Genomic DNA, 71,589 nt, shown 5'->3' on the forward strand with positions numbered 1-71,589 from the left:
AGAGTGAGTAGGTCGGTGCTGGGCTCATGGGTTGTGGTTGGGGTACGGGGACCAGGGGGTCCCGCAGGAACCGGTGATGGAGGGGGCATGCTGTGGCTGGCGGCTGTGAGTTTTGGATGCTCAGCTGGTTTTCGTGGGTGTTTGCGTGACTTCGCGCTGGCCTGCAGGGCACACGCAAACGTCGTTCACCTCGGTCTTTAACGCAGCCTGTATCTAACCCAGCCTCGTGCCTCTATTTACCGGATCGGGAGCGCTTGCTTGAGCAAAGGCTAAAGGACTGGAGAAAAAGGACAGAAAACTCTCCAGCCCCGGCAGCGCTGCCCTGAAACCACGCAGCACTGCAACTGGACCCAAACCCCCTTGCATGCAGTGCAATGCATTTATCTCCTATTCAATACACCTGGCTATTCCAATACATTCACCTATTTCAGTACATTTGCCTATTTCAATACATTTGCCTATTTCAATGCATTTTCCTACTTCAATGCATTCTCCTATTCAATGCATTCTCCTACTCAATGCATTCTCCAATTTCAACGCATTCTCCTATTTCAACGCATTCTCCTATTTCAATGCATTCCTTCTCCAGCCCGGTACCTGTGCTTTTCTCCACCTCCAGGTATTCAGAGAGGCTTCCCCTCAAGACCCTGCTGCCCCGTGCATCCCCGACCAGACGCAGGAGCCAGCCACCATCCTGCCTTTCCTTCTATTTGTCCCTGCATGGGGACCGCCCGCCCGCAGCCTCTCCCCGCATCTGCTTGCGTTGCAACCGCCCGTCCCGGCGGCTGGTGTTTAATCTTTCGGAGGATGACTCATGGGGAAATGCCAGCCTCATCCGTCAAGAATTTTAAACAGAGGCTTTTTAAAAAAGGAATTGAAGAAAGCCACCATCTGTCTAGGGGGAAACGAGCTGTTTTCTTCTTTTTCTGCCGGAGAAGGGACAGAGGGAGGGAGGCAAAGCCGTGCCAGGTGCTGGGTCTTACCCACCAAATGTGCTTCACCAAGTTTTGCCACTCCAGCTCTGGCTCACTGCGTGCTGATGGCACAGGTTGTCATGACAATATCCCTTTAATAAAAAAAAATCAGGGAGAACATAATGGGGATTAAACTGCCATGAGTCCATAGAAGCGAGCCAAGACGTGCCATGGGACTCGCTGGCACCCATGCGCAGGTTTCTCTTGCCATAGCCCTCCATCACGAGGACGGCGTTTGGGGTTTTCGGGGGGGGGGGGGGTGTGTCTCTCCCCTCCATCCCAGGGCCTGGATGTATCCGTGCCGGTGGAGACCTGCTTGCCGCTGGGTTAGGGTGAGGGTTGGATTTGCTGTCCCTTTTGCAGGAGGAAGGGTGAAGCCACGCGCCCCTGTTGCTCAGCTTTTAGGACTAAAGCCAGGCGTTGCTTTTCCTTTTTGCTCCTACAGCAGAAAGGTAAAACGGAAAGAGTTGCTGGAAAATTGCAAACGATTAATTGGGGAAATGCCATTGCACAGAATCAGCTTTTATCTTATTGCTTGAAATTAGGGACTGAGGAAAAGGGCCGTCTCAGCAGCTCCTAAAACCAGATGATGGAGAGCAGGGGAACTGGGTCTGATGTAGCTCAGCGCTCACTCAAACCATCCCACATCTGAAAACATCGCACGGTGCCGGCTCTCCTCCCACCCCTGCTAGAAGGGACCTGCCCAACCTGCCGTGCATTTATTTGCCTCACAGGCATGGCTGACTTGAATCCAATGGTACAAAGCCACGGGGAAAACACCCAGGGTTGTAAATAAGTAATAAATAGAAAAGAAATCATAAGGACCTCTGCAAAATGCTTGGGGGAAAAAAAAATCCTTCCTTCGCCCAGTGCTGCTGGGGTGCCGGCAGCACGGATCCGGCCCTGGGGCTGCAATAAGGAGCTTGAGAAAGGCACAGGCCACTTCTAGGAGAGACGGTGAGAGGGAATGAACTCCCTTTGCAAGGGCTGTTTAAATTCCCAACACACGTGCTGGATGGCTGAAAGGCTGAAATTATTCCAAGGGCTCCCTCATGCCTTATATACATACGGTGCTGGCATCGGTGATGCTTTCAAGTTAAGACACAGCCAGAGAGTTCTCAGGAATGGCAAATATTATCATCTGCTTTTCATCAGGGTGGCCATTTCAGAAAGCCGTGCTCCCTTCTCACCCCAAGCCCCCGGCACCCCCAGCACAACCCAGCACAGGACCCCGCATCGCTCGGCTGGATGGATCGCACCGGCTTCGGTCAAAGATGCAACTGAAAAAGCTGTTTTCCAACAAATGGCATCAAAATCCGTTCAGGATGTGAGTGTCTCGTTTTAGGGTATGCCCATTCCTTTCTATTAGTCTGGCTGGTGAAAATAGCTGTCGGAGCACTTCTTGGAAGCTTTTAACAAAAGCCCTTTGGCTCTTTGGGAGGCAGCTCCCATGGGCGTGCTATCAAAGATAGTTGGGTTTTTTCCATCTGCAAAGTTAAAATTAAGAAAATCTAAAAAATTAGAGGAGAAGCCACGCTGGTGATGGGCAGCTCAGGCCAGCCAGACCCGCTGTTTGCCCCCTGGGATGAGGGAGCTTTTTGGGAGCATCTCAGCAAAGCTCAGGAAGGTCGTTCCAGACGATGCCCAACTCAGGGACAGCCGTGGCCGGTGTGGCCATTGCATCCACGGTGCAGGGCTGGCACGGGAGGCACGGCAGATGCAGCAAGCGCTCCTGCTTTCTGTACGCAAGGGACTGATTTTGGGGACGCATCGCTTTCTGCTGGGTGCACACGTATGGATCCGGCCCCGCTCCCTGAGCCCTTCATCCATGAACGTGCCGTAGGCGGCCAAAACCCCGCAGCAGTCACACCAACTGCCTTCAGTGCATTCATCATGGCTACATGCAAACCAGGAATTCTTTATAGTAATTATTTAATCTTTCAAATAAGAAAATTGGAAAAAAAAAATGGTAATCTGTCATCAGATGCTTCGTGGAGGGGAAGACGAGGCCACATTTGTTAAGCGATGCAGTAATTAACCCCAGCTTCAGTGAGAAGGGATGTGCTGGCGTGCTCTGGGCAAAACGCTCTGGGGAAAACGATTTGGAAGAGACCGTTAAGGAGATGTCTCTGGGTGGGTGGGAGGAAGCGGGTCTCCTGGGCAGGGGCAAAATTTGGGGGGAAAAAACCACCCTTGGCAAGCAGAAAAGGCAGAGGTGATGGAGGTGCGGGAAGGGCCATGGCCCCTGCTTGACTTTCCACTTCTGTCCCGTACGGGAGGTGCCTGGTGGGGAGCAGAAGACCTGTCCCTGGGTGCAGCCGCCCTTTGGCAGCATTTCTCCGATTTGAGCTGCTAGTGTGAATTCAGAGCTCATAGGAAAAAGGACTAGGAAAAAAAATCCTGAGTTCGGTTTGTAAGGTTTATCTTTTGCAGGGCTTCACTTCTTCTTTTCTTTTCTTCTTTTTTTCTCTTTTTTTCTCCCCAGAATAACAGGAATTTTTGCGGCCTAATTCCTTCCAGAAACTTGTGGCCCGAGTCACCGTCAGCTTCTGCCTTTGCCCTGCACTAATTCGGCCGGTGGCTCCGGGACCGCTCTCCACTTCAGCCTTTTGGAGCAAAATAAAATGGAGAGGATGCTTAAAACCATAAAAAGCTTCCCAAGCATCACGCAGCGATTCCCACCTGTGCCAGAGCAGCAAGGGATGGCCTTTTATCTCACCGCTTCCGAAATTTTTGGAGAATTCCCTTACTCCCTGCCTTTGAAAGTCTGTGTTCAAGTGCTCGCCGGAGCTGCTGTGGGCCTGTTAGGGTAATCAGGAGATGGACGGGCACTCCTCTGCGCTCCCGGGTGGTCCGCCTGGAAACTCCCCAGCACTCCATGGCTTTCCCATCCCACTAACTGGAAAAAAATCAAGTAGCTCTGGAGAATCGTCCCGGCATTTTGACAGAGCTGAGTTATACCCCAGTTAAGCCTTCGTGGCCTTCGCTGTACTGTACGGCCTTCTTGCTGGGAGACTTCATCAGCGAAATAAGTCGTTAAAACGGGACTTCCTCGGATTTATGCTCTGCTCCTTTTGTGGCACACCGGAGTACGGGGGATGCTTTTCCCTTGTGCTCGTCTGATGGGTTTCCCCGCTCTGCTGCGGGGAGAGGGAGCAGGATAGACCCCGCTCCATGCACCAATGAACCCACATTACAACAGATAAAACCAGAGTTATGATTAAAAGTGGGTATACGCTGCAAAGCGTATAATGCTCCAAAATACTAATGAACCCGGCAAATTTATTCTGAGATTTTTCTCTTCCATTTCTGCCATTAAATATACTTAGAAAAAAAAGTGACTTTTAATATCCCCGAGTGCTGGAAACGTGAACATCTTGAAAATGCCTTGAATAGACTGGAAATGATCCAGCCACGGAGCACAAAATCTCACGCTCAAACCTACAGCAAGGGTTTCAAAAAGTGACGGCTCAGAGCTGTAGTCATGGTGAACGGTTTGATAAACCAAAATATATTGGGGGGAGAAAAAAAAAAAAATATGGGAAAAGGGGATTAAGGGCAGCCTCGATGGGAATAGTGGGAGGCTGCCGTGGAAATCTGGCGGTGGCACAGGGGTGGGGACAAGTCATTGGCACAGAGGAGGATTGAAATAACGCACGTGAGCGACCTGAGTAGCAGAAATAGGATAAAATTAATGGTGTAGGAATGAGCTATGTGTGGGGATGGGTAACAGAGATCCGTGATGACACACGTTGTATCCCTGGGAGGCAGCGGGGCGGGCAAGGGAGAGGGCAGCTGCGGGGTGCAGCGGACACGCTGCCTGAAATAAGCCAGATATTTCCATAGCAAAGTGGACCGGACTCGGTCAAGAGGAGGAAAAAATACTCAGAGTTTGCCACTGTGTGAAAACTGTGAATTGGGACCTGGAGGGATTTTGAGGGTGGAACAGAAAAAGGTCTCCCAAGGGCGCTGGCTGAGCATCATCCTCAGGCTGGCACGGAGAAGATGCCCGTCGGCTCCTCCAGGAGCCCCTGCCTGAAAGGAAAAAATTTGGCACCGCAGGGAGTCGCTGGTATTTTCCCGAATATGCCATATGCAGAGAAATGGAAAAGGGGAGGGATAATGACCTTTAACACTAAGATTACAAAAAAAAAAAAAAAAAAAAGAAAAAGAAACCAACCCAAACCATTACCATGATCATTGTAGCATGAAACACAAAACCTTCCTCTCGGAGCCACACAAAGCCGTGTGGAGCACACCAGAGTAATTAATAAAATGAAAGCCCCGTTTCTTGCAGATGGAGATGTGGGGAATAAAGGAGCTACACTGCGCTGAGCTGTCATGCATCGCATGCTACATCTGTTATGGAAATCAGTGGTAGTGGGGCCTTTTGTTCGGGCTAAAGCCCTCCCAACAGGGATTTGGCTGAAGTAGATTTTCTTGTTATTAAACATGATTTCTAGCTAGTTGAGAGCAGATGCTCCTGCAGCATTTGGAACTAATAACCAACCTTCAAGTGTGCAGCATCCCTGAAAAGTCTGGGATGGCCTGCAAGAGCGATTCCAGCTCGGAGCTAATGCGCTGCCCTGGGTCCCTGCTTTGCACATGAATGCTGCTGACACCAGATGAGCCTTCTGGCCCCCCCCCGCTGCCAGCGTCCCCACCGCCCCCTCCCCGCCTTTTCATCGCCGGGGCTGCCACGGAGCGGAGCGAGATGCACGCACACACGTACATACGCATCCACACACGCATCTCAGTCCCTTCCCGCATCCCCCCCAGCCGCACAAAGCCCTCCTCGGTTTGGAAAGGCACCAAACCCCATGCGTTACCCCCCCCCGAAGCATCCCCTAATCTTAACGAAATCTCTCTGACGTCCCCCTTCCAATGCACGTTTGCTCAAGCCTCCCTGGCCGTGCCCCGTGTCCAGCGGGAAAGGACCAGAGCGGCCCAGTATGGGGCCACCTGCGCTGGCCAGAGCTATTGCAATTACTGGTGGGAGAGCAGAAGGAAGGGACGAAGGCAACAAAAAGCCGCCGGCGCATCCTTCGAGCAGCGCACCGTCGGCACAGCACCTCGGTGCGGTGTTTCGGGATGGTGTTGCCTTTGTCGGCACCGGAGGAAAAAGGGTCCTGGGGAAATGGGATGTGCAACGGCTCAGCAGTTTGTTGTGTGAATGCAGAGAGAAGGATGCAGGTCAGCTGCATTGCCCCAACTTTAGTTGTAGAAGCGCGTCGCCGTGTATTTGCACTCCCAAGCTTATCGGGGGTGGTTAACACTACAGAAGGGGTAGCAGAGAACGGACATTTCGGAAGGAGAAGGGTTTCTCATAGCTGAGATATCCCATACAAAGCTGCCCATCCATCTCGTCGGCTGCCCCTGCTCGGAAGTACCCGCAGCTCCCTGCCGTGAATCACGGCAAATAAGCAGGATGAAGAGCAGCAAAACACCTCCAAAGCAGACAAACACCAATAAAAACATGATGCTGTGCCGGCAAGGAGCAAGCAAGATCGCAGTGCTGCCCTGCAAAGGTCAGTGCTGCGCATCGCCAGCGTCACGGATGCTCTGCTTCCATCCAGCATTAGTCACGGGAGCTGGCAGCACCGAAGGGAAGGTATTTCCCTAAACGCTAGACATGCTATAGAATAAATGACTCACTGTCTGGTTTAAGGAAAGTCTTGAATCTAATTTGCAGTTATTACAGTCAGGATAAGGTTAATGGCTCTGCTCTGAGTAACTTGAAAAGTAGCAGAGCAACCTACAACTGAAAAGTCCTTCCCTCACTTTGGGAGGTCCATTTGGGGGGGGGCAGAAAATGCCCTGGAGCCCCGTAAATTGCTTTTGTTCTTCTCTGCCCGCGTTGGAAAGGTTGTGGAGCTCGGCGCAGTCGGCACATTCCCAAGGAGGGGAACACGTTCCCACCGCTCCGGATCAGGCCGTGGAGGTGCAGGGTGGTCCCTGCCCCTGCAGCCAGGGCGGTCGCAGGAAAAAGGCTGAGGTTCAGCGTGCAGCTCCTTTGCTGTTACATCCCCAGATACATTTATCCCAGCAACCTCCTTTTCCCTTGCCCGGTCCCTCCATGGCCACCGCCAGCTTGTCCTCAGCACTCAGGTCACTGGTTAAACTGGTCTTTACCCACCGTAACTCCTCAGGCAGCAGCCAAAGGTGCTCCAGGGCATTATTACAGCCAATGCTCACCGCTTATTTTACGTGGTGACAACCACCATGTAGAGCACTTGGTGCTGGCGGGCGATTCAGCATCCTCTGCCCTGTTACATCCCAGGGCATCACCAAAACCACCGATGCCATTTGCTGGCCTGGCTGACCTGGACTCCAGCCATGGGACGACACTTCAGAGCCACCCGCAGTGTTTATTTATTCTTCTCCTCCTTCAAATCGGGTGCTTGCTTACATCAAGGCTCCTCGAGCTGGGGATGAAGCGTTTCTTTAGGTTTTTCCCCCCAAAAAGCCAGGTGACCCTGGCAGGGGCCATGGCACAGCCCAAACACAGCCCCACCAGCCAGAGCCTTTCCCCTTCCTCTGCTGCTCATGGGTTACCAGGGACCGTAACTTGACTCTCCACATGTATTTATTTAACGATATTAATTAATAGGAGGATTATTTCATTGCATATGCACTGAAAAAACACTTTATTTCATAAGCGCACAACACAGGCACACTGTAGTGGGTTATTGATACCTCCCCACTCCAATATTTTACATTCTCCTGCTAAAGTGAGTAAATCAGCTACTTTCATCCCAAAGAGGCAGCTGGGGTGGGCTGGAGGCCGAACACCGGTCCCCTGGGGAGGGGGCCATTCCCACCCACTGCCAGGGGCTGCTGGAATCGGGACCCCAGGAACGTGGTTTAACCAGGCGATGCCTCCGCTTGCTGGGCGAGGACCCGCAGGATTCCCAGGGCACGGTCAGCGCCGGCTTTGGGGGGCCCTTGCTCAGCCCCCCCTTGGTCAGCACGGGTGGCCGTGGCAGAGCAGGGACATCCCCGCGCCGCGCAAGGCAGATCTATCCCCTTTCACAGCCTTTCTGCAGCTTATATATAAGCAACCTCCTACCGACTTCAACAGCAAATTGCAAGAGAAGAAGATTTATCAGCTTTAGGAGGACTTTGCACAATTTGTGCCACGGTGTATGTGTAACGGCAAAGAGCTGGAGTTGCCAGGATTAGTGCTTCGGCAAAGCACGTGAATCAGTGGGCTAAAAAACCGTTTCCCCATTTGACAGCTGTAGGAAAGCTTCCTTTTTCACAGATCCTTTTTAAAATTGGACAAGGTCTTTTTTATTTTCCTCCGGCTGCTTCTCATCCCTAATCCTCCAAACTAATTTAGGGAGGATAAAAAAGGAGACACTTGGCAGAACATCCCTCATCGATAGCGAACAACTTCTACCACTGCAGGGCTCTTGTGCTGGGAGCCTGGTCCCCAGCATCCCCACACCGGGGCTCAGCACAGTCCAAGGACATTTCAGATGCTTAAGGGCCTCCTGGGAAGCTGAAGGAGCTGAACGGGCTGCAGGAAAATAGAACGGTTGCTTCTGTTTGGGCACATAAACCGGCAACGGCCGCTGCTGCAGCCCTGGGGACGGCAGCTCTGCTGCAACTCGGTGGCTTTTGCAGAAAGGCTGGCAGTCAGAAGAGGTCTGAATGAGATGGACAGTCCCTGGGAAAAAAGGTTAATAAATCTCCCGTTACATGGAAGGAGTTCGGTAGGAAGAAGCCCAATGATCTGAGAATTACTAATGACTTGCTTTTCAGCAAATAATCCCTCCCTTAGGAGAGCCAGCGCTGCTACACGAGGATCAGGCAACAAAACGCCACACTGACATCATCGAACCGTTCGTTAGCCAAGCTCTCCCCATTTCTCTCTGCAGATCAGCTACGAGAACCGGTCCAGGAGACAAGAACGAGCTCAGCCTCTTCCCCAGGCTCTCCTCCCTGCCTGCAAACAGCCCCAGAGGCAGGCAGGTCCAGTGCCACCAGACCGACCCGTCCACCAAAGACCCAGCACCACCGAGCCCCGTGCCCGCAAACCGACATAGCTGTGCCTGCTGGAGCTTTAAGCAGCTACCAAGGTAGGTGGAAATACCCATAAATATCCACCAAATAGCTTAACTCGGGCATTTTAAAAGTTTTAGGGAGGAGCGTGGGGTGGGTTTGCTTTTGTCACCCAACTTCTCCCCTCCGTGCCGCCATCCTGCTGGCCCACCGCCCCCTCGCTCGGAAGGACGAGACGCGCCGAGGACGCGCTCGTTGCAAACGGTTTGCAGAACGAGGAGGTGCCGAATCGCACACACTCAGCGCGGTGAGGGTTTGCCATCCCACCGAGGTTCAGTGCCAGGTCTATTTCTGTTTGGAAACACCGCTCTCCTGGGGATCCCCCTGGGATTTTCTGCAAGGGATGAGTTTTAGTAAACCACCGCAGTTACAGTAAGCGATTATTGCACAACTGGGTTGTGCAAAAGAACAACAACAAAAAAAAAAAAATTGCAAAAGTTACGTACTTTTTGGAAGCGGAGCGAGTCATGGCGATCTGCCAAATTTGTTTTCCAGGGATCAAATGGTGCTGAAGGGAAACATCTGACCAAGACACAGCCCACAACTGAAAATACTTCCGATTCACCCCTTGCTCACTTCAGCAAGCAACTGGAGAGCTGACGGGGGTGATCATCTTACCAACACCAAAATCAAACTGTGCTTCTGCAGCTGCGGATGTCACCTCAGCCCAGGCTCTAGTTTTAGAAGAGCAAACCTCTGGTCCTTCCTCTTGCTCAGAGGTTTCAACCACCATTGGCCAAAGCTAGCAAGAAATGTTTCACGTGAGCAACAAAATTGGCAATTCTGGTCTGAAGGAAACAGTAAAACTAGCAACAGTAAAAGAAAAAGAAACACTGGCAAGGTTAGTGGCTTTTGACAGACCTACCAACTTTCTTTTTTGAATTTAAAAGAAAAACAGATAAATCAAGACACCTCCATCTTCCATCCACTTAGAGCAAAATGAAGGAGGACTGAGCTGGTGGCATTAAAGGAGGGTAGCGAACAACTAGTGATCAATGTTGTTTAATTGAAAATGGATCATTATCTCCTTTCTGTAGGCATCTAAGGATGGCTTAAGAGTACCTTTAACAGTACCTTCCTAATCCACACCGTTTGAATTGTGACCACACCACACTCAGGTATAACACAGGAGCAACATGAAACCAAGCCTGTGCACATTAAACGGGTCAAAAATTCATTACAACCTTTGATGGATCTCAAAAGTAAAACTGGAGTCACCAGGAAGGCACGTTTCTAGTGAGGCTTCAAAGAGGTTATTTCTTTGTCCTAACCTACTCCACAATCTTACTAAGACCCAGAAAACAGCAGATTAGAGGTTTGAAAAGAAATAGCAGGACCTACAAAACCCAGGAGAAGGTTTGTAGATCATGCAGAACGTGCATGGCCATATTGCTCTACCAAATGCAAGCAAAAACCAGCTGTGCCGTAGCCAGATGCCAAGAGGACCACGGAGCACTTGGTGTGGGCAACTGGCAACATGGGGCCAGAAGGGTTATGGCGAAGCTTAGGACGAACACGACAGCACTACTAGTAGAAAGGCTGTGTGGCCCAACGGCTCCTCCGGCATTTGTAGTTCCGATAAAGATGCCAAAAACCTAAAAGAGTGCTGAAAGGAACCACACAGTTGGTTAAACGTGAATTCGGAAATACCCTTTATAGCGAGAGATTCAAAGTCATTGAAGGAGTCAATCAGTTTGGTTCTTGGTGACTTAATTCTATGCTAGTGACCTACAAGGTGGACTTAAATTCAGTGATCAAGAGCACATCAATCTGACACACACGTTAACTAGATGGAAAGACCAAAGGCTGAAACAAGATGAGTTCAGACTACAAAGACAAGGCAGCTTTTTAGGCATAAGGATAATTAACCCCTGGCCAAAGAGACCCCGCCACAGCAGCCCCACCAGAGGAGTTTCTACACCCCAGCTGCACCCCCAGCTCCAAGAGGAGCTGCCGCAGGGCTGGAATTTCAAGGATTGTGGGGGGACAGGGGTTCCCAAGAACTCAGGAGCTGCTGCAGCAGGGAATGACACCCCAGACCCAGCCCAGCACCCTCCCACCAACATGCGCTGCCTTCTCACACAACGAGGCATTCGCTCACATAATTACGGCATCCGCAAACGCAGGGAACTAAACCTCGTTTGTCACCAGAAATAGAAAAGGATGATGTATTATACGTGAAACCTTTTAAAAAGCAGCATTCAACTCTTTAGAGGCAAAGCAAACCAAACTTCACTTGTTTGCTTGCTCCGGTCTCCTCTGCCTCTGTCGTTTTTGGGAAACACAAGTCAGGTTAAGTAACCCATACTACATACTTAAATATAATGCCAAAGAACCCAAAAGGCTGTTGGCAAGGGTAAGACTGATTTCTATTCAAATCATGTCCCAATTCCCAGCTATGCCTGGCCTGTAGCTCAGTACAATCACGTCCAAAACACACCAGTATTAATGAACTAACACACAAAGGCCGTTTCCACTACAAGTCAATTACTTTTTTTTTAATTCAAAGAAAAAAAATGGTATTTTAATAAATACTGCAGAAACATTAACCAAACATACAAAGTGACTTCAACAATTAAAAAAAAGTAATGAATGTCCTGCTTTATAACAGTTATAACTTATTTTTTCCACAATATTTAAATACAGAAAGCACTTACCAGCTATTTTGTAATACTGCCCTAAGCGCACTGTTGCATCAGTCAAAAGCTTATTATGGTGGTAAAAATGTCTTTTTGTGGGAAATGATCGGAATGGGTGTGGGGTTTTTTTTCTTAGCAGATGAGACAAAGTGCTGGGAACACAGAACTGAGTTTTAATTATGGTAACCCTTTACCTTGGCACAAGTTAACGTGAACGCAGCTTTAACACTTCAAAAATGAAGCATTACCCTTGGGAACTGAACGCTTGTCCTCAACAAGCGATAGCCGCACTGGTTAGAGCTTACAGCATCCTTCTTTTGAGAGAAGCTATGAAGTTACATCAGTCAGTAAGCAGTTGCAAACAATTTTAAAGGCCGATTTATTTAATGTAACAATAGTATTCAGTAAGCAAAAAGGAATTTGACTTAATTGGTTCACCGATGTTTCGTGATTGTTGTCTGGATACGTATATATTAATCTTAAAGACTAAAGGCAATATCCAGTTTCCACTGGGGACCCCTTAAGGCGTCGCAGTTCTTCAGACCCCATTTCCTCACCACGAGCAAACACAGTCTGCAGCGAGAGACGGCTGCCCCAAAAGAAGAGCATCGCAAAAGATAACCTGGCTCTGCTGGCTCATTTGCAGATTCTTGGGTTTTTTGCAAAGATAATTGCAGTGAACCACATCACAGAATAGCACTTCTCTGTAGCTTTTACAGAGGGCTAGATCCTGGGATCCACCCAGCTCTCCCAACTCCTAGCAGAAGCAGAGGAGTCTTGGGGCTTCCCCAGATGGGCAGTAAGGCTTAACGAATTATCATGGTTGTAAAACTAAGGATCATTTGTCATCATAGCTCTTAGCACCTTTCACTTGAACCTACAGCAACATACCCATACAGTACACCAGAACTGGAGATAATTTTCACTCTAAATTACAATCACGAAGAGGAATGGGAAGTCAGAGTCCTGCAGTGGGCAGGTAGTTTGCCCCCACACCCCAATTTGATCCGTTTAATTTCCACAGTGCGGGGGCACCTATAATACTCGGAAATCTCAAACGGTTGCCTTCATTACCAACGTGCTCAAACGTAGATTGCGCTGCTGTCTCGGGAAGGCAAAACTCCAGACTTCTCACATACAGTGTTTTCCTCTAGGTGATGCACAGGCCTCAGTATACTCCCCATTTTAACGATGAGCTACTAAAAAAAATTAGATCATATCCTTTGGAAAACCAACTATAAGGTCACAGGGATAGTTCCTTAATGAGGAGGGCATATTAATAATGTCTTCTTTAAAAAAAACATTAAAGTATTATTTTAATGAAATCAAAGTGGTAGCATCCAGGAGTAGAGCGTTAATAAAAGAAACAAGCACTGTCAATGACATCTCTCTTCTTTGCAGTGTTATTTTCCCATTCACCCTCTCTTTTTTCAGCACATTCAAACATTTTCCCTTTTTTTTTTTTTTTTGGCATTTTCTTCAATGTATCATTTCCCGATGCCACCTCGTTTAGAGCCATTTCTTCTCACTGCTCAGTTCCTAAGTACAGTCTCACAAAACAGGTGAAGTTTCCATTAAAGCACTGGCATAAGCTCTCATTAAATACCATGTGGCTGCGTACTTCATTGAGCCTCCACCCCTCCCGGACGCTCTCTTCCTCCTTCTCCAGGAAATCAAGGTCCTTCACATCACCGTGCAACTCTTTGCTTTGTCCTTTCGCAAGTCCGTCGCCACTGTGGAAAGTTCTGGCCTGCCAGGCATGTGTGAAATTCGCTTTGTTGCCCTCTGCGATTTGTTTCGTTTAACATTTTTATTTGTTTTATTCACACACGCCAAAGTGGCAACATGAAAAATGTCTCTGACACTGTTTTCTGACTGTAAGGCTGAGCATTCAATATACGTAGCTGCTCCAATCTGTTTGGCCATATTTGCACCCTAAGGGAAAAAAGAACATGCAATCAATACCAAGTTTCTGCAGAGCGCCAAAGCAAACCATACAATTACTTTTCAGCACTGTTTTCCATACACAATGTTTTGTGAAAACCAAAGCTACAGCCCCAGCACTACAGCCAGCAGCTAATTTTGCAAAATAAACAGAGCTTTGGTTCCAAGACGCATTAAACAAGTATCCAAACATTATCTCCTATGCCGATAAATACAAATTGGAAGAGAGAAGATAAGCTCAGTGACCTGCAAACAACTGCAGAAAGCCAAAAGAGTATTAGTAGGACCTCTTCAGCAATTTCACCCTTACACCTCAACTTGCATCCGTGAATCACATGCTCACTGGGAAAGGTCTGGACCTGGCAGCTTCCAGATTTAAGCCTGCTATCTCCAAAGAGAAAACATGTTCTGACTGCCTTAAGGGCTAGCCAGCGTGCCCCTGACCTGGAGCGCAGCCCGTGTTACATCTCCACGAAGGGGGCAAAGTTCATAGGGAAGTGTGCTGGGGGTTTCTGGGTCGAGGACAGTTATATTAACTTGTAGCTAGGGAACAGGCAAAAAAAAAAAAAAGGGGGGGGGGGGGAAGGACATTAGTGGTTATACAAGCCCTTCTATTTTAATTTTAAGTGTGTTAGAAGTCAAAGCAGGGATTTGTTCCAGCAGCACAAGGAAAACAACACTCAACTCCAGCAGATGACAATATCCCAGTATCCTGTTGTGGATTTTGCTACTGGAAGACAATACAGCATTGTGTGAAAAAATGGAGTCGTTTCAATGGAATTTTACTTCTGAGGGATGAATCTTTTTAGAAGGTTACGAAATCCAACCACATCCTTGGTGTGCCACTCCTCACATATTCATGGGCCTGAGATACAGGCACAAGTCAGTCCAACCCCTCCTCTTTGCTCTTGTGCCAGGCTGATGGCACTAATCTATTTGGACCCACATCTTCAGTATGCACTATTTACACTGCAGTGATGCAGCCATCTTATCAATTGTAGGTGGGAGTGGCTGATAAAGGAGTATTAGTCTGCAAGACAAGCCCTCCCCACAGTTAAACATCTCAACTCCTACTACCCAAGCCTAGCCTATATCTTCAAGCCTCAGAAATGTTTGCTCAGGTGTAGCTGACTGGAAACTGGCTAGCATACTGGAGGCAGGGTGTCACCATCAACCGGCTTTATCCTCCCCGTGCTTCCTTATGAAGTTAAGAGGAATGGGGAAAACCCCACTAAGCTCTTTGATCCCATGTTGACTTAGCAAGGCAAGGGAATTTAAAAACAAGCTGTGTATCTCAACCCCAGAGGACCCTTCCCTAGAACTAGCACAGGAGAGCAGTGGGTTGCTTCATGCCACCAGGGATTTGGCAACCACAAGAGATACAACTATCACTCAGTCTAAGGTTTTGCTTACATAGAGTACAGATGAAATTATGGGAGTTTGCTGAAGCATGGGCTTCCCTGTAACACAAAATTTTCCCTTTGGCTGCCAAGTAATAGCTTCTGGCTTAGCCCTTTGTCTTCAGCTGACTCTTGTTCCTAAGGGGTACCAGCTAAGCTGTGACACCAGAAGAGATGTGAATCTTCAACTCCAGGGGAGAAATCCACCTCTCAGTAGATTTTTTTTTGATGGCTATCTATGGAAAGGGGTAAGACTTGGTGATTTTACTGAAGTACTGTAAAAATGTAATATGTGAACTTGTATATGTAGTAAGTGGCAGACAGTATTTCCTTTTAAATTTAATATTCAAAGAAAAATAGCATGGCAGATTAGAGCTCCAAGGCTGAACATGAATATATACATGCAACAGTGGTAGTTTGTAACCAAGATGACGTCTTCTGCAACAAGCAGGATTTAAGGACACTTCTGAATTTACACTAAGGTAAAAAACTGGCATTTAGTTTCATATAAAATTGTCTGAGATGGAGGGATGTTTACCAAGTGAAGTGTAGAAAAATGCCACAACCAGCATAAGCCATCACAGTACAACACCCCAAGTTATATTTTAAGCAAGACACTCAGTTAATGGCATCTTTGCATTTTTCAATTTAAACATGCTGTAGGAGGCTGCATTATTAGTAACTGCATATTAGGAGGTGTTGGTTGTTGAGGTTGTGGATAAAACATCAAAAACTGTTTGATAGCATAGGATATATACACTAGCTAAAGTTACTTTTGGAGGTAGAATTCTCACTCTTACACCCTGTAGGGTGTATCTCAAACCACCACCAAGATTCAGCAGCAATGCATGATACACATGTGTGAGCAGTAAGGGGAAGTTTACCTAGAGCCCAGTTTTCCTCTGTTCTCTACCTCCTGCTCTCCCATGGCCTGATTCCCTTCCCTTTCACCTCGGTTCCTCTATGCCCTGATGCCTGGCTCCAAACTTACTTCCCCAGCAGCAGAGAACTGCTGCAAAGAATTAAGATGCTTTCCAGATTTGCTGCCACCTTCAGAGGGAGCTACAAGGTGTTTTCACAGAAGATCTTTTCAGGAAATAGGATTTTTAAGGAGTCAGACTGTATGCAATGCTTGTCATGATGCTAAAGTCCAATGAATGACATTCAAACCTTAAGTTTAAACAAAAAATTTTACCAATTTTTCAGTAAATAAACAGGACATGTCACATCTTAGTTACTGTTTTGGCCTCTGTAGGCCCAGAAAAGCAGTAAGTTTATTTTCAATTCACTTAAAAGGCTCTGTGCAATCAACAAGGCTACAATCTTATGATGCTTAAAGCATGCATTGTGGGGCTGCATGATTTTCTGCTGCATCCAGTCTGTGGGTAGGCTTTGCCTTTACTCATAATAGTTTTCAAATTCACCTCCAGCAACTATTAGAGTATATGCATCTGACTTCTAGGATGCACTCGTGTCAACAGGGGGAGAAGTTGTTCATAAAGACGGCTACAGTGATAGAAAAGAGTCTTATCTTCCACTCCTCAGTACGACAAAGGACGTGGCACATACCTGATCGTAGGACACGGGTGTCTGCCTGTGATTGGAAAGTTCCACTAGTGTGCTTACATCCGTGCGCAGATCCGACTTGCAACCAACCAGAAGCATTTTGGTGTTTGGACAGAACTCCTGGATTTCACCTTTCCACTGTAAAATTTTAGGTTGTTATTATACTCGAGTAGTTGAATGTTTAAATCCAAAGAAGTAATAGATACAAGATGAAGTTTAGTAAGTCATGACATTTCATGCGGAAATACTCTTACATAATAGTTTTATCTACCTCCAAGCTAATTTCTAAAGGCATTAGTTCCAGCAGAATCTAGTCAAGGATGAAATCTTACGATCTCATACACTCATTAATTCCACCGGCTTACTAATCAAGAGGGAATGAATTGAGATTGTTTATCTACATGAGCAAAGGTGGGCAGACCTGTCGCTCCTCACAAGCGGTGAACACCCAGCCATAGCCATTTGCAGACAGGAGCCAATGAAACCTGGTGTCACCACATTCAATGGTTCAAGACAGACATAGAGGCAGGTCTTGTATGACCACAAAATAAGCATTGCTATATATTGGCTCATGGCTACATCCTCACACCTAAAACTACACAAATCTGTCGAGGGTTCAGCTATTGTGAACCAGTAATAAGCCCTTCAAACAGAACTTGTGATATATTCCTTGGGTTTGTTCCCCCTCTACATGATTATTTTGACAACACAAGAAAGCCAAAAATTTTGCAGCATAATCTGAACAGATCATACAATCCCTAAAATTCAAGGATATCATCTGGGTTTAAAAGCATATTAAGAAAAATCTTACAGAATTAAGCAACAGTATAGTAACCAACATTATCAGGGACAGAAAAGAAAGACAGTTCTAGATGCTTGTTGGCACAGCTAGTAGCTGAGAGAATAGTCTTAAGTATTTTCTGTAGACTATTCAGAGCATTGTATGTCACTTTATTCCCAGTGACACAAGAATCACTGGCCCCAGCTACAGAAAAAAGGAACTTCACATCATTAAGCCTTAAAGACAGCACTGCAAAGTTGAGTCATGCCCAGTGACCAAGGAGAGAACCAGGACCACCTCACAAACACAGAGCTTGATTATCAAAATTCAATTTTTTGATGCAGGGGAAGCCTCGCACTGAATCTCAGATCACTGAGCTTGTGAAAAACTCTGAAGTTTGGTGCAGGATTGCATTTCTATGCCACTGCTAGGTTTTCTGGTGGCTTCCAGAGGCATTTGTCACTGGCTGCTTCTAACTTCAGGCTGAGAAATTACGTAAAGCCATGGCAAAAGTCCAAACACTTGGCAGGCACGTTTTAACCGTCTTTGCAACATGGCAAAGTTTCTCAATCCCGTCTGTTATATGAATATAATGTGAGAGACAATTTCTTGCTGCACCCAGCCCTGCACCTCACACCACCCTAAACAATTCACTGCTGTCTAAGGGCTGAGGAATGAGAATTTACATCACGCCTGAGCATACATTAGGGAGTTTTTTGTTTTCAATTAACATTCATCCCTTTCAAACAAATGATCTCAAATTCTAGCAGTGCAGGGTGCAGTCCTGTCATCTCTCCATTAAAAGAAACAAACTGAAGTTTCCAATGTAGGAAACAGCACCACTCTTCAGAGATTTAAAGACAAGCTACTCAAACACTTCTGTACTCCAATGTTTCTCAAACACTTGCCTTTTTTAGCACACTGTCAAGAGTTTCTGGCCGACTGATGTCAAAGCAAATCAGGACAGCATCAGAATCTGGATAGGAGAGCGGGCGGACATTGTCGTAATAAGGAGACCCTGCAGGGAAACAAACAACATTTTTATTAGCTTATATTTTTCACTCTCTACAGTCATTCAAGCTTATTCAGAAAGTTTAGAAAGGTTTTTGTGAAGCTGTTTAATAGCACCCAGCTACCATCTTTTCTTCAATAGCACTGTATTCCCAAAACACTCATTGCAGTTGCTCATTTCCCCACTTTCCTTTTGTTTCTCACCTACAAAAGCAACATCTTTCCCAAGTAATTAAGAGTGATGGCACCCCAGTGATCCATCTCCCACCAAAAGCTTATGATGACCCCAATAACAAGGAAAGGGAAATAAGGTCAGCCCAAGTTTAAGTCCCAGCATTAACCTGCAGGGATTTGACTTTGAGAACAAATCCTTAACCTCCAAAAGGCTTCTTCAAAGCAGATCTGTCACAGTTAGGCTTTCACGGAAAAAATTCAGAAAGTTTTGAAAGAAGTCAGTTTTGATTCTTCTAACATTGAATTTAAAACAAATAGTACCAAGTGCAAAAAGCATCTTTAGTTGTCATGGATATCGGCAATTTTTAGAAGAAACTCTTGCTTCAAATTAAAGCATTTGTTGCAGTGCTCCAGCAGGAAAGAATTCCAGTCCTATAGGCAGGCACACAAATTATCTGTCACAAAAAGCCTCACCAATCTGTAAACCAATACATGCTTGCAGTAAATGTTTATGTTTAGCCCTTAAGACAAATTTTTATCAATGAGATCAAAGCTAATCTAGTAATGTGATGGAACAGAAGCAGGTCCAGTATTGCACTTTGTGCATATTTTACTTCCAGAGCTGTTAAGGGACATGCTGGGTTTCTTTAAGAATTGTCATAATGTGCAGAGTTACAAACACATCTCCAGAGTCAGAAAACTCATTTTTATCATCTGGTGAATCTGGTAACATGGTTGGGGAAAAAAAAAATCTTCCTTTTTTCTAGGAAGTTCCAGTCACTCAGCTACCATTCGGCTTGGCCTTAACTCTGCTGAAGCTTCACTTACTGAGAATGTATTTCTGATTTAGAAGGGTACTTAAACAGTTAAGTGGTCCACCAGGATAAGGGCTTTGGGCTTTAAAATGCATGCCTGCAACTTAAGATGCTCTTTCTTAGTCATATAGTCTTATTTCTATATTTTTCTCTCATGAACCTAAAATACAGCATAGAACATATGCAACAAGAATACAGCTTTCAAGAGTTTTGGGGTTATCAGCTAATTATATCACCAATTTTCCAACTATCTAGAACTAATTGGCTGTTAAGGTCTCAGAGGCTGAGCAGACAATTAACTGGATTAGAGAAATTCCTCAAGTTTTTAACTGACAGACAGCTCATGCTGTTGCACAAAGCAGAGCGGGGAATGGTGTGAACGTATCACAGATGACTTCAGTTGGACAGCTTATACTGGAAGGAAGGAGTCAAGAATCCCAGGAATGTTGTTTTTGAAATGAAGAGTAACACATGGGGAATGAAGCATTACCAAACTAGGTAGCAGAAGGTAATTTGTTGAATAAGACTATTTTATTCAAATGCTCATCTTCATAAATGATGTCAATCTAACAAAGAGGCAGCTGTCAAAAACTGTTCTTCAAAAAACAGTTAGCTGTCTTCAGCAGTAAATGACATGTTAGAAAGAAATCTAAGCAAGCTGAGCTGACCGGTAGTTAACCATTCATTTGAGCTCAGCTCTGCTTGCAGAGACTATCAATGAGCATTTTCCACTCCTAATTATTCCCCAGCTACCTCCAGCACTGCTATTACAGTGCCTCCATCCTGGAGCCCCAGGGCCAAGTTATTTATCCCGGAGCCCCGGGGCCAAGTTATTTGCCCTGGACAGAGGAATTGCAGAGCAGTGTGCCATTAACTAGCCACCTGCACGGCTCCGCAGCATTAAACTGGCCAAAGCACAGACTGCTGCCCAGGCACCAGCCTACATGCTGGTGAGAGCCACTGCCTGGCTAGCGCATCTCCCTGCTGAGCTCCAGCAAGTAAGGGCAGGATTGAAGATCATTAATGCTTGGCCAAACGGTTGCTGGCTAGAAAGGAGTCTCAAAAAAGCCTCACCCAGAAACTAATTCCTTAGACACATACCTATCTCCTCACTCAGCAGTCTTCAGGGATACAACATACCATATATGTCCATCAGCATGTATTTATGTATACACACAGTCACCACCTCCAGCCCAGAGACTCCTTTCTACTGTGTCAGCTGTAGCTGTGTTTGTTTTGAGGGTTTTTCTCTTTAGGTTTTCCTTCTGAACCTCTCATATTAAAGATGCTGAGCTAGAATAAGTGTACTTTTATAAGCAGCCCTTCTGCTCAGATGGGAGCTAGGAGGAATATCTGACACCTCCTTTTCTTCGGGGTAGTATGTGGCAGAACAAACAGGAACCATTTAAACTACTTGGGCTGCAGTATCAACAAAGGAAATTTCCTGGTCTCATTCAACAGCAATAACTGAACCTTTATTACTGAGCAAATAAAGAGGGGCTACGGCCCTCGCTGTGCGAGCCTATTCAATCTGGCATTTCATCGTTTCGCCCAGAGAAACCCTCAGAAGGCAGGAATCTCAGGAATGAGGCTCAAGTCTGAACAGACAACTTGAGCACAGCCCAGTAAGGCTGCTCACTCTTTTTCAAGTTAGTCTACAGATTTGAAGCCATGCCAACCCTAGAAAACAGAAGGAGAATGTAGAGCTACAGCTATGGTATTTGTGGAAAAAAATAAGCCTATTTGTGCTTGTGATTCTGTTCCTACAAAATAAAACATTTTTTGTCAAGAACAACATGGATGATTTTTCTGTTTTATCAAGGAATTGCTGATAATGCTGTAGTTCCTCTTACTTTGTGGTAGAAGTATATTCCAGCTGCTATCCCCCTTTTTTAATCTGTTTGGCATCTTGAGTAATTTAAGCCAAAATAATTTAAAACATTAAGAATTATCTACTTTTACAACCTTATGTTTCATGCAAAGTACAACATAAGTTCAGCTTTTAAACTGAAATAAAACCGCTCCCCAGCCATATGGTTGGCTTTGGTCTACAGAAGAAACCAATCTTAGGCTTAAATGTTGCTATCTTAATAAATAACAGAATTACATCATTAAAAGTTAAAGCATACTTAAATGTTGATGGCTCAGTACTACTCTTAAGATGCTAGACCATGGAGAGCCGATGCCCTATTCGCCTGCAAGACCCAAAGCCGCCACCACCACCACCAGTTCCACCAGGAGGTTCAGCCCCACATCCCACCGATGGAGCTGAACCTGGGCAGCTCCTGCTCACCACGCTGCTCAGCCTCTGCTTGCCCGCAGGCCCTAAGGGAAGCGGTGCTCAGTAACAGGCAAGACTTTACTATTTACACACCACCAAGCAGCCATCAGGCATCGGTCTTTGTAGCCTTTTGGACTCCAGTCAACTGAAAGAACAACAGATGAACGGCAGCATTCTCACTCCTAAACCCTTGGGCTCACTAATTATCAGCTACATAGAAAACACATCAAATACTGCAGTGGCTGCTCTAAGTAGCTGAATCACTGCTGATGGCCTTCCTCCTTCCAAATCCACCTTGGCTGTTTTGGAGAAAACACAGGTGATTGTGTACTGAGTATCATGAACACGTCATCTCCAAGCACACACAAATATCACAACAGTCATAGCATTTTAAGTGTTTACATTTCTGCACCTCAAACAGAAAACAGGACTTTGGTAGGTGACTTGGCATTCCCAGTTATCAATTCTAATTATTTCCCCTCTAAGGGGGGAAAAAACCCTATAAAGCCTAGTTACTGTTACTCTGCCATAAAAAAAAAAAAAAAATCACATGGCTCAATACAGCCAACTTGAAAGTGAACTGGAAGGCAAAGACAGAAATTTGACATTTCCTTTACAATGCTTATTGCCAGAGAACTTGGGGAAATAGTAACTTTAATTCCCGTATGTTTCAGTTGTCTTCGGAAAGATTTCAGCACAAAACTTTATAATTAATATTATGTTTCTATATGGACACCGAATACATTGTACACATTCAAATCACAGTAAAGCTAACTTGATTTAAAGCTCTAAGGCCCTTCTGGATTTAATTACATGCCAATCCCCAGCAGTGCATAAGTATTTCTGGGCCTGTTGAGAACTATTTTATTGCAGTAACCAGTGCAGTTTCCACAGTTCAACCAATTAAAAAAACCCTAAAATACATTTTAGGGAGACACAGGTATGTATGCCTAATTAATGGCATGCAATTTCTATGCCACAGCTGCTGTTGTACTAACAAGAAATATAAATATCAAAGTAGTCACTTTTAACAGAAGCAGCCAGAAACTCGGTAAATGCACTTTAGACCATGCCTATGGCAGACAAAGACATCTAATATAGAAGTACTTTTCACAGTGTCCATGAGACTACGAGATGAAGCTTTAACCTGAAGAAACTTCCAATACTCCACCTAGCAAAATAAGCACACAGCTCAAGACTGCCATACTATGTTACCACAGAGTGGAATAATTTATGGTGTAGTTAGATTGCAACCAGACATTCCTGCTTTGAAAGAGGGGTTGGTAGTCCAAAAACCAATTGAAATTCAAGTTGGCAAGTGCTTTCCTTAATGCTGTGGCTAATTTAAATCCTTATAATGACTCACAGAACTAGACAGTACCAGAAAATATTTGAATAATGAATATTCCCATTCCACTCTTACTTGTAAGAGTGTTTTGTCCCACATTTCTAGGGGCATATCCAAGTGACAACAAAACCTTCCCAATAAATTTACAGCTATTCTCAAAATGTTCTATCAATTGCGTGACTCTCTACATTTTGTACTTAAGACTCCTCTAGTAAAAAGCACATTATTATTATATAAAAGATTGTAAACCAAAACCATGACAGCAGGGCCTACAGGTGTGTTCTCACCCTAACACAAGACTATTTTAACCAATGCCTACAGCTTCTCATTTTCTCAGCGAGCAAAAAAATGCTCCAAGTGGCAGTACCTTCCTTCCAAAGGATTCAGGGCAAAACCCGACATTTACTTTAACTCAAGTTAGGGACTAATTTGCAAGGCAGCCTGTTGCATGCTCCCAGTTAGAAAATAGAGAGGGTTAAAGATGGATACTAAATACTGATCAAGTGATCTTGAAAGTATCTGCAGTATATCGCAATCAAACTCAGCTAAATAGCATCCTTCCCCCCTCCCCCAAGAGATACTGAAAGTACCTCAAATGACTCGAGCCATTACCTGCAAGGGACATTATCTTCCATTAGTATTTGGCAGTTAATCAGTTGTATTTTTAAGTTAACTAGATCTAGTCCTGCTTTAAAAATGTCATTAAGACATTTATTCTAATTCAGCAGAGGACTAGGACAAAGACTTGTAAAAAATAAATTACCGAGAATTTAAGATAATGCTAAAACACTATCTTATCTTCTGATGTCTCTTATCTGGTGATGTGATTTTGCATTGGGTTAATGGGTTTGGGTAGCATCTCTTCTTGCAGTTGGTTAGGAGAGCTGTTTAGGAGAGACAATTCTTCATCCAGAGTCCCACAACCAGAGGATCCACCGTTCAGTAATACTTTACAAGACCAAACATTGGATCTTTCAAACATTTCCTCTTCAGTTTCAGATTGCAGACAAATTAGCCACTTGATCTTAAGCTTCTGATTCAGTCAGATTTTATTAGTTCCAGGACAGGCCTGAGAGGATGACATGCACACGCAAAAGGCTGGCAGGTGTTTCTTCCACCGCTTTTGTCTTTTGAAGTGCTACAGAATATTTCATTACATGGGTGTTTCCAGCCTTTGACATACAGATTCCAAAACGTTCCCCCGTCAAACAGTTTAACCTGCGAGCGTGTTGTATTTTAATAGCTAAAGATAAAATTTTCCAAAGTAACTTCACTATTAATTTTTAATAAGCCCTTACTCCATAGAGTTTGTTATAGCCAGCTTAGTAATCAGGATGAAAGCTCAAACCAGACACATTCTAGAAGTCTTACTTGGCATAAGATGAAGAAAAAAATCAGTTCAGAGTTACACTGATATTGGTTGTGGGTACAGAGACTGCCTTTTCCCAGTAATCGTGTTGCAAGAATTTGGATTCATTTCCTCAACAACAAGAGGAAAGCCAACTCACCGCCTAAACTCCTTTTTTTTTTTTTAAAAAAAAGGGATTAACATTTTAGTTTCTGGTAGAAGGACTGCTGTCGTATTTAGAAGGAACTGCTGGGTCCAAATTCAACATTAACAAGCTACCTACACAACTTGCCTAAAGAAAAAAAGGGCTTGTATGCTCTGTCAACTTCCTCCAGCTTTTTTCCAATCACTTCTGCAGAACAATGTTGATCCACACCTGCGCTAATGGTTCACAGTGCCATTCACCCCTGACCACCTCTCCCAGCGCGCTCAGTTATTGAGCGGCAGAGACTCGCTGGCTGTGTCCACGCTCCTCTCCAGCACTGGGGTGGCAAGTTTACTCACCACCCTGGCAGTTTACCAAAGACAGCAGGATCTAGAGGAGTTCCTGGCCTAACATGAGATCTAAGACACTGAGAACCTCAACCTTTGAGGCATGTGAGCCAGTGTTTTTTGACATGGCCACTGCAGGTACAACTGGAAGAATGAGAAAGACCTTATGCGCTGATCTTAGTATGTAAAAAAAGATGGTTCCCTCTGCATCCTCAGGCGGCCAGAGATGCCTACCTCCCTGATCTTTCCTGGCTTTAAAGGCTCTCTAAAACACAGGAAAAAAAGTACTGTATTTTGTAAAAAGAACAAGCAGGCATTAAGGAGGCCACAAGGAACTCAGATGTGAGCCGATTTAATTTTCCATTAGCATATACAAACACCTTTTCACTCTTCTACTAGGTAAAGCAGGGTTTCACAGCAGCAGAAGAGCAAAGGTACCCCTGGAGCTCCTCAGATAAGCTCTTTCCAGTCAGGCAGGTGAGAACACATACCCCTGCCCTGCCTGCCTTCCCCTGCAATGCTGACAAATCGCTTAATGGAGGTTTGTCCACACCCTTTTCCCTCCCCAAGTCAAGTATATGCCTAAAGTATACCTCAGATTTTTAAAAAAAAAAATAAATAAAACAACAAAACACAAAAAAAACCCAGAAGCAGCCGCCGGCATCTGGAGACGGGCAGCCCCGCCACGACGCGGCGGTGAGGGGCTGCGGGGCCGCAGCGGGGGGGGGTGGGGGTGTTCTCCTGCTCCCCCCGGCTCCCCTGACCGACGGGGGCTGCCTCTCCTCACCGATTTACCCCCCCCCGAAACACAGACATACCCCTCCCTCGCCCCGGGGAGCGCTCACCCGAAGTGTCCCAGAGGCTGAGCTCGATACGCTGCGTGTCGATCTCGAAGCTGGCCGTGTAGTTCTCGAAAACGGTGGGGACGTAGCTCTGCCGGGAGACAGCGCACAGTCAGCCCGCGCCCACCGCCGCCCCGGTCCCGGTCCCGGTCCCAGCCCGCCCCGGTCGTTCCGTCCGTCCCCCCCCCCCCCCCGCCCCGACCCACCTCGGGGAAGCAGTCCTTGGCGAAGACGTGGAGCAGCGCGGTCTTCCCGCACTGGCTGTCGCCCACCACCACGATTTTGCACTTCACGTTCTGGTTGGGATCCATCACCGCCTTGCTCGATAACTTCTGGCTCGCTCTTCTTTCCTTCATTGATCTCGGCTTAGTCCCTCGGCCGGCCACAACGAAAGTAAAAAAAAAAAAAAAAACAAAAAAAAACAAAAAAAACCCCCAACACCCACACCCGGTTCCCCCCCAAAAAGATAAAAATAATTTAAAAAAAAAAAAAAAAAACAAACCACCAAGTGGAAGTGGCAGAGCCGCGGGACGCGCAGCCGCCCCCGCTCCGCCCGCCCGCCCGCCGGTCCCGCGCAGACTGCTTTGTCCCCCCACCGCCCGCCCCTATTTATAGCCTCGCATCCGCCAATCACCGCCCGCCGCCGGCGCGGGGCCCGCCCCCCTTCGCCGCGCGCTGCCGGCGGGCCGCCGGAGCAGGGCGCCCCCTAGGGGAACCGCTCGGCGCCGCAGCCCCGAGGGGGAGCCATGGCGGGAGGGGGGGGGGGGTCCCGTTGTCGCCCCGCCGTCCGCCCCCGGGGCTGAAACCCCTCCGCCCGGTCACCCTCACAGCCCTCCCGGCTCCACCGGGTCCGGGCCCATTCGGTGAGGGCTGGGGTGAGCCCGTGCCGGCGGCAGACCGGTATCATCCTGTCAGGGAAGAGGCCTGGTGTGGGGCCGGCTCCCTCAGGAGAGATGCGTGGAATAAAGGGTGTTTTGTGAGGTGTTTTTTTGTTTATTTTATACGGGCCGTCTATTAATCTCAGTGCTACGAAAGGGAACCTGCGAAATGAGGGGTTTTGTGGCATCCCGAAGGGCGGCGAGGTGTGCCGGGGGAGTCCGTCATGGAAGTGCCCCCCTTCCAGTGCCACAGGCCGGGCTGAGGAGAGCCGCTCCGCTTCGGCCTGAACTGCACCACAGAACTGGTTTAGCTGGGCGGTGGTAGTGATGGTGGGCAAAGGGGTTTTTCACTCGAAACATGGGCACGAGGAGCGTGTCGGGATCTCAAAAAAAAATCCCCACCCGTTAACGTGCTTTGGCTTTTTTAGCTTCCCGGACGCAAAACCAAGCAAAACTGGATAACAGCTTACGTTCACCAGAGGACTGAACGCTGCTCTGACTGAAACAGCGATTCTGTAACAGCGCGGGGTGAATCTTTCCTGAAACGACAGCCGCGAACAAGGGATGGTTTGTGAACGGTTCGTAGAACGCTTCGCCGTGAAGTGCTCCTCTCCTCGCCCGTATGGCTCCGCGTGGCAGGCAGATGGATGCCCTCGGAAAGGGGCTGCTGGCAGGCAGGAGGGCTGGAGCAGAGCCTGCCTGCCCGCCACGCTCGGACCTCGCGTGCCAGCTTCGCCTAGCGCGGCCGAAGACGGGGGTGGTCTTCGTGAAGGTGAAGAAGGTCTTGGCCTTACCTCTTCAGTGAGTCATCCAGGTCATGAACTAGCTCCGTGTCAGTTCTGGGCTGAAACGTGAGCAATTCATAAAGCTTTACAGCTTCCTGAAACAAAGCGCTGCTACCTTGTGCATGTTTGACCATAGGGAGATACTCCGGTGATGCAGACAAGAGAATCCCAGGCATGACATTTCAGAATTCAATGCTAATATTCTTGATTTTGTTCCGATGTGTCACATCTTTAGCTGGTCAAATTACTCAGCTCTAATGAATTTTCCAAAGAATTTAAGCCTTGGTTTCTGCTTGGAAATCATGAGCAAAACACTAAAATGTGCAGTGTGTGCATTATTTATAAGGCCTTACTGAAAAGTTGGAGCAGACAACTTTCCATCTCTCCTTTTCTTTTAAATTAAAATCTGGTCTCGCCTACTTTGCGGTCTCCATCCATCCCTGCTGCCCACCAACACGGCTTCAGCATTTTGGACATATGATGGAATGGGAGAACAGTGAATAAGCCGTGAGGAAACTTATTGCTCACAGCAAGTTGGTTTTCTCTCTTTTGTGCAGCTGTGTATATTTGAACAGGAGATAAGTCTGGAAAAATACTGTTGCGTAAATGCTCTCATGTCTTCTCCAGAGTGCAGAAAATCCTGCTTCTTCATTCCCCTCCACTCCACACTGAAACACATGGCAGCCTCACAGGCAGATGCAGGTGGGATAGAGCTCTGGAGGTCCAGCTCTGGCTCTATATTCTTTGTGAGTCCAACATACCAACTGAGGCATATCTGTCAAATATAAAGGGAGAAGAAGACGGGGTTGAAAGAGCTCTTTGTTAAGCCTGAATGGGAGCTGGGTATGAACATCTGCTCCCTATCAGTTTGTCGGTCACCTCTGTACAGATGGAGGCAAGATGCACCAAAGCCGGCGCTGATGCCCCCCGTTCCTTGGCGGTGGCTTGGCTTGGCTTGGCCAGGACCGAGGGTGCTTGGAGGAGGAATTGGTGCTCCCGGGCACCGTGCACTGGGGCTGGAGGAGACGGCTCCCTCGCACAGCTCACGTGGAAAATTCACCTGCATCCAGCTATGTTAGGAATGTGGAAACTTTAACGCACACGAAACACTTAGTCATCATGACCACAGAGCTTCCATCAGCACGCTTCCCAGTAATACCATGTTTACATGCTTGGTTCGCTCTTATGGTCCGGAGGCTGCCAGTGTCACTCAGCTAAACCCCAGGGCTTTCGGGGTGCCCCGCAGTGCTTTGGGCACTTGTGACAATCGATGAGCTGCAAGACACCCCTGCCTGCTCTGAAACCGCCTGCTTGTTGTCATTCCTTGGGGAAGCTGTTCCAGATATGTTAATCCCCGTAAAACTATTATTCATGTCATACTCTTAAGTTTAATGCCTTTTCCCATATCTTGATAACTAGGGGGATAACGCAGTGGGGGTTAACATTTCCATCGGTATTTTTCACACGCAGTCTGGATTTTGATTTATAAGGCAGAGTTTCTTGCTTTGTTTAGTTCAAATTCCCCATTTTTCTTCAGAAATGATTCCTTTCTAGGCTTTCACAGTTTCTCCGCTTTCCATCCCAGAAAGCGTTATGCGTATGTTAACAACATATATACAATCTAGTATTATCTGTGGTAATGACTACTGATCTAGTATAAGATTTTATGGGAATATCAAAATACATTTTTCTCCTCTCACAAGTAATCTGCCTGAACACTTTCTATGACTATAATAAAACAGCCGAGAACAAGTGCTTTTAGTATCAGAATGACTGCTTGATGATTTAAATCTAAAATTGCCATCAGAATATCTCTCCCTGCAATGCCAACTACCAAAGCATCTGTGGAAAGTATTAAACAATATACATAAAACATGAATCTTACACTTCCCATCTCCTCCTCCTTTCTGCGTGTGTGTGTATGTAGCTAAATGGGACGTACATTAAAAGAACATTATTAAGGTTTAAGGTCAAACACTTGTGTATTAGGAAACACGTATTTCCTGTGTGTCGGAAACGTGGGCTCCCTTGTGAGTACACGGTGATAGTCATTAATTTCATGATCACGTATTATTTTTTCCCGAGAACCTATTCAGTCCACAGAGCGATATTGTCACCTTAACGAGCAGCTATTCAGAAACATCTGTACTTCTCACAGGCCAGCGTGTAATCCGTGCCTCATTTAGGGATGCTATTCAGAACCTTCTTCTGAACACATACCCATTTGTTATCTCTTCTGTGGGACTTATCAATGTCATATTTGAGGTCTTAACAGATGAAAAGAAATTATTTTTTGCCGCTGCCTTATGAGGTGACATGATCTGAGGAGGCCTGTTTGACAGACGAGAAGCAGTAAGGTCACAAGAACCCGCTAATTCTGGTTGAGCCTCAGTTCATTCCCCATACTTAACGTTATGCGGCACCGCAGATGTTGAAAACAGAGCTCCTGCTACTTTCCTCTGTAGCCGTGAGGGGTTAGGACTTAAAATCAGACAGTAGTGCCCCACATTGTCTGCTTAGGGAATAAAAAATTCTCACTTAGGGAAAAATAGGGTTCAAGCAGCTCGACTGCCACGTGCGGCTCAGACCACTGCTGAGGGACCAGAGCTTTGGCTGCCAAAACCAAACCCGAATTTTCTTCTGTTCCAATGAGGGTTTAAAATCGATGACAGTAGGATGGGAATGAGCATCTCCTGTTTCATGATGTTGCTATAATAATAATATCCGGGAACAACAGCAATTGTGAAAATAAATGCTAATTACCTGTGAACTGAAAACAAAGTGAAGCTTGATACTCTTATAATCTGTATTTTGGCATTTAGAAATCTGGCCATAACTACACTACCTAGAAAGAATTACATAAATTCGTAACATTAGTTCAAGACATCAGTGACTCTCCCTCACTTGTCTGACAGTTTGTTGAGTGCTAAGGCTCGGCTGGGAAGTAAAGCTCAGCTATTCCAAGTTTCAGGAGCTGAGGGCAATGGTTTAACAAAGTTATAAGCACTCTAAAATTATTTTTAAATCCCTTAATAATTTAGGGAGGATTTTAAGACAGAGGGCAAGGTATTTTAAAATACTGACCGTACTGCAAATATCCACATGCAAGTGGGAATCCTGTATCTCCTGCAAGCCTGCTGCACTGTTCTGCAGTGCCTGCAGCTCTGCAGCACGTCTTCTCCTGGGCCCTATCCGCAGGGGAGCTGTTTTAAGGCATTTATTCACATAGCACCAGCGGGATGGCGGGTGTGTTGTTCTCTCCCGTTTACGGAGGGGTAATACAGTAGTTAAATGGCTTCTCCAGGAACACAAGTGGAGTCTACGGCAGCACCAGTGAAATGAGGACGTGAGGGAGGTGATCGCCCTTTTTGGGCGTTTGCTCTCTTTCCAACACACCACCCAGCTAAGGAGGCTCTGTAAAAGCCACAACAATTATGTGGATTATTCACACGTACGTCTTAATTCTGTCTCTGGGAAAGCTTGATGTTTTGAGGATAGGAAAATGTATCATTAGAACCCAGAGAAACCCTATCTGGGGCCATTTCTTGCGAGGGGAAGGCGTCGGGTTCAGATACACTCCCTCTGTGGCTTACGGCCGCCTGACCTTCTTATCCCACCAGCTGGGGAATTGCCTCAAATCAAAACTTCCCTGAAGCAGAACTTATTCCTCTTGGGTAAATACATCTAAACCAGGAAAACTCCTGGATAAACACAGTAAAAGTATCTCATGCAAATCCGACGTTAGCTGCTTTGCTGTTACATTATGTATGATTTGTTAGTGCTCGCAGTAAGAACAAATTGCACATCGGGGGTGTTCTGCCATCCGTGAAATCACGTGCAGCTCAAGGACGTTTCCTGCTGTAGGATGGTAGAGGGAACTGCCTTCGGTGAGCAAGAACACATGCGAGAAGCCAAAAATCAGCATTCAAAGCCCACAGCTTTAACTTTGGTATTTTGTCTAAATTCCTAATGCTGTTGTGCATTCCTCACTCGTACAAAATCAGCACAAACATCTTATGAAGTGCTTCTACCCACAGACATCAAAGAGTACGAGACCTTAATCTGGATGACAATATAGGATTGAATTTCAACTAAAAGGAAGAATTGTTTTGAGATTTATTTTTTTCAAAGCCCCATCCAAATTTGAAGAAACATCCAGAGTTGCATTAAATGGATCTGAACTCTGATCTGAACCGGGCTGATCTGAAGATCCATTGAAATTTGTGGATAAAATCCTATTGAATTTATTGTGTTTTGGCTCAGAGTGAAATGATTTCCAGCCGTTGTTTGAGAATACCCTGCAGACAAAAAGATTTCATTTTCAGTTCCTGGAGGTTAATTATGGAAATTCGTTATAGAGGATCAGCAGTCCCAGTTGCTGGGGAGACAGTAAAACTATTTGGTATGAAATTCTAGCCTAGAGCTGGATAAAAATTTTCTGACAGAATGGTTTTCCATCAGAAATATTGATATGCTGAAGGCAACATGTTTTGCAGAACTGCTTCAATTTCAGTGAAATTTGGTATTAGAAACTTTCTGATATGAAGGACTCTGCTAAGGTTGCACCATTCTGATTTATCCTTTTTTTAATGAGCCATTCAATTCCAAGGTTTTCTTAACAATGTATTTTTTTGGAAATATATAAGAAATGTGTAAACTCAAACATTTTGACTTCAGTCAAAGGATGGATTTCATTTCTCAGGGAATTTTGAAATCCTTTTTCATTAATCCCATTTTGAGGTGGAAAAAGCAAGTGAACTTGTGTAATCCCCAATTCTCACCCAGCTCTGGCCTATCCCAGCGGGTGCTGGGGGCCAAAGGCAGACGCTGGGAACAGCTTCCAGGGCAGAGTGGAGTAGATTAGGTCAGTACTGCATGTCCTTACCCATTCCTGTGAACACTGCACTTCACAGGGCTTCCCTGAAGGCAAAGCGGCTTTAAATTACTGCTGAAGAGCAGAAAGAACTCGGCAAATAATAAATGTACTTTTTTTTTGGCTGCAGTACCACCAAGGCGGTTTAATTGTCCCGAGGAAGTTAAAACTGTTTCTCCTCTCCTCGAACTGCTGCCGGCTGGAGCCATGCTCCCCACCCCTTCATACCACACCAAGCCTCAAATATTCAGTGAACCAAAGCTTTCCTGGCTGCACAGACATACTTGTAATTCTTGCCCATGTGAATGAGTAACAGCAGCGTCCGGGGCAGCAGCACAGACCCTTGGAAACATAGCAAGCATTTTTTCAGTGCCATTTGAAACTCTTAACACGCTTCAGCGTTGATTTTTATTGTTATTTTCTGTCCCATAGGCATGGCCTTTCCCACCATAAAGTCGCGAGGCCGAGTTCTGCGCTGAATTTCACCACTTATTGAGCTCGTGGAGCTGGTAGCTTTAGCCTCGTGGGTGACCAGCGCCAGGCTGTGATTAATCTGGCTCTCATCTGCAGAAAAACCTCAGGAATTTTGGGGGGGAAGGCAGTAGGGTTCAGCAGCACGGCCATGGGCACCCATGCGGGTAAACCACCCGCTGGCTTGCCCCGAGCAGCGACGACTGGCAAGTGGTGGGGTTTGTATGTACGGAGCCCAGCGCTTCTGTAAAGCAAATTGCAGAGAGGAGAAATCCTCTGCGAGAAGCACTGGATTCAGGAGATGCAAAGGCATCCACAGGAATTGGGCATCTAAATCTCTGGCCCAAAATAAGAATAGTAAATGTTCAACCTTATTAAACTTCCTCCTAGCCAATCGCTGGAAAAGCAAAAGCTGCTAGTGCAAGTCCTTGCCCCCAAATTTCTAATTAACTAAAATTTTCGAGGCAGCTCCTGATGGCTGTGGCTGTCGGCAGCAGGGGATTACTGCTTCAGGAGGAGCCGCTCTCCAGGGCTGTTTGAGTGAGGCTGTGGACCGGAGCTGCAATGCAAAAATGAGATTTCAACCAAGCCCCCAGGTCAAATAGGACATTTCTGGGTCATGGTGACCCTGGCCTCGATTTTCACCCATGCTGCCTGCAACCGGGAAGATGAAATGCAGAGTTTTTGCTCCATTTCTTTGCTTGCTTTGAGATGCTGTGGTGGTGCATAGAGGGATGAGATGTTCTCTGCCCCGACACCTGGGCTCGCTCTGCGGCGTTTCCAGGACCTGGAGCTCAGAAAGGACCAGCATAGGTGGATGGATGGTGGTGGGCAGCGGGCTGGGGGTCCCACAGCTGCCACTGCCATCCCACCCTGCAGTGAGAGCCTGGCCCACCGCAGCAGTTCCTAAACCAGATTAGCCTGAAAAAGTGTGAACGTCTGTGGGTCGCACATGCTTTGACTCCCTTCAGAGAGAGGCAAATGCGAGGCTAATTAGGCAAGTGTGGGTTGCAGCAGGTTTCACACACTTTCCACTCCGAGATTTCCATAGACAGGGAAAGTTAGTGGCTCCAATTAAATGACTCAGAAAAGACTAACTGGTCTTCTAACGCATTTTGTATTTGGTTTTGTAGTTAGGTGTTTTCGAATGAATGATTCAAAGTTTTAAATCTCTTCTTCCTACATTGCTGTTTACTAAATAAAATGAGTTTTATGGGAAGGTTACAGAAAGCAAGGGCTTCTGGAGCGCCGTCACTTTATTTGCAGCTTGGTGTGGTGCTGCGTATCATAAAAGAAGGGTGGGAGGGAACCTGTGGGACATGGCTGCTCCATCCCTTCACCTCCAAACCCTGCAGAGAAGCGTGTGGGCTCCACGCTGGCAAGACGAGGAGTCCGGGGCTTTCTGAGCCCCCGGCAAGCCTCGCTGGGTTTGCCTGCATCGCTCTGGGCTCCGTGCGGTGGAGCAGAGGCAGTGGCAGGGAATCGCTGGGGCAGTGGAGCTGGGCGCGGGGCTCGGGCATTGCTGCAAGATTCCCCTTTGCCTCTCCAGGCCCAGGAACAGACTGGCAGCGGCAGCAGGAGCGAGCATAAATCACTCCAAAACTCTCCCTGCCTATATTGGATGCATTAAAAATTAATTACTTAGCTTAGTTATTTCATTTTGAAGGCAAGACTGAGCAATAAGAACCAAATCCTGTCCTCAGATAAAACCATTACATCAGCCTGCACGGAGCGGTCTGGGAGCCTTTAGGAGCCTGGAGCTGTGCTTTCCCTTTTGCATAAGCCCGTGCTCAGCACATCCAGGTGAGCGGCTGCACACGCTTGGCTGGGTATTAACGCACAGGTTGGATTTCAGCTGGAACATGTATTTGCAAAGTCAAAGGAAAGCCTCATTTTTTCACCATAAAAGGTAAGGAGCAAAATTCCAGAGCTGAATTTACATGTCCTGCTGCTCCTCAACGTGGGAAAAGAATGCTGTGTCCTCCCACGTATCTGCTTCCCATCCCAGGTCTTCCTCCCTCCCTCTGACTTGTCCGTGCAAGTCAAACCTTTTCTGCCATGAGCCAACAATTAATTATAAGTATACAATAACCTCTCATAAAGAAAGATACACGCAGAAGCTGGGTCTGGTTCCTTTGATGCTTACATAGTTTTTCTCCCGCTGTATTTTCCAAATTAATTGGAGCGGCCCATACTTTTCACAGGTCTGGGGGGACATCCAGCACAGAAATCTCTTCTGACCTCCTGCCTAATAAATAATGATGGGAAGAGAGGGTTATCCAGCAGCCAAGCTTGTTAATGCCATGGTGTGGGGGTTTGCGGGGATATTCCTGGTGGGAATGGGATGCCTGTGTGGGGTCAGCATCCCTGCTCAGGTGCTCGGAGCCAGAGTCACAGCACTGCTCCACAATTTCATCCCTGTAAAAATCAGCAGGGGATGGATGGTAGATCTTCTCCAAAAAAAGGGGAATTTGGAATCGAGCTTTCGAACTATGTTACATGGGGAATGAGAAGGATGTTCTTGCAAAGGTTTTCTCCTGCCAAAATGAGCATGACAGAGAGGGCAGTGGGCTGACAATAATTAAAAGCTAATTTTAGACACTCAAATGGGTAAATTCTAAGGTTTCTGGAACCTTCTGGTCCAAGTACAAAAGAGACTTACTCTGTTCCTGGTTCTCCTGCCAGTTTTCCAGCGGGACCTGGGGCAAGCCAGTTCAAGTCTCCGTGCCTCTTTCCTTATCTGAGGCTTGTAGTAACTCCCAGGCTAGCAAGGGCACCGGGAGGGTGAACCCTTTGCCACCACCTCCTAAATAGCTCCAGTGCCTCCCGGGAGCCTGGGGTTTGGCTGGCAAACGTGGTGGGTGCCTCTGATGCCTCCCTGCCAGGTCCCTGGGTGCTGCTGGCAGAGCCCGCGCTGCCCGGAGCTGCTTCTCCCAGCCCCTTTGCCCTCCTGCTGCCTGGTGGGTTCAACCCAACCGTGTCGGTTCGAAATGTCAGAAGCACCTCAAGGAACCCTGCTTCAACCCCTAAAAGCTTGAAGGCAATAATCAAATGGTCTTCAGACCAAGGGGCCCGGCCCTGATGAGCTGGAGGCAGATGAACAAAAGCGGGCGGCTTTTTGCCCTTAGGTGGAGGCTGCGGGGAGGCAGGTTGTGTTGTTGGAGGGAAGATGGGGCTTTGTCAAGCGATGCCTGGGTTTAATCATCAGTCAGTAACAAGAGAAAAATATTTACAAGCTCTTTAGGTGGATGGCACATACAGGTGTGCAAAGCCACACCAAGTCCAACAGGAGCGATGACCCCCCCAAGGGATCCTGATGCACCAAGGGACCTGCCCAGGCGATGGTTTGCTATTTGTCCCTGAAACAAGGAGACACTAGACCTCAGTGGGCTGATCCCTGGCACCAGGGAGCAGATCTTTTTAGCAGGGAGCACCTGGGGAGCAAAGCCTGGGCCAGAGAGTCGTGGTGCAAACCCATGGTGCTCCAGGAAAACCGGCTGTGCGCTCGGCTGCTTTTACAGAAAGGATGGCAGCTGGGAAAGGGCGAGTTTCGCACCCGCCGGAGGGTCGAGCTAATGTATCAGCGAGCACAGCCGGTCCCCTGGGCATGGGCGAGGAAGAAGATGGCATTCGCCACACTGGCATCCTTTCCCCGGTGCCAGTTTAACCACACCTGGAGCTTGCGGTTGCGCCAGGCGAGTTGGCTCACGTCTCCGGCAGTTCGAAAGCCGCAGTGAATCAAGCCCGGAGAATTCCCCATTTCCTCGATGGAGGATTTACCGGTTGTGTTAATTTTGGGGACATCAACGCCTGGCTGCCATAGAGAGCAAGTAACTGCATCTTATGGGGGTGGCAGCTTCCCGACTGACGCCGGGGCTGTCCCCCCGGGGCGGCAGTGCCAGCAGCGCGGCAGGGTCGGGAGCACGGTCTGTCAAAGGGCAACACCAGGTTACTCCCTCCTGTGCCAGAGTTTTTGAGCAACACAGCACCAGCTCCTGATAAAGAAGCCTCTTGGCATCAAATAACACCGTAATCACGGGAAAACTGGGGGGATTTTTCAGGTGTTAAATCCTACCCGTGCCTGGGTCCCGGTGGATGTGAGGGGGCTGCACAGGGCGATAACGGCCGTCAGGAGACGGTGGGGCTGCCCCACGCTATAGTTCATGCTCAGCAGGGCCGTAGGTGGAGAAATCGGCTTTGCTTATTGTGAAACCCCGCTCAAAGTGTTTGCAAAGGCGCAGGGTTGCTTCATCGCTGGGGTTAAGGCCAAGTGCCCTCTCTACCCTGGCAGCGTGGGGCCAGCCAGGCTGATGGGAACCCTCCGGTGCTGCCCATCCCTTCCTGGGGCAGAGCGTGAATCTCCCGTCCTGCCTCCGGGAGCTGCTGATGGAGCTGGGTTAATTGGTTGGCTCTTCTGGATCCCTTCGCAGGAGAAGCTCGGTCACCGGTTTTAGTGATGCCCCTGCAATGCCAAAAAACAGAGGAGCATCTCCTGGGGACCACTGGGGTCTGGAGACCATTCAACCTAAAGGGACTCATGCTCCCTGATTCCTTAATCTTACTCAGCCTTGCAAAATGTTCCTGAATTTTCAAGAGGTGATTAATAAAGATGTGGAAATAAAGTCAAGCAACTCCCAACGTCTCAAACTCTGATGAGTATAAGCCAGCCCAGGCATTTCACGGGGAAGACAGAAATCCCTGGAATCCCAGCAAGGAGCACCGAGAGCCTGGGGTACACCGCATCCCCCTGCGCTGCTCGCAGGGCATACAAGCCCAAGGGCTTGGCGATGAGCCACGGACAAGAGGGGTTTTGATTTTCTAGGAAAGCCCAAGCTTTCAGTTGACACTGAGATGCCGTGACAAGCGCCGGGGAGAGGGACTCTCCCCCTGTGCCGGCGGGATGCCAGCCCTCACGTATGAAGCAGTGCTTCTATTTATTTAAGAGACTCTCCCCTCAGTGCAACATAAGCAAGGAAAGTGGCCTGGGCTAAGAGCCAGGGTGCTAGTGGAAGGATCCCTATCGCTCCTCTTCCTTCCTCTCCAGCAGGTGGGAATCCCCCTCCCAGCCCTCATGCCCTTCGGCTGCGATGCAGTCGGTGACATCAGCACATTCCCAGCAGCGCTCCCGTGGGCACCTTGTTAGCTTTGCACTGAGTCACCCTTCAGCAAACAAGAAAGATAAGAAAATAAATGGCAGCGGTCCAAGCAGCACAGATGCTAGTTTATTTAGAACTACAGAAATGATATATGCGCTAGAGGAAGGATACTAGCATCTCCTCCTCCCAAAATTCCTTTTTTAAAGCCCCCTCTTTCTCCCTCTTTCTCACCGTTTTCCTGCAGCAATCCCCTATCATGTCAAGTACCTTCACTATAGGTACCCTAAAAACAAGGAAGGGCCAAAATAAATATTTTGGTGAGAACTGAACTCAGCCAAAGCTCCAGAGGGACAAGAGGTTTTGTTTTATCGGAAAAGCAAACATCATCTTCACAAGCAAAATGCTATTTTCCCTCTTGAAACTGCCTTATGAAAATGAGGCCAATGCGGTTTTCATTTGCAACACTAATTTGATGAACTCCAGTGGGTTAATGATATTGCCGTATTTAATTAAAGCAGTCGTTAGTCTAGCTGAGTCCCTCCTCCCTAGCAAGGGCCAGGTGCTTCAGAAGCTCTGCCAACCTCTGGCACCGGAGCCCGGCCTCTGGCCAGAAGCGTGGGACAGGATGGATTTATGGGCCTTACCACCCCGTCCCCTTCTTTTGGTACCCGTGGCTGGTCTTTGAGTGCCACCAAACCCTGACGGGCACTGGAGCTGTTGAAGCTGGTTTTGCTTAGCCCCTGAGAACTGAGACAGCTAACGACCATGGCCAAGATGTAGGTGCACAGCCACAAAACTCTATTTCAGCCCCGTCCTTTGCCAGTGTTTGTGCCAGCCCAAGTCCAAAGGAGGGACCTGATTGCTCACGGTGTTTTCTCGGGCACACAGTGCCATCGGGTTGGGAATCTGGCGGTGAAGGTTTTGCGTTTGATGCTCGTGGTGCTGGCTAGACACGGAGGGACACAGCCACGTGCCTGCGATCTCTGCTCAGCTCTTCCCAATACTTACGGACACCAAAGAGGAGCCTGAGAGCTTTGGAAATCAGGTCAAGTGATAAAAGCCCTGGCAAGCCCTGAGCAGCCATTTCAGCTGTAGTCCTGATTTCTCTCCAGCCTTAAAATGAACCAAATACAATGGTTGCCGTTGCTTTTCCCGGTAAGCGTTTCCTGCAGAAAGATCCCGAGCATGACGTAGCTGCAAAGCATGAGTCACTGCTTGCGTTACCTGGCACAACGTGTGCCTTCTCCGTTTCTGTATTTAGACTGCAAACCTCATTTCTGACTTGGCTGTCATCTAAGTGCCTTGTTTATAACTTTGTGCTAAATGATACCGTCCAGCCTGTGGGCGCAACGCGTGCTGCCATCTCAGCTGTGCTTCTGCACTGGGTAGGGAAGCAGTGGTGGGAATGCTGACTGATGGAAAGTCGGAAGAGACCAGCAAATTTCCCTCTGTCAAACCTGCAACTGATGGCTCTGGCTTTTTTCTACCTCCTGAAAACCCCAGGCTTGCTGCACAAGCTTGCCCTGGCACCTCTGTGGGTTTATGGGCAGGAATATTGCACCATCCCCAGCTCTTGCAAACAGAGAGGATGCTCTGGCTCATGGTGATTAGTTTTCCAGACCAATGCTGCATCCCCGCTTGCGGATCAAAGTCTTTAGCAAACAGTTGTTTCTTTGCTTGGAAAATACATGAAATCTGAGTTCTCTATGAATTAAAGTAGGAAAATAATAATAATCTACTACAAATCAGTGTGATCATCCATCCAGGCTCCCTCTCCCTTGTCATGTTAGCCGCTGCAATGCTAATCTGCCAGTGGGATGCCTGCCAGGAAACCTTGGGGGGTGAGTTGCCTTCATGGGTATCCCGGACACAGGGATCCTTCCTCAGGGACATTCTGCAACAGCAGTGCTTTAATTCTCATCCCTAAGTTTTCTCTTCCTGCCATTAAGCTAATAACCACATTGTTATGTTAAGTGCATCTTCATTTTTGTAGGCATGATGCACAAAGCATTTAACTTGGTGGAGGATAATAACAATATATTTAGTCAGGGATGAACGTTCATCTGTCTGACGAACACCACGTGAGATCAGGACAGGTGACATAGAAAAGGGGTGAGTTGTTCAACTACATGCAAGCTTTTTAGGAATAAAAGCATTTTTGAAAGGGTTCAACCCAAACAACTTCGTAGTGATTAATATGTCTTTGATAATTTAGATTTACACACACCCCCTCGGTATAAATGTGCCTTCATTTGGCTCAGCATTCCCAGACACAGAGCACCAGAGGATGTCACCCATCTGTGGTGGCATCCCGGCTGCTAGCAATGGGGCAACATGGCTCCGTGGATCCCAACTAATTGTCCCGCTGCACCCTCCGGGGATTTTCCCTTCCAGCCCCTTCGAGTGCATGTGGAAGAAGAGTTTCCCTTGTCACAGCCCAAGTCTACATTATACATTCATGCATTTAAAGCATATACAGCCTTGTAATTAAATTCAGGAATATTTTAAGCGCTTCTTGTAGTGATTTGAAGGTCTCGTAATGCAGTGCAGCATATGTTGCTTTTATAGTGAGCTCGTTTTCTGACAGCTGCCTGCGTGGGTTTCCCGTACTATCTCCATCCTCCCGTCAATGAGCCACACGCCAGGCACCGGAGGAAGGAGGGGAGCGGCAGGGGCAGGTATCGTTCGCAGACCGGAGCAAAGCATGTTCCCTTCTCTGCCCAGGCACAAAATCCCAATGTTTTCCCAGCGGCAACGCTAACGTGAGACTTGGAAAGATGTGAAGACTACATAGCTCTGCTTCAAGCAGTTTAATCAGAAAACGGATGGGGGCTGGCATGAATTATGCCATCGCACAGGCTAGCGTAGGCTCCTTTGCCATGGTTACATGAGCCAGGAAGGGAAAATGAAAGGTGATGGATACTCAAGTGCTATTTCTTCTCTTTTAAGGCCAGACGGTTAACGAACCCAGTTTCCAAAGCCGTGGCAGGAACGCTAACAGGTAGGAAGCCCTGGTGACTCTGCAAGTACCTGACCGGAGCTGGTACACACACCTCAGCTTCTTCTTTTTTTTCCCCTGGAAGAATCTCATCCTCGCCTACCAGGTGGTAAACATCGCTACTTCGTCCTGTTTGTTACTGGGTCTGCAAAGCTAACAGCTTCATCTTGGCTCCTCCTCAGACCACCTTGTTGGTTTATAGGGTTTATGCACCACACGTGAGCTCTCCCTGGAGCACCTGCAAGGGCAGGGATGCTCCTACGGGACAGGGGATGGTGCCCTCGGAGCGCATCGCTCAAGCCCATCATTGCCAGTGGTGGTTGCCAGAGCACAGCAGCAAGGAGCAGAGATGAGGTTCCTTACCACCATCCCCAACCCATCTGTCATCAAGAGATGATGGTGTGTGAGGGCATTCAGCAGGGCTACAATTTGGAATAATCCTACCGAATAATATAATTAATAATAAATAACAAAAATAAATTGCCTACCCAGGAACACGGCTGATTGCATGGCTTTTCGGGTACCGAGGGGCAATGCCCCCCTGCATCCACCTGTCTTCCCATGGCCCAGGGAACAGCCTCTCCCACATGGACACAGAGAACCTCCTTGAGGTTCATGCACACTTTAAATGATTGTGAAAGTGCCTGGAGCCATGGGTGAGTGCTTTAAATATAACTCAAAATAGCACATAAAAATAAGCGGCACTCCCCGGTGTCATCTCAAAGAGCTACACCATCACGTGAGACCAGGGAACCTGCCTGGAGTCGGCCAGAGCATTCATCACACTCCCAGTTAAGCATCCTTCAGATTTCAGGGCTTTAGTGACCATGGGAGAGACCGTGAATCTTTTGTGAAGGCTGTGCTGCTCTCCACCCTCCTAGTAGGGAAAAAATCCTGTTCTGTTTCTCCTCGGCAGCAGCTGGCTCAGCCCTGCGGTATTTGGGGCTGTCGGCCGCGGTGTCTCATTTCAGGCGATGTAATGTGATGGGCAGCTCAGCCCTGAGCTGCAGTCGACTGTTTCCCAACGCGCTTCGTGTGAAATTTTCCCATAGTTTGTCAGGAAACTCTTCCTAGCCACTTTTTCTTGGAACGGACCATTAAAGCTGAAAGGAAACCTGCAGGCTCTGGGCCAGATTTCGTAATGCCTCCAGAAGCAAGGCAGGGACAGTAGTATTGCATTCGAAAACCAAGAGTCAAATAAAAACGATAACCTTTGCGGTCCCTGGTTGTATAAACATCGCCTTTCTTTTGCTCTGCATACAACAAAACTGGTATGAAGAAACGACGTGGACGCAGCTAGCCCCCAGATAACTTCTTTAACTAAATATCTACCACGTGGGATTGCTGGCTGCATGGAAATTGCTGCTCTGGAGGGCTGGGGAAGTCTCTGGAAACACAAAAAGCTGGACATGGTTTAGCCCTCCCCATGCCAGCCCTACGTACCCCTCCGGCTGCGGGCTCCCACGCGTCTAGGCTTTCCCCAGGAGCATGTCTGTCTGCTAAGAAGAGGGAAGGAGGAAAAAAAGAGCAAAAATTTTAGCATATTTGGGGAAATAAAGTGGAAAAAGCCTTTTAGCTGTCAGAGTTAGATCCCGTTTGTGCTCTGGTGTAAATCCACAGGGGAGAGCGTGGGAGGAGGAAGACCTGGGGCTCTCAGGAGCAGCAGGACTTGCTGCCTGTGCCCAAGGCATGAAGATCTGCGAGGAAGAACTGCCAACGTGCATAGTATGAGGATATCACAGCATGTTGGTACCTCACCCATGGCTTCCAGAAGCTGCTTTTTGTTGTTTGCCTCTGCAGCCCTCACCTTTACATTCAAATTCAGCTGTGGCTAAAACAATAGGGTTTTTTTCCTGGTCAGTAACCACTCCTGCATGCTGATATTTAAAAATATGTGTCTTGTTACCCTGAGGAGTTCTTGTTGTGTGTGTGTCTGAGGAAGAGAAAAGCTGCAGGGAGCGGGGAGGGCTGTGGATATATTTAGACACGTGTGTGTTTGTCTTCAGATACGTGTCCCAGAAGAATTTTCGGTTTGTACCCGCCTCAGCGCATCGCCTAGGGACTGAATCAGCCCTCATTTGGGTGAGATGCAGAGGAAGAAGATATGAATGTTACCAGCCCAAGTAATACACCTATAAGTGGAATAAGCCAAGCAAAAAAAGATTCCAGTCTGGCGTGAAAATCCTTGAAAACAGAGCTCAGGCTGGGCGGATGAAGCGGAGTAGGTGGGTCAGCATCGTCCAGGGCCGGGCTGTGGGAGGGTGACGGTCCCTCCTGTCTCCCACGGGCTGCTCCTGCCACCACACTACGCCTGCACGGAGCAGCGGCCGAGCTGGCTTCCAGGACAAGCCTTTGCAAGGGCAAAGCAGCTGTAAGGCATGCTACACATACATATTTATGTATATGCATACAAACTCTATCAACACGAGCGTTCTCTTCATCTGCTTCATGAAATACCCTGCTATCATCTTTGTTTTGCTGCCCTATGATTTAGGGGTATAATATCAGAGGAGCCTGTGCTCAGCGCTGGCTGGCGTTCGGGTTGATGTACGCCCGCCCTGCTGCCTGCTGGGGGGCCAGCTCCTGCATCCCCAAAGCCACCGCAGCTCCTTGGTACCCAGCACTCCTCGGTACCCAGCGCTCATCACCATCACTGCCCCGAGCAGCAGAGGTGTGCTGCTTCCCGACTAAGACACTTCAGTGGGTTAGAAAATGCTTTGGCTGTTTTATTTCCTATGTGCGTGCCCCTCCGAGCAAGCACCTTGCAGAACTGGGTGAGTTTGACCTGTATTCCTCCACGGGCCATCAGTTGACTTTTGTCGGTCTTTGAGCTGAGGCTCGTTTTAAACTGCATCTAATGTGCATGAAACGTGTATTTGAGTGCTTTGCCCTGAGTCCCTTCTTTAAATAACAAGCTGCTGAAACAAGAGACGGAGAAGGAAAATGCGTTTCCAATTCTCTGCCGTTCCCTTTCACTGCAGCCCATTGTGTATTTTGTATCCACCGCCAAATTATTCATGCGTTAGGTATCTTCACCACATCAGCTTTATGATGAACTCATAAAACATAAATATTCTGCACTCCAGAGGGATTTTTATTGTGTGGTTTCAGGGTACTTAGCAAGCACTTAATCTGGTCCAAGCTGTGGCTTTCTTAGCAGAGCAGAGCTCCCCGGGGAGGGATGCGCAGGGGACGGGGACCGGCAGAGCCCGTGCAAGGGGTGGCATCGCGCGTTGTCAGGTCCTCATCCCGCAGCATCGCCATCGGAGCGGGCCCTGCCCTGCGGCAGCTGGGTCAATAAACCGATAGGTTTGCCTTTTTATTAATGTACTCAACGCCTCTTTTTTGTAGGTAGTTTTAATAGCCACAAAGTTTAACGAGGAGCCATTAAAGAATAACTGCAGGACATTCAGAGGGCATCTCTGGCACTGGCTGGGCAGCCAGTGCCAAAGGAGCCACGAGATGCCCCTGGCCAGGACAGCAGAACACGGGATGAGGGATAATGTCTGGGAAGAAAATATGGGCAGAAAATGAGAATTGGTGACTTCAGGCAGGGCGTATTCATTAAATGTAATGGAGGAAATGCTGAACAAGCTTTTTTTGCATGGGAAACTAAGTTAAATGAGATCTAAGTGTTTTACAAAAAATACATCCATATACATATATATGTTGTTTGGATGAAGAATACTCCAAGGATTGCTAGGATGGGGGAGGTGGGATGGAGCAGGATAGGCATTCCTGGGGGCTCAAGCTCCCTTGGGATGGGGAGGGAGGGTCGATGGGGGTAAAGGAGGCAGGGACCACACTTTGGGCTCATTCAGGCTGTGGCAGACGGAGCTACAGGGTTTGCAAATGCTCCGTGCAGGCGTGGATACGGGATGGTGGTTTTACCCGAGCACTACGGAGTGGAGCCGGCTTCCTGCCGAGGCAGCGGAAAACCTGCACTTGAAGCCGCCTATTGCCGGTAAAGGCTTCTGTCAATGACAAATGTGCAAAAGCCTTTCAATAATGTTCTTCAAACCACCTCAAAATGTTTTTCTGAGTCTTGTTGGGCTGGAACAAAGCTGGCCAGGCTGCCATAAATGCCTCTGGGATGGGAAGCTGCCCTTGGGCTGGGCACACTGCCGAGCAAACCTGCTTCCTTTGCTGTCCCAGCAAATTCCTACTCCGAAACATAAAGATGATGCTCCTAAATTAAATTGAGGGCATCATCCTGCTCCCCTGATGCTAAGTGAAATGTAGAATTTTATTATAATTTTATTTTGGATTTAGTAATTTCCATGGCTGCTTAGTCTCCCCGCAGCAGGCCACCCACCGGGTCCCCATGGATGCAGTCAAACACACCTTTTGTCATTTATTATGTGTGTCTTCAGAAACCCAGGGCGTGGGACACAATCTGCTGTTTCTGGGCACAGTCTGCTGAAGCCTCCGACGTGTTGCTTGTGCCAGCCGCGTGTGCCAGGTACACCTGGATGCGTGTTATGGAGCTATGGAAAATCATTTCTCCTCCTGCCTCCACAATATTGTCCTCCCAGAGCAGCCACCGTGCTGCTCACAGGGAAAAAGGACTAAGGGTGTTTTCGAGGACCGCTCCAAAACCTGGCTGGCTCCGTCCTGGCTCTCCCTCCCAACCGCAGCAGCAGCAAAGCCCCTGGGTTTGCAGCCCCACGAGCCCCGAATCGCTCCCAGGATGGGGTGCAGGGTCCCCCCAGTGCTGCAGGCGTGATGCTTGGGGCCGTGCGTGGTCCTGCCTGGGCTCCCTGTGCCGTCCCGTTCGGCTTGCCCAAAATCAGCCCAAATTCATACCGACACAAACACCACCGAGATGCGGAGTTCAGGAAGGGAGACCGCTGCGGGGTGGCACTGGTGAACGTAAGTGCTGGCAGTGTTCACTGCATTGGGGTTTTTTTTGGTTGTGGATGAAAAATCCAGCTTCCTTCTGACTTTTGTACATCTCCACTGCTGTGAAGCTGAATTCTACTTTTTCAAATAACTGTTACATGCACGGTGTCCTAAAATATACACCTAACCTACTTTCATCTAGTTCTCTACCAAAGATGTCAACCTGCAGCTTAAGGAGCAGGGTCCGTGTAGCACGATATCGCTGGGGGTTGATCTGCTCCTGGAGCCACCTGCTGAGAAGCAGCAGGCCTGCAGAAGGTGAAGCAATGTTTTTTTTCTTTTTTTTTTCCCAAAGGATCAAAGCAGTAATTGGAGCTTGTCATGAAATTCAGCATTTGGTTTTGTTTTGGGGACACACATGCAGGCATTCAGGGACTTGTCCAAACCGCAGAAGTATGCAGACTCTGCTTGTTAATCCCCCGGGAATGGCCTGCCATGAAATTTCTGGGCTTTCTGCCTCCCATCCAGCAGCGATGGCCCGGCAGTATCCCATTGCTGGCACTGCCGCCTGTCCGGACTCTGGAGAGGGTGACAACAAAAAAAAAGGCGAAGGAAAAAAATGTAGTCCTTCATAACCTTCAAAGCAAGGCGCTAAGCGTTGGAGAACGTGATGAATGTCTCTAGAAATACGGGGGGGCTCTTCTGGGCTTTTTTGTTTCCTCCATCAGCTCTAATGGTGGTACTGCTCGTGGTCAATCTGATACATCGTGGGCAGAGCCTCGGTGCTCCTTCCCAGTGCTCCCACCGGCAGCACCACCCTGGGATTCGGTTCTGAAGTGGAGCCGTGGGTGTGAGGTTGCAATGAGTACGCCTCATTTTTGCTTCCTGCATTTGAACTCGGATTTCCAGAGGTGAAAACACTCATTTCCCAGTATTTTAGGGCCCCGTTGAAGAGGTTTATGAAGCATTTTCACCCAAGCTGCGGGGAAGAAGTGCAGCGTTGTGAAGAGGAACAAAGAAGTACAATCTCCAAGGATTGATGAGCATATCCAGAACATGATGGGTTTATCCAGGTCACCTTTTTCATTCGCACCCAGTAAGGAAATTAATGAAGCTCCTGAAGTTATTACCTCTAATTCATGACCTATTAATGGCAATAAAGCTTTAAGAAAGCACAAGACATATTATGCTGAAGGGCAAAGGTGCGTGGTTCTTAGTGGTTTATCTTAGTGATTTGGACTCCCATTTGGGAGAGAGGAATTACAGGGTTTGATCCCTGCCCCAAGGACTGCTCTGCATTTTATTGGGGAATAGCATATGTAATTCCGACACTTAAGAAAAATGGTGATTGGGTAATTAAAGGCCGGCCAATCTAACTTTATTTAAAAAAATGGATGAAGGAAGGAACCGTTACTGTTACAGAGGTAAATGGAAAATGATATAAAAGTGGAGCAAAGGTGAAACAAAGGTTAATTGAGCCTGACTTTGCTAAGATAATGGATTTCTTAGACAAAGGAAATGTAGGAGATTGCATCTATCTGGACTTCAGTAAAAGCGGGTTGCAGTGGCACAGGGAGGAGGTGGGACAAGGAGGGGATTTCAAAGGGAGGTAATAAACTGGGTACGGGCAGGTGAGAACCGCAGGAGTGGAGCCATTTCCTTCAAGATCCACATGGAAAGCAACATTGTTTGATATTTTCATTAATGACCATAACAAGAAAAAAAAAGGGGCAGGGGGGGAGATTGCTGATGAAATCTGCTGATTGCACAAATTTAAGGGGAAATATCAATAACTAGGGGGCCTTGAGGACTGAAATAATGGAGAGGAGAGGAAATTCAATGGTGTAAAATGCACTCGGGATCTCACAACGAAGACTTGAGCATTACAGTAGGAGTGCATAGGTTCAAAATGATGAAGGAGAAGAGTTCTGCCTGGTCAGAGGAAGACCTGCCAGGAGACGCCCAAGGATCTCACTAGCCCTCAGCTGAGCTGTTGTACACAACTCTGGTCAGGTGTGTTCAAGAAAAAATGAGCTTTCCCTGTGCAGGATAGTCTACAGGAACTTGGTGCATTTAATCTACCAAAATCTTAGCAAAGGCAGGCGTGAGAAAATCTGAGTGCTGTCTGTGAAGACATTTAAGGGCCAGATATTAGGCAGAGGCAAGAAGTTTTTCAAGTCAGGGACAAGTGGGAGAACACAATGGGAACTGGAGGAACCCTTCAAGATCTGAAATAAAGCCATTACAGCAGTGAGGTTTCAAAGATCAAGACACTGTTTTGGTGGCCACTTGTGAAAGCTAAGAAGCCCGCTCTGCTCAAGACAGTGGATGACTACGTTCTTAGGTGGAGAAAGAGACTATTTGATGTGGTGCCTGCAGTAGCAGAGGACTCCATGATAAACCTGAGGATCCTTCAAGTCAGACCAGAAAAACCTGAGATCCTGCCACCCACCCTCCTAGTTGATCTGATCTCTGCCTGTGATAACTAAGGAGCAGAAGGAGGAGGAGTGAACAGAAGGGCTTGATGTTGTCGAGGATTTCTTTGTTCCCACGGTCAGCTGGGTGCAGATGAGATTGCCACCAAGAAATTTGAATAATTGTCTTTCTCAGCCTCCTGTAGTGAGGCACAGCCTTCCTCCTCCTCCTGTAGCAGCATCCTAAGAGTTGAGTTTTAGGTGCCGTGGGTCTCAATAACTGCATGGGTTTTGAGATAGGGAAAAAAATTGAAGAATTTATTGGCAATAAAACTACTAGTGATCGCTTGCTTTTCCCCATGTTTTTTCCACAGCAGCAGATCAGAACAGAGGAACAGGATTTGGAAGTATTTATTACTTTGGGCAATCAAAGATTTTGTTGCAACTCGCGGCTAATCTTCAGTGTAGATGAAATGCCAAGAGCCCAGTCCTGGGAGCGGGCAGGGGGTATGAGGGAGGTGTGAGACTCAGAGCCCCAGGCTTGGGAGATGCTGATGATTACATTAAAAAGCTATAAACCAAACCTATCTCCTACCTCCACTCACCGATTATTTAAAATCAGCTTAAATGCTGTGAGTTAATAAGGCTGGGTCCTGCTGCTTTGGTCCATTCAATGTTTGTCTTTTCCCATTCAATGTGAAAATAGACCCGATCGATTTGCTCATAAAAAAGCCAGTGAGTGGTTGATGACAGTGCTTGAGGGTGCATACAGCTACCTTAGGATGGCAAGGGAAAGGCAGAAGGGTGTCCTGTTTAATTGCACAGCTCCTTCCCCCATAAATAACAGCGCGGAGTGCATCAGCAAGCCAAGGGACATCCCACAGTCCAGCGCCTCATTTTCCCTTTTCAGGGAGGAACGGAAACTCCTTATCTCTCCAAAAGTAAAATTACACATTTAACAGTGGCCAGGACTTTGATTTTGGTAGAAGTTTAAAATCAATAGAAGCATTTTTAAAACTCCAGTGGAATAAGTGGTTTTTGATATATAAGCATTCAGCTAATACTGAATTTAAATATCTAATACGATGGTACTCAAAACCTGGGCTCCCGGGCTGGCTATGCACAGGAGCACATCTCTTCCAGTATCTCCCCTGAAGGACCATGAAGATGACACACACAAATAGCGATACACTTCTTGGGTCCTCAGATTCTCCTTATTTTCCCGGTAGTAGAAACAACGTGGATGTCCATGGTCTTCTCCAGCCTCTAGCAACATTCACTGGGGACGTCCAGTGCCTGCGGTGCAATGGAAATGCTCGGATGCTGCTTTGCTTCTCCTGAGCAGATGCTGCCGAGCTCCCCAGGTACCCACGGCCTCTTCCCTTTGCAAAATGCACTGTTGCTCAGTAACCGGGCACACCCCCCAAAAAACTTTTTGCTGGGTGACAGACAACCGCAGCAGCAAAGCCGTATTTTCCCTCAGACACACCGTACATCAAAGTGCTCAATGGCCGGGGGTGTGTTTCACCACAACTCCCTTTCTCTCCCCATGGGGGCTGGAGTGGAAAAATAAACACCAGTCGCCGTATTAAAATGCAAAGTCAAATGAAATCCTCCGCTCCTCCTAGCTTCATTAGGAGGGCCTTCCATTTGGCAAATTAAGATGAGCCAATCAAAATCGCATTTGCAAAACACACATTAACAAATCAGTAACTGTAAAAGCAGCTATCAAAATAGCTTTTAATGTTTCCAAATTGACGGCAGTGAATGCAGATCATATGGTGCTCAATTGAGTTTAGGAATGAGCTATAATTTCTGCATATTTATATACCAACAGCTGAATTGCATCTTTCAATTTTTAAGCCTGTGGCTTTCAAGCCACAATAATCCCAGCTCTGAAAACCCTTTGATTCAGCCCAGAACAACAGTGGGCAAAGCGCTGGGTGAGGAGGAATCTCAGCCGTGACATTCTTCCCCGATAAATTGAATCGCTGTGGCGATGGAGAGATCGGAGGAGCAGAAGAGGGTTCGGCAGCAGGTACAAGGATGCTAAATGCCAACTCTCCTGGCTCGGCTCGCTTCTCCCTCGCAGGGGCTCATCCTTTGGAGACGGGCGGGCCGCGTGGTTTGGTTATGGTTAGGGCGTTGAAGGGATGACACGGCGAGACATCGCTGCTTGCTGGCGGCCAGGGATCCGCATTGGCTGGGGGACAAAAGAGTCCCGGGGCAAATCCTCGAATCTAAACACCCCATCAGGCTCAGGAGACGCAGCAGCAAGGCCAGGGGCTGCGATCTGCACCCACCTCTGCTCCGGAGGATGCTCCTGCGCCAGCCCCGTGCCCCTAAATCCTCCCAAAGGCTGTGGGAACGCGGAGCAGGACGGGGTCGGTTGGGATTTGGCCATGCGTTTGCTAAATGAGCAAAACAAATCTTTGCAAACACGTCGATCGCCGTAACCCCGGAGCCAGGGCTGGTCCCGGCGAGAGGAGAGGGATGGAGAGGAGGGAATCGAGGTGCCGGCAAAGGGAAGAGACCTCATTTGTGCAGCGGGGATGTGCCAGGGCTCTGCAGCCACCATATGGTACAAGCCCACTCTTAGATTAAACATCATCTGAGCCCAGACACACACATACCTAAGGAGTGGATTCCTGCATATATTTTAAGACTAAAATAAACACCTTTGAATAAAAAAACACCTGGGTGTAATGTTTCTCCACAGCAGAAACATACGGACTATTCCCCCAAGTGTTATTCTGCTGCCTTGTACCGTCTGACCTAGAATAATAACCGTATCGATGATTTTAAATTAAGATACATACGCTGTCACGCTCGATTAGCAGAGTGCACAGGGTATCCTTTAATTTGGAATAAGAAGATAATCCAAATACGCAAATGCTAACAGACCTCCACAAGGAAAAGACTACCACAAAAGCAAAGAAATGGCTAAATTAGTGCAGCAAGGCATGGTCTGGCAGAAGCCCAGGGCAAAATTATTTGGGGTGGCTGGGAGATGGACCACGAGGCTGTGGTCTTGGCCAGCAACATGCCCACGATGGGAGGAGCTCGTTCACGCAGCTGCATAACTCCCGGTAGCCTCCTTTATTATAAACTCTTCTGGTTTTTGTTATAAATAATACATATTTAATAATACAATGAAATTCTTCACCATAACTCTTTGTAAATATTCTGCATCTGTATGTACCTGCACCGAGCACAGCCCAATATAACTACAAAATCCTGCATTTCCCTGTGCTACAGAAGCCCTTTCTGCAAGGGAAATGCCTTTATGTTTAAAATACAGACAACGGCAGCCGTGCCCAGCCGAGGTGCCGTACGCTCTCGACTCCCCTGCTCAATACAACTGTTCTCAGCGAGGGAGAAGAAGTCGCAGGCTGGAGGAGGTGCAGCCCTTGGCGGGATATACTGGCAGGATCTGTGATTTCTACTGGTTTATTTCCAATCAGCTCTGCACAAGATGGATTTCTGCCTGCAGAAGGGCTGGGAACACAACCCAAAGCTTCTATCTGGCCGCGGGATATCAGATTGCAGCAGATTTTTCTAGTTAGAGGGAAAAAGCCGACTCAGTAGCTCTGTGCCGGATGGCTGGGAAAGGGGAATTCCACCTCCAGAAGTTTCCTGTCAGAACTTGGGGGTTTTAAACTCTCGAGCCCCAAAAAGAAAATATAATATTTTGATTAAACCTTTGTGTCAACCAAATGAAAAACTTGAGGCACTTTTCTTTATATCTCGATCCCCAGCTGCCAATTTTCCTCAGGGAAAAAGACCCCAAATATCATCAAATTGCATTAAAAATCTAGGCAAATATTACCAATATTAATTTGGTGAGAAACTGTGATAAAAAAGAGATGCTAAATGTGATTATGTGCCTTTTCCTCTCTCCTGTTTGCTGGATCAGGCCTCCAAGCAGAAGTCCCATTACGGACAGACCTTCCTCAAAGACGAGCAACATTTTTTGCTCGCACACCGAGAAACATGCTATTTCAGAAGTGTGTCTGTCTTTCCATATGTTAGTTAACAACCCTCCATAGTTACCATAAGTTATCCCAGATGGAGGGAAAACTGGAATTCCCCGGGACCGGCGTGGCAGCGGTGCAGCGGTGCAGTTTTGCACCATCTGAAACTCTGCCTTCTGCACTCAAAATGCAAAATTAAAAATATAAGCCAGCAGAAAATGTTTCCATAAAGCAGAATTTCATGTGGCGGTTCTGTGATCGGTGGCAAAACTGGGGGTAGCTAAACGTGGAAGGCTCCCGGGAGCCGGGGAGAAGCAATGGAGAGCAAAGCTGGTTCGGTTTGTCTGAAAGGTAACAGGCAGCACATTTCTTTATATTATTTTTGAGTCGCAAGGTTGAGCTGTGGAACAGTATGTAGTGTCAGACAGTAAAGGAAAACCCTAGGTAACAAGTCATGGTGAAGGTATGACCTACAGGGTGTGAAAGGGACATTAATCTATCTCCTTAGCGTAGGTAGTACAGCTTGCTTAAAAACTCCCTTGAGTTTTTTCTGTAAGTCGCATTTAAAAAGGGCATCTTGAATTCAGCTGGGGTTTGCGATTTTTGCTTTCATTGCTGAGGAAAAAAAAAGGAAATTTGGGATTTCTGGGGTCAGACAGCACCGGCACAGGGTTTGCACTGGGGGATGAGGAGTAGAGGTAGCAGGTTGCTGTCTGCAGGCTGGGAATGCTGCCGGACTGCCTGGCACCTCCGGACATCCCCTGAAACTGGGACAAAACCCTGCTCTCGGCAGCATTTCTAGGAATGTGAATTAAATCCGGGCTTTCAAGGGAAGCCTTTCATTTAGGTCAGCAGAGCTGCCCCGGCCACCACAGATCAGATCTCAATAGACTCTCTTCTCTTCCCACCAACTCACCATCAAGAAGACATCAAGGGTTTTTATTTCTGTCCCGGGCTTTGGCAGCAGCGTGGCCCGTAGTTGGAGCAGTGCTAATTAACGCAGGGATTCATTTACCTCCAGTAAGATCAGTTTTTACAGCAGGTCTATTTTGGGAGCAATGAAAAGGCGTCCTCACTAACGCCGTCTCTAACTGGCAGAGGAAGGATGCGTCAGGGTGGAGTGAGGGCTGAATCTGGAGCATTTGGCCAAATTCAGGAGAAATTTTAAGTGTGCCCCCACACAAACCTCCTGTTTTGCAGAATTATCTGAATCTTTGCTGCAAAAATCCTATTTACCTACCACCACGGTGGAGCTACCCCACAGCTGAATCCCGTCTGTTGTGAAAATACTTATTTTATTTGAAAAAAGGATATTAATGTCCACATTCACGTGTGCCATTGGATACAATCAACAATCCTGACCGTACTATCAGCCAAGAGATCTTTTGCAGTTAGGAGGAATACGGCCAGGACAGCCTATTCCTACCCATAGGCATGCGTTGCCCATTAGAGGGGCTCAGGTATTATACTTCATATTCTTGCAGAGCATCTCCCAGCTGACTGAGGAGTTCTCAAGATGATATTTTTTTGCCCCCTTCTGATTCATGAATAATGTAGTGATGGGCAAAGTGTCTGACGAGAGGTGACAAATGAGCGTCCTCAAACACGGCGTGAGCAGACAGGATCCCATCAGCTTTCTGCCCGCATGCTCCGCTCCTGATCACCCCTTCAACAGCTTTGGGCTTGGCTGTTTGTCTGCGAAGGACAGGAAAATATAAACTCAGAGAAGCATCCTTGAATATAAAAATCAGCATTATCTCCCTTTCAGGAGCTTTTGCCAAGAAGCAATTGCATTGAAATGATTTTTCATTTCCCATTTACCCCAGCCCATGGTTCAGATTTCTCTCTATAAAACCAACAATGCATTTACTGAGGTTTGCGGCATTTCTCCCTGGTTTATGGCATAATAAAATAAAATGGGACCAGTCTTCAGCTGGTATTAATCAACGCGGCACCACTCAACGACCCACTGCTGATTTACACCCGGGGAGAACTTGGGCCGACGCACTCCCCCATTACATCGCCTTTCCCACCCCTGCCCACGTGGCATTATCCGAGGAAACCAGAACAAGTGTGACCTGCTGGTGCCAGGACACCCGGTCCCTTTGCACCCTGTACTCCTTTTTCTAAACTTTGCATTTCTATTCACCAGCATACCCATTGGGTTAGAGAGAGGACTTTGGGGCTGTCACTGTGCTATCTTGTTTGCTTTCCTTATTTTTAAGCTGTTTGTCCAACTTAAAGGTGCAAGATGGGTTGCACTGACCTCGGCTTTGCTCATCGACACTGGGGACGGTCTGGAGCATCCCTGCAGCAGCACAGAGCACTGCTGCAAAGAGGGATGCTGGCATGAAAGCCTCCCCCGAGAGCAACGGAAAACATCAAAGAAATCCTCCAGAGAGGATATTTTTTCCAGAAAGACCATCCCACGCACATTCACGGCTGTGTGGAGCTGATGCAGTTGTTGGCACACAACCGCACCTTGTCTCAGATGCCTTTTTCCTGTCTGTTCACTGCCACATAAATATTGACGCATACCAGGAACGTGGCAGCAGATATGGCCTAGAAGTACACTTTTTTTAATTTTCCAAGCTCTAAGGACAGGAAAGTACATTTGCGTTTTCCAAAGGGGAACTTAGTTTTTTTTAAATGCATCTTATCACGTCATCGTATCTGCTCTCTTAAAATGATCAAAACTCAGTAGGTTTATATACGAGTGAATACAGGTTTTAGTTAATCCATGAAGAATGTACCTCTTCCGTTCATTCAGCACATTGCTGAAGTGTGTAAGGATGCCTTGTGTGGTGCCTTGCAATAAAGTCCCTTGTTTCCCTGCTGTAAAATCGCATGGCCCTCCTGCAATGGTCATGGGTACAACATGAAGCCGTAGCTCCTGGGTGGGTGATGTGGCAGAGGGAGCCACGTCCAAGCAGAAGGAACCTCCTAAAGCCCTCCTGTCTCCCAAAAGCTGATGCCCATTCCATTACCCAGCTCCACATCTCATGGGCAAAAGCAGAATTAACACCAAAGTTGTAAGCAGGGAAAAAATCCCCAGTGGGTTAGTTGTCTCCGAAAAGGAGTTGCTGCAGTGAGTGATGAGCAGCACACCTGAAGGTCTCCCTAGCAGGGGCAATGTGGCAGGCAGCTGTGCTCTCGTGACACTGCTGTAAGGTTTTATTGCTCCAAAGTACAGACCATTACTTATCTGCATTTAGAAATGCTTGTAGTTACTCTGGCGAGGCCTCTGCCAGATTTCATTCGTGATTTGGGGGAGGAGAAGAGCATCTGATGGGACTCGCTGTCTGACATCGCTCGGTGCCGCGCTTGTGGTTCACACCATCTGCATCCACTAATGCAGTAACGGGATGACTTCATTTTCCCTGCAACATTTCAGATGAGGTTAGTTTTGCACTGTGTAACTCAAAAACAGACCTATTTTTCCTCTGTCCTAGGATGGCCTTACTTCTGCAAACCAGTGACAAATCAGCCAGTCCATGCAGATTTTCTGTTATTTGAGCCCAACTAAACTCATTGCGGTTGTCGACTGCTCCCTGCAGTTTGATGACCGGCACGGTTCAGCCCTGACCTCGGTGACGGATCTCAGATCCCAGCTAAGGGACAAAACACCTAGATGTCACACTTGCTTCCCCAGGGATGGCCCGTTTTCCACCTTTCCCACCGATAGCTACCCAAGAGGCAAAGCAAGGTGGGGTACACCGGTGTCCCCGTGGGTGGTGACTCTCGCCTGGACCCCGCCGGCAGCAGCAGGGCCAGCAGCCGTAAGGAGAGAGGAGCTGTTCAAAATCCTCTTGTATTCCTCAACCAGCAATGTCCCTTTTTTTTTAGCAGGAAAAGTTTTCCACCACTTTTGCTGGCAGGTGCCCAAGCACTGGGGGGGGGGCTGATGCGATTGGGATGGAGGTCCTGGAAGCTGGCGTGGTTTGTGCACCGGTATCGGCTGTTTGCAAGCCGGGGAGATGCACTGAAGCTTAGCTGAGGATGGCTAAAACGTTTTTACAAAGCTGGAGGATCTTGACCCCTTTCTCCAAGTAAAGGGCATTGCAGCATGCAGCTGCATTATTTGATTTCTCAGGTGAGCGGGTCGATGTGGTGAGTTAAGGGAAAGATCCTCGGTCTGCTTTTAGATGCTTGATGGTATGAGCAACCAAGCTCTGAAGGGAAAACCAGAGCAGCCCAGCAAACAGCAGAGGATGAGCCTACTGCACATCTCAAGGGAAAAAGGGGAACGGTGGGCAGATCCAAACCCTGCTGCTGAGTTCCCGGTGAGTAAATCCAGTTGAAGGTGAGCCGGAGAGCACCAGCTTCTCCATCGGTGACAGGCATGTGGCTCGTTCCAGGGACCGGAGGTGCGGAGGGATGCAGGAACAGCTTTGGGGAAGATGCCCTACAGCCAGTCACAAAACTGCCACTGCTTTTTAGTCCAAGGAGGTGGATTAACTGACAGTATCTAAGATATCTTAGCACTGGACCAAGGGCATCCTAGGCACAGGCTTTTTTTAGATAGAAAGGACAACTTAAAAATCCTTAGGGCCATCACTAGTCGTGGTGAAATAAATGTTCTTATTTTCTTTCCTTCACTGTTATGTGTGTTACTGATCTAGCACTACGGTAGGAGATCTGCCTTTCAGGCACATCAGGCCAAAATGCCTGATTTTCACTTGTGTTAAGACCGCTTCTTACCACAGGGCTCAAAGCGGCCCATTTAAAGTCACTGAAAGGGTATTTTGCACACCTAGAGATTTGCAAAATGGCCATTTTTGAAATAAGAATCAAATCCGTGGCTCAAAGAATTTACAGACCCGACTGTGCACCATTAAAGTAATTCGTTGTAGACTTCAGTGGGTGAAAACTGGATGTTTCTCCAATAAGAAAGATAATCCCAAATATCCAAGACGAGATCCCTCAAGACAGACAGCTGCAGGCAGGCAGTACAGGTACCGGCAGGGCCGGTGTGGGTGAAATCCTGGCTGCACCAGCCACCTGGCTCAATGTGTCCTTGCCTTCACTGAAGCCACCACGTTCGGATGAGAAGGAATTTGTCACAGTCCCAGTGTGGCCAATGGCCATGGTCTCAGCCGGTAACTCCTGCCTCAAGCCCCATCCATCGTGGTGGATGTCGCAGATATATTTGGGGAAAATAGCCAGTCTTTGATTAGATGTTTGTTTTCCTGCTCTCTGGCTGATGTAATCCAGCACAAACTGCACTAAATGAGATTTTGAGATGCAGGCTATTAGATTATAGGATATTATATTAAATTATTATTGAAATATTATTGCATTCTTGATATAGGAGCTGAAAGGTGTAATGAAGGCATCAGACAAATGCAGGCTGGCCAGAGAGGGGCCTGACTGTGCCCAAAGCTAGGCAACAGCACTAATTAAAACCGTTATGACGTGGAGCAGTCAGCGTTGGGTAAGGATTGATTTTGTTCACCATGCATCAGCTGCAAGATCTGGTGGGAACAGCCCTCGGTGCTTTAGCCCAGGCATGGCTCTCATCATCCACCCTGGTGAGCTACCTGGTAAGCAGATGGATTCAAATAACTGCGCTATAACTTCTTTTCCATTAGAAAACTAATTTATGATCAGCAAATGGCCAGGATAATTGCTGTAGTAAACAACAGTGGTAAATATTTAGCAGGAGCAGGGACACCCTCCGAGGCATTCAAGCTGCCCACTGCCTGTTGCCCCACTGTGTGGGTGTGTATATATGTTAAGCACCGTGGAAATCAATAACAATAATCTATTTTAATGATGCAGGATCTGTTCTTTTGAATTGCAAATCCTTTGTGTTGTACCTGTGCTGCTGATTTTTTCCTTTGATGGAACTGTTCCCATCACCTCGTTTGACTGCAGTTGTGGTTCCCGGGATGTAGCTCCCACTGGTCCCTGCTGAAGCCACACCAGGAAGAGCTGCCTTGGTAATTCACTGCTGCCACAGCCGCAATGACAGCCAGCTTCTTAAACTGATGTACTGAAGCTCTAAAACAAGCCATAAAACCCCAAGCATCCCCAGTGATGGCCTCAGTGGGGACACTGCTGACTGCACTGCGGGCAGGCACATGTGGAGAAGTGGCCCCGCTTCAGTCATGGATGTTCTCGGTCCAGGGAGAATTACTTTTGCAAAACCAAACCAGCACATGCAGGTGTTTCAGAGAAGATTTAAGCAGGTCAAGAGCCTGTATCTCCTGCCCGATCTCTGTAGGGATGGAGCAAGGCAGCGCCGGGCAGTCTCTGGCCGGCGTCTCCCAGCATTTCCCCACACTGGTGGAGATCATGGGGGAAAATCTTCCTCCCGGGGACTTGTCAGAAGCCCAAGAAGAAGTATCCTTGGAGTGCCATCACAATCATAGCCCATTGCTCCAGCTCTTGACAAGAAACAGGTTTTATAATATTAGACCTCAAGCTTCACGAGCAAGAAAAAAAAACCCTCCCATCCATGCTGTCACACAGATTTTGGAGAGCATGATGAGGAGCCAAGTCAAAATATTAGGAGTTTTGCATTATGTGACCTACTCACACTGACAAACTCATGAGATGGATGTGATAAACAGTGCATCTGCCCGTGCAGATTAATGAGGCTAATAGCAATGCATTCCCGAGGAACCGAGGCACTAGGCGTCAGGGACAGAGGGACTCATCTCCACAGGTGTCCCATAACCCCAAGCAGATGGTGAAGGGTCCCGTGACGTGGAACACCTGTGATGGGACAGGGAGCAAGCCTTAGACCTCATGACTTTTCAGATTACAGTGGCCTGAGCCGCTTGGCAGTTTGGGGGACAGCCGGTAGCACACGGGTAGCGATGCTGCAGTGATGGGCAGAAAGCTCCTGTGTGTCAAACTGGTAGGTCGAGCACCAAGCAAGCTGGGAGCAGTGGGGTTGTGATGACCACTGGTAGCTCTGGGAGTGCACGCAGAGCCAGCATGGGGGGAATGAGTGGGGCAGAGAGGATGCAACATCTCCAGCCTTGGAGGAGTTCAAGACCCAACTGGATAAAGCAACGTGGTCCAGCCCCATTGCTGACCCTGCGTGGGGTAGGAGGTCCCCTCCAACCTGAACTACCTGTCATCCCATCGAAGGGCTGGGGTCTCCTGAGTCTTGCTGAACTCCTCATGCACCTCTTCCCATCAGGTTGCCCGTAACCTCCACACCACGCTTTTGAAACGGCCGACATCAGTCTTTCTCCACTTCCACCTGACATCAAAATGCCCTCAGAGCTCTCCTCCTCCCTCCCTCCACCAGCTCCCTTGACATGGGTCAGCTTTTGTGCAGCTGGAAGTGGCTGAGGGCAGCCACAGAGCCGCCTGCCTTTCCCTCACCCCCTTGCTCTCAAGGTCCTTGCCCACTTTGGGTCACTCCTGGTTGAGACTCTTCATACGAGCAAAACCCTTCCTGGGAAGGGGATGAGACTGTCGGGAGGAGCGAAGCATGGCACTGGTTTTTCTGCAGATTTAAATCACGGAGGGTCTTTGTGTTGCAGAGAATATGAATGTTTTTATTAATACCTCAAATACTTCACTGGCCAGAGCCCATGAAGCAAACAATAATATTAGCATTTCTAGCTGTTTCCCCTAAAACTTTCCGGTTACTTTAGATAACTAAATATTGTTTCCTCTGCACTTGCTTGGAGAGCAAAGTACATACTGAGAACAGTTATATTGCAAAGTAATAAGAAACAAGAAAGAGTCGAGGAAAACCTTCTCTGGAGATCTTTGCTGCAGATACCATCGTGTAAAGAAACCACGTATGGAGCTGGGTGGATATTTGAGGAGACAGCAAGTCTTGCTCTTTGGCAGGGGAAAGCCTTGTCCGCTGTCCCCGGTGATGGCCAAGCCACCTGCACCCACCCATGCACTCCAAGGGCACATACCCTTGCTTCTGCCCCATTAAATGTGTATCCTGAGGCTCCAGGTTGGTTATCACAGCAGGCTGATCATTAAGGCCTAATGATGCTCAAAACATCCCCTCCACGGAGCAAGGACGGACACTCTGGAACGCAGGCAGGTACTCCTGGCAGTGCCTGCCCTTTGGAAATATGTTTCTTAAATAGCTCGTTGCATCAATCATCTCTTTGTAGCACAGCGTTGACATCTTTCTTTCCCCAAATCCCTCCCAGTGGGTAAAACATGTACTGGGTTACAGACTAATGGCAATTAAAATGTCTCTCTTATAATTTATAATGCTCCCATAATGGAAATAGCAGAAGTCGCTGGGGCACTGGAATCCCCCTGGTACGCAGCGGTGAGCTCTGCTAGTGACATCAGGGGAAACGGGCAAAACAGATGAAGCGGTCCTGTGTTTGGCTGACTCTGAAGAAAAAGAAACTTGTAATAAACTTCAAGGTTACTCCAGAAAAATACATCTGGGGAAGCAAAGGAGGAAAACTTTTGCCTTTTCCCTTTCCTCTCCAAAAGGGGCAGGGTGTTCATCCGGACTTAGAGGGGATCTGCTCGGATACAAATGAAGGACAGTGCCAGTGAGGAGGAAATAATCACCTGCTAATCGCTAATCACAGAGACCGGGGCTGAGACTAACTCTCCCTGTTACTGAGACAAACGTAGAGGATTAAAAGCATCGGCTTACTCATCAGAAATCTCTTTTATCCAAATAAGAACAAAAGGGCAAGAAAAGAGACACAAATATAGCTGGGAACCCAGCAGTTGCAGTGCAGAGACTGTGATTTCAGGAGGGAAAATTTCCGTGCTCTGATGGGAGTTACAGCTCACCCTTTTATTCAGCCTCTGGTGCTAAAACCACCCCCGGGCTCTTGAGACCTGCAGAGCTTGTGGCAGCGGGCTGTGGACAAGGGGCTCTTCCCTGGTGTCCTTCAAGGGAGGTGTGATTGCTGCTTTCTTACCATTCAGCTTCAAGGTTTTGCTAATTTTGCATGTTTCAACGGAGATATCACCGGCATGATGCCTGCAGACTGGCCTGTGCGCTCACAGCTCTCCCAGCACTCATAGACGGGCTCTGGTTTAGTCATGGGCAGAAATAGCAGCACGGGGAAACTGTCCCTTGGCGGAGGGGACTTGGTCAAACGTGGGGCTTGGTGTGCTCTGGTATCCTCAAAACCAAAGGCAAATTCAAGTCACGGCTTGCTCCTGCTTTCTGACCTGGAGTTGCTCTTTGCTCGCTCAAGACCAAAGGGAAACATTTCAAAACTCAATATATTTTTCTGATAATGCCAAAAAACCTGCACCCAATCAAATTAGTTACCATTTTGCTGGGACAGAGTCCAAAAGCTGCCGACAGTTAGACCAGCATGAGCAATTACCCCGTTACCAATTAGCCGTTGTGCCGGGGGGGGTCCGGTTTCCCCATATTTGTGGCTGGGATGAGAGCGCGAGCCCCCACAACCCTGGGCCAGCCGGCATCCCTGAGCCTCAACTCCAAAACTGCGGGAAGGGAGTTTTCTGAGCTGTCGCTTTTCATCACCTCGCTGGGCCAGATTGCTTTAATTTGATTTTGCTTGTATTTTAATGAGTTCGCAGAGAAGAAAAAATAGCAGAGGAAAACCAGAAAAAATGACGGTAATGTAATCAGGTACTATGTCTGATTATATTATCTCTATTGGCACAGCAACTTGTTCAGCTGTGACATTTTTCTGCGCAAATACAGAGGTGGAGGCAACGCTGCCCTTGGCCACAGTGTTAAATATTTGCCTAACAGAAATGGGAACAAGAATGGGTGTAAAAGCCAGCTTTCCTGTGGCAAAATGGTCTCCAGCCAGAGAGCTGATTTTATTTGTTGCCAATTAATATAAACTTCTCGGCACGGCTTCAGGTATTGGGGAAAAGAGGGATATGGGCAATTAAAGGTTTTGCGGTGAGGGACGCTGCCCAGGCCCCAAGGGCTGCGGTGGGGTGACCACAGTGCCTCGTGAGCATCCCTGCCCTGCTCACGGGCTTTGGGTCAGAAGGGGGGAAAAAAAGGCTGTAAATGTGTATATTGCTGGGGATGGAGGCAAGCCCCGCTCGGGGATGGGTTGGGTGACAGCCGTGGTGATGCAAGGGGGTGACCTTAGATGCTTCTCCCCAACACTGGGGCCCTTTTCGACAGCAGGAGGGAAGGATGGATTTCAGGATCGCAGTTCAGTGATCTGTAGCTGGCAGCAAGCCAGACAACCTGGCAGGCTAACGTTTATGTTTGCATGCCCTAAATCCGTACTTAATTGCCAACACAAGTGCCAGAAGCATCCGTCAATACGTCTTTCTAATATCTTCCCTTTTTTTATTTTTTCCTGGGCACTTTGAAGAACAGATCCCAGCTGCCAGCCTTCCTGCAGCTTGAAAGGGAAGATGAAGGTCTTGCAAGCAGTGCCCGCTGGAAAGTGTGAGTCAGCGCAGAAGCATCTTCTTTGCTGACGTTGGTAGGAATCAGGCTGGGAGGGAGAAGCTTTGCCTCCGCTGGAGCTCTCCTCCAACGCCCGCTTCTGTAAAAATGATTTTATCAATCAGAGATGGGTGTTTATTTCTTTCTCCCATACCTGTGATAATAAAGCAAAATTAATATGTGCCCCTATTAATTTTCCTTCATGATTACAGGGCTAGGCGCGTTTGTGCAGCAGGTAGATGAACCTTGAGGCATATTTATAAGGGTATGTAAAGTGTACATTATTTTCTGGTATTGGCCAGAAACAGTCTGCTATGGACACCAGCCTTTTAAAGCAAACAGTTTTGCCTTATTTCCCAAGCGGCTGGCCTGCTGAAGTTGATAGGAAAGCTTTCATTGATTTAAATGGGATTTTGATCAAGCCCTAAAGCGCTTCCCAGATTTACAGCCCTTTCTCTGAACAGCAGGTGAATAAAAAAAAACCCAATATCTCTGACCAGAAGGAAACGCCAATGCCAAGAGGAGCCTTCGACAGCACCGTCAGACACATCATTTGCTCCCAATGGCACACAAGATGTCCCTTCTGCCGGTGCTTGTAGGAAAGCCACTGGTGACTTCAGCCCTCTCCCGTTCCCTGTGATGCACAGCCTTGGGAAGTGCTGAAAGCAGTTGGATTTGGGTTAATCAGAAAGCTTGAGTTGCAACTTTCTAATCCAAAAATGCCCTTTTTTTTGTCAAGCTTGAAAGACGAAAAATTTCCATGTGCGTTCTCTGAGAAAATGATTATATGGTGACTGGCCTCTAATACCACATGATAATATAAAATAATAGACAAAGTATCAAATCCCAGTCTTCCAATTATATGCAAAAGTTTTGCCCAAACCAGTGTTTTCTGAGAATTTCAGCTAGGGGAATTTCCTCTGCAGAGGGGGAAAAACCTTCAGGTTTTTCCTCAATTTCCTTGATACAACTGAGAATGTGTTTAAATCAACACTGAGGTTTAGAGCTTTATCTACAAATCTGCAATATTTAGTGTTTCAAGAGGCAGGGCCCTGAACGCTGCCCACCCGCCCCGAGGTGATGCACAGAAATGTGCTTTTGCGTCTGTATTGCTTTTTGCCTCAGCTGTGTGTTTATATTTCAGTGCTTAAAGCACTGTAAAATTCAGAGTAGTATCTAGAGATGTAAGAATGCAGATGAGGAATATGCCATGGGATGGAGAGACAGACTGTTCCCGAGGAATTAAAGTTGAAATGAGTTGCATTTCTCTGCTCTATCCCAAACAAGTGCTGGGCTGGCCCCGTGTGCGGGGTCCGTCGTGCCGGGGTGTGAGAGTTCCCGAGCCCTCGGGTTGCAACCAGGCTGGTTCGAGGGGCTCCCCACGCTACGGGGGGGAAACTTGCAGTAAGTGTTGTCTGACGTCTGAAGCTGAATTTTTCAATCGGTTTGCGCTGGATCTGTCTCCTAGGCAGACCTGAGGGGAGAGATGTCCCTTTCCCAGCGTGGTTCAGAGCACAAGGTACATCCTCGGTGAGCAAATTTGGGGAGACGAGGCGAGCAGGGGCAGTCAGGACAGCACCGCGCTGCGAGAGGTGCTGACAAAAGCTTGCAGTTCTTCCTTTCGTAAAAGAAAGAAGGAATTTGGTGTTTAAAAGGCAACTCCTTATAGCCACGGTCAGGCTGTATGTGTCCATACGCTTGTTTGCTCAAATCCGTGCAGCTCGCTTGGATCTCCTGGTGTTTGCAGAGGTTTTGGAGGCAGCTTGGAGAGGTCTGCAGCTGGCGGGGGGCTGTCCTGCCGCTGACGGAGCGTCTCGCTGGCCTGACTGATGCTCTGAGCCTTCTCGAGCCAAAAAGAGCTGGCAGCACTCGGCTCCGACCTGGCCCCCTGCTTGGGTTCCATCCAGATAGACGGGGAGAGGCAGGCAAGTTCCGCATTTACATCCCAACGTTCGACCTTGCATACAGCGAGCCCTAAAAATCTTGATTATGTAAAAAATGTTGGGGAAAAACAATTTAAACTGACTCTGACAGAGCTACTTAATATTGTAAGAAGTCAAGCCAAGGGAATTAGCGTTAGCTTTGGGATAAAACTTTAAAAGTGCTGGTGTACTGATAAAGCTTAAATTTCCTGTAGTAATAAAAAATAAATCAATAGCTTTCTCAGCGGCGATGGATGGCATGCTGCAGCCTTGCTCTGCAGCACGCTGGCTCCAAGCACTGAAATGCCCACGCTGCAGGAGCCCATCCATTGCTATTTTTCAGTGTCTGTGTGCAAGGAGGTCGTGAGCAGTGTTTGCCCAGTGGGGCACATGCTGCTTTCCCATGATATAGGACATTTTCTGCCCCCAGCCTGGCGTTGCTCTCTGTAGGAGATACCTGGGTCCATCACAAACTGTAGGCAGTGGGAAATAGAGCCCTAAATCACTCTTGACCTGGCTATAGGATTTCAGCTTCTGAGTCGCTTAGGGACACTTGAAAATTTTATCACTGAGACTATTTCACAGAATTTACCTTTTAAAAACCCAAAGGACACTGCTTGCATCAGATCCTGTGGATGGCTGCAGAGAGCTGGCAAGGGTTTAGGTAAAAAGTGCAGATGCTGATTTTTCCTAAAGCTAGCCTAATGCATTTGATAATATATAGCTTAGTGGTACTGACGAGAGGCAAGGGAAATAGATACAGCCTGCATTAATTTCAGTTGCTTTTTAATTGTCCACTACACAACCTAAATTACATATTCCTTTCTCTTCCCAGCTTCTGTTACCTCCTGAATTGAGTGCTGAACATGACAACTGATCTAATTCATTTGGCTCATAGTATTTTTATGTGCGTGGTTCTGTAGTTTTTTGAACTTTTTGTGATAAAGACTCTTGCACGATGTCAGGACAGGAGTGTTGAGGTTCTCCTGTTGGTGTGGATGCTGGCCGCAGCATGCCGAGCAGCTTGAGGGTTAGTATCGCCTTCCCACCATGCTGTAAGTATGATGTTAATCAACAGGTTTGTGTCAGTTCCTGAATTATTTAGGCTGTCTTACATGGAAAATAGCATTAAACTGGTTGGGAAACACTTTGAGTCACCAAGAACTGCGGTCTGTGCTTGGCTCCAGCTGAAGCTGGTGAGATTCCAGTCTTGGGACACCCTTGGCAGACATTGTGTTCGTGCCAATGCACCAAAGCCATATAAACTAAAAGGAATGAACGCTTGCGAAATGGTAGATGCAAGTTCCGTGTCTGCGTGACATTTTGCAGCAGCGGAGGAGCGAGTGGGCGGTGGAGGGCGGCGGGAGGCTGGGGGGGTGGCACTTTGCTGGGGAGAGACATGACCGTGTGCTGGCCATGAATTTGAGCAGCCCCAGTAACAGATTACGTAGCGTTCACCAGTGTGATCCAAAAATAGATGGTTTCCATACTTCAGGAGTAGCCCATGAAAGAGGAGGTGAAGCAGTAAGAGCCGCACCATCGCTATCTGCTTGAGCATATACTCCCCTTCATAAATAGACATATAGATAAATAAATAAAGGCAGTGGGAGATAGCAAAGCAGGGAAATGCGCTGATACAAATAGGATGTGAAACATGCTCTCGGCAGGTCTCGGTTGTACCAGTATGGGAACACAGTCCTGTCTTATCGGGAAAGCCTCCCAAAACTGTGGCTGGCTGGAGTCAGTGAAAAGAGTCCTCAGCCAGGAATACTTTGTAGGCAGTGGTCACAGGCGTGAACCCCAGTTACAGCTTAATGCTGGCCACAGACAAACACCAGTAAGCCCACTTCAGGTTTTCCCAACAGCATCCCTCTCCGCAGCAAGGCAGAGCCTGGCTTTGCCATTTGCTGGATTCCTCCCGCAGCCAGGTTTTCCAGCTGTGTGTTTTGAGCGGCTCCTTGCAGGCTGTTATTTGCAGAAAATAACCAAATGAGATGCTGCACACAGCGAGCAAAGAATGATTTGACTTTTGCATGCCGGTCCTGGCTGAGGCTCAGCGTTACGTTACGCCCAAGATCATCGGTGTAAAGCTGGATGCTCCTGGGAAAGCAAAGCATGGAGCAGCTTCTGCTGCTGGGGGGTTAAAGCCGGGTGATGCAAAGACCTTGGCAAGGCATCAGATGTGGCATCGGACCCCAAAAGCTCAGACAAATGGATTTTGAATCCAACCACTTCCCAGGACTGAGCTGCTTCTCCATCCCCCAGGTGAATTGCAGGGATCTGTTTGGTTTTTAAAAACAACTTTCCTAAGCCAAAGCCGGCAGGATTCACACAGCTTCAGGCCTTTCCAGAGCATCACACAGCACTTACTGAATTCAGAGCCTTGTGGGTATGAATCTGCGCTAAAATTCTCACACAAGCCCAACCCAAAAGCCATTTCCATGGTCCGCAGAGGCCACCAGAGGATTTTCCAGTAAGGAGCTGGGGTGCTGCATTTTTTTTGTACTGCATTTCATCTCGGCCCTGCTCTGCATGCCGCATATTTCCTTAATTTTCCCCACTTGTTCTTGAACTGTCGCTGGGTGTGTTTGCTTTTAGCTCTGCCTCTAATCGTTTGTATTGCTAATGACTCATGCGTGTATGCCAATTAACATCCCGTAACATCAATGTATATTTTTACATGCATCCATAAACCGACACGTGCTGTTTAACACGTTCTGTGCAAGGATATCCCCAGAAAGCAGATGCAGGGCATGTGGCGTAGGCAAACGTGAGATGCCAGCCTGAACTGTGTGTGGGAATGGGTCGGAGATGATTTATATCTCCCTCAATTGCTAAATGACCTCGCTGATAGCAACAATTAGTTTTACAGTGTTAAATTGCAGGAGACAATACGTTCAGTGCCGATATGACGGGACGTGCTTTATATGCTGCACTAAACACATGTTAAAAAAATCAACTACAAGAAACCGAGACAATTTTTCAATTAATAAATATAGGGGATGCCTGGTGACTGAGAGTGCCGCATGTAAAAGGCTTCTGTGGCAGAAAGCAGATGTTGGATACTTAGGAAAAATTTTTGCAATTTCTAATCCACTGCAGTATTAATTTCCATAAGCATTTTGTGGATCCGAGCTTGCACGCCCTCGGGGATGAATCAAAGCCACTCTTCCCTGAGTTTATCTTGGCTGCACAAATGTTTCTGAGTAACTTGGGGTTTGAATTTCTAATGGGAAAGCTGTGGCAATGGTACGAAGGTATTTATGGGGTGAGGTAGTGCCGCTTAGCACGCTGCAGTCAACCCCCATCCCTCCCGCGGGACCTTTGCAAGTCCCCCACCATCAGATTTTGAAGGTCAGTTCAGAAGCAAAAGCCAGGAGAGGAGGCAGGCAACGTTTTGAAGATGCTTTGGGGTTTTCACTGTGAAAACATCTAAAATTTGACCTTTAGTTTCTGCATGACTCATCCTCTCAGGGGTTAGATTGGGCTAATAATATTCCTGGACCTTATGAAGATGAGAGGTGGGAGATGCAGAGCTGCCCAGGTGCTGTAGCCGTGGTGCAGGTGGCACCGACCTGGCCTCTCGACCCGCTCCCCAATTCCCTCGGCTTGTCACTTCACTCACAAAATCCAGGTTTCTCCATGTGATCTGGTATCCAAAGCTCTTCCTGAAATTCCTGATATTTAAAGCAGGCTTCTTCTCTACCTTCACCTTGCTAGCTCTCCCATCTAATTTTAAATTTCATCCATAATAGTATCTTTTCTCTGCTTCCTCCATGTGTTACCACATGCCTTTTTCTCAGTACTTTTTTAATTTAACACTGACTCTTATTTACATATGTGTTTTGAATAGATGTGAAGTGAAACTTATGTCCAAAACAAAAATGTTCTATAGAATGCGATACATAGACGCCTTGCAGTGTATATGTGGAGACTCACCCAGGAAAAAGCTTTAAAAAAAGCAGAATAAGCATCCTCAAAGAGCTTGGTGCTGCTCGTATCCATGAGCACACTGGTTATTTTAGCAGGGCCGGCTAAATTAGCTGACAGTCAGCAACTGAGAAAATAAATGACTCTTGTCTATTTAATTTTTAAAAAAACGACAACCACCACCACCAAAGAAATGACCAAACAAAAGAAAACAAAAAAATAGACCATGAACACTGTGATAAAATAACATTTCCAAAGTTTGTCTGAAAAGTGGCACGTAAGGAAAAAAATTGCTCAATGAGCATCTTCCTCCCGGTGTTGCAATCCGGCCCCCACCCGGGGCTGGCCTCGCTTCTTTTTCAGCAAATAAAAGGAGTTAGCTTGGGTTTGACCTTAACTCACTTTTTTTTTTTTTTTTTTTTTTTTAATAGGAAGTCGTTATAATTGTACAACTGGCAGGTCGGAGAAACATCTCCCAGCTGGAGGCTGGCTTGACAGAATTATGAATTACAGATGTTGCCTGCGCGAGGAGTTGGGTTTCGGAGCGGGGCGAAAATCCCTGGGGCGGGCTCCGGAGCAGCGCCTGCTCCTTCAGCGAGCCTACGGGGAGAGCTTTATTTTCCACTCTAAATGAACTTTTAACCATTTGTGTTTTACCCTGTGTATTAAGGACAAGTAACATAAGACAGGCAAGGGTGAAGGCAGATCCTCGAGTAGGGCAACTGCTTTGCTGATCCCTCTCTCTTCTTCACGCACACATGGGAAGTCCTACAGAAACGTGGCTTCAAGGCTCGGACATCTCCCCAGCAGTGGTGGCACCTCAGGTCTTATTGTCAACAGAAGCTGTTAGCCACCGAGGACTGGAGAAAGCAGCAGGCTGAAAATTATTTAATTTGTAATTATGGTAGTTAAAAGCGTTACAGCTATAAGGATAAAAAGGGCAGTGAAAAATATTGACTTTCAGTCAAATTTTACTGAGGCTGTTTTGAAAGCACGGTGATAATTACTCCTTAAATCAGCTCCACCAGTCCCAAGCTGCTGAAGGTCTAGCCTTTGAGCTAAGCTCAGCTAAGCTAAGCTCCGTGACTTTTTCCACTCCAAGTGTATAGTTTATGCTCTGGAGAGCAGAGGTGCTGTTATCTCTATGGCCTTGTGCACAATTCAGTGTGGGTGACTCAGTTTTTAGAAGGAAATGCTGTGTTTGGGTTTGTTGGTTTTTTTCTTTTCTATTATTTTCATGCACAAATGCCACTTATTATTCTGTCCATTTTATCCCCAGAAGCCCACTCTGACTTCTGGAGATAAGTTTGTTGTTGAGAAAGGATCCAAGTACCTCCATGGATGTACTCGGCTGGATGTATTTATTCACTTCTCATGCCTTTCAGTGACTCCCCTCTATTTTTGTTGTGGCACCTGATCCCTAGTTTCCCTGATGTCCTCTGTAAAACGTGAGGATTCATGATTTTTGGCAGAGCATTAGCACTCATTAGAGTGACGTGACATACATGGGGACCTGGGTTTGCTTGGCCTGGAGAAAAGAAGGTCAAGAGGGGATGAGGAGTCGTCTGCTGTACCTGGCGGACGGGCTGGGGTGGAGGTGAGTTACCTGCGCCTGTTCAGCCTGGCAGGAGTGCGGGGCTGCTGGGGATGACCCTGGAAATCGCTCTCAGCTGTCTTCAGAGGTTTCCACACATGGTCACCAGTGGGGTGCACGGGTGAGCCCCACTGCTCCCGGTGACCCCAGGGTCTGTGAGGACCTCGGGACCGCCCTGCGTCTCACGTGTCCCCTGGCAGTCCGATGGAGGCACAAGCCATTTCGTCTTGCCTTGAAGCCTCAGCTTGGGCAGAGCCGGGTACGGGTAGGTGACATGCAGGATGACAAGTGGGCAGTGGGTGTCCCAGGGACTTTTTTTTTTGCAGGGCTGGATGTGCCTTTCATTTCTCTCCAACCTCCTTCCCAAGAACTCGCATCCATTTCCCCTATTACCAAACAGCCACCAGAAGACCCGAAGTTTACATTTTTCAAGAGAACACTAAAAGCAACAATTTCCTCTGCTCTTATTACCCAGAGACTCTGGCCAGCGAGGCAGGCAGATTTACGGGTCGGAGCAGGCTGCCCGTTCCTGCCTGTGCCGTGGGGAGCCCCAGCCTGCGTGGGCTGGGGACCAGGGATAATGAGGTCTTCACACTTTAACGAAGCAAGGAGGGGAGGCGTTAGATCCCTCTTCTGCAGCTGGGATGAAATGCGGGTGTGAGGGAACATTAAAGGCTCTGAATGGAAAACAATAACAAAGAGAAAAGGGGAAAAAAATCCCACCTCGGTTAAAAAAAAAAAAGAAAAAGGGGAAGGAAAAAAATAAAAAGAAAGGAGTGGGTGTGCAAGCACCGTCTGATGCTGAACTCAAAGGCTCTCGCTGCCTCCTGCATCCTCCAGACCTGTCAGAGACTGCTGTGCCTCTCAGGCATCTGAGGAGGAGGGGAGCAGAGGGCACAGGTGAATATTGTCTTCGGAAGATGATGCTGATAACTGTTCCGGAGCAAGCCCCCTTTCAGGCAGGTTATTATAAGCTGCACACCTCGCGGGAGGTGTTTCTCTCGGCTTTGTTTTGCAAGCTGGTTTGTAAACGAAGCCTCTGGCAGCCAGGCAGCTCAAAGGCGTGTAAACGGGTAACACAGAAAACTTGTCAGGACCCTGCAAAGGCTCTTTAGTATTTTTTTTAAGAGGTCTATCTGAAACCCGCTTTGGAAGAGATGGGTGAGAAAAGCTGCTGCCAAAGGGCGATGCTGAGAACAACTTCTGGCCGAGGTGGGCGTTGAGTCGAAGCGATGCCCCGCCAGATGCTGGGGGGGGGATCAGTGGCCACTGCCTGCCCTGCCTGCACCTTCCCCAAAGGACATGAGACAACGTGGGGTGGCTTGTGACCCGTAGGGTGGACTGGCCAGGGGCTGCGGGGGCCGCTGCAGGGGTAACTGCTCATCCCCGAGCTGAAAAGCAGGGAAATGAGATGCCGCGTGCCATCGGTTGATTCAAAATGCTCCGAGATAACACACTTCTGCTGGGGATGTGGCAATTGCTTCCCACTTAGGGAGCGAAGAAAAACCATCCCGATCAAAACTCTACTGCACGTCTCTCTGGAAGTTGGTTCTAGTTTCTTACAAAACTCCTGAAGGAGTGAAAATGAGCAAAAATCATTGCGAGGTTCGAGGTGTGGGGCAATTAGAGGCTGCTTTGGAGTGGGAGGACATGGTGGGTTCCTCCTGCTGAATGAAGTCTTTGCACTTTGCTTTACCCAAACCGTTGGGGTTTTTTTTTCCCCAGAATTTTGCTGTTATTCAGAGCAAGCAATACAAGGCATTGATTACAAATCCG

At 47.6% G+C, this 71,589-nt stretch overlaps 1 protein-coding gene across 1 annotated transcript; it reads right to left on the reverse strand.

The window, feature by feature from the left end:
- Window positions 1-11,511: 11,511 nt before the first annotated feature.
- Window positions 11,512-26,128, reverse strand: RND3 (Rho family GTPase 3). The gene is made up of 5 exons (XM_052792863.1): window positions 25,889-26,128; window positions 25,686-25,773; window positions 18,280-18,389; window positions 16,594-16,728; window positions 11,512-13,615 (listed from the first exon to the last, which is right to left on the reverse strand). Exons 1-5 carry the CDS (start codon window positions 26,036-26,038, stop codon window positions 13,364-13,366), a joined length of 735 nt encoding a protein of 244 aa, XP_052648823.1. The 5' UTR covers window positions 26,039-26,128; the 3' UTR covers window positions 11,512-13,363.
- Between the last annotated feature and the right edge of the window lie 45,461 nt (window positions 26,129-71,589).

This window comes from Harpia harpyja, chromosome 7 (assembly GCF_026419915.1).
Source record: "Harpia harpyja isolate bHarHar1 chromosome 7, bHarHar1 primary haplotype, whole genome shotgun sequence".
NCBI classification, from domain to species: Eukaryota; Metazoa; Chordata; class Aves; order Accipitriformes; family Accipitridae; genus Harpia; species Harpia harpyja.

Coding starts and splice junctions, on each gene's coding strand:
- RND3 (XM_052792863.1), bottom strand. CDS start 26,038: ATGAAGGAAAGAAGAGCGAGCCAGAAGTTATCGAGCAAGGCGGTGATG. Junction 25,774..25,888: donor CCAAGGACTGCTTCCCCGAG/GTGGGTCGGGGC, acceptor GTCTCCCGGCAG/AGCTACGTCCCCACCGTTTT. Junction 16,729..18,279: donor TTGACAGTGTGCTAAAAAAG/GCAAGTGTTTGA, acceptor AAAATTTTACAG/TGGAAAGGTGAAATCCAGGA.